The sequence below is a fragment of the Gorilla gorilla genome, chromosome 1 (assembly GCF_029281585.2).
Source record: "Gorilla gorilla gorilla isolate KB3781 chromosome 1, NHGRI_mGorGor1-v2.1_pri, whole genome shotgun sequence".
NCBI classification, from domain to species: Eukaryota; Metazoa; Chordata; class Mammalia; order Primates; family Hominidae; genus Gorilla; species Gorilla gorilla.
In genome coordinates, this window is record NC_073224.2 from 95,863,071 (window position 1) to 95,924,018 (window position 60,948).

At 42.6% G+C, this 60,948-nt stretch overlaps 1 protein-coding gene and 1 pseudogene across 3 annotated transcripts; one reads left to right on the forward strand and one right to left on the reverse strand.

Moving 5' to 3' along the window:
• Nucleotides 1-6,938: 6,938 nt before the first annotated feature.
• LOC115930226 (intelectin-1-like) lies at nt 6,939-40,780 on the forward strand. 3 transcript variants are annotated; one of them, XM_063693687.1, is made up of 8 exons: nt 6,939-7,053; nt 31,931-31,994; nt 33,260-33,358; nt 34,592-34,839; nt 35,476-35,634; nt 36,257-36,377; nt 37,551-37,654; nt 40,506-40,780. In XM_063693687.1, exons 2-8 carry the CDS (start codon nt 31,937-31,939, stop codon nt 40,656-40,658), a joined length of 942 nt encoding a protein of 313 aa, XP_063549757.1. In that variant the 5' UTR covers nt 6,939-7,053; nt 31,931-31,936; the 3' UTR covers nt 40,659-40,780. The 3 variants fall into 3 exon arrangements, with proteins under 3 accessions (XP_063549757.1, XP_030856900.3, XP_030856896.3); XM_031001040.3 differs by lacking the exon at nt 6,939-7,053 and adding an exon at nt 30,879-31,753; XM_031001036.3 differs by lacking the exons at nt 6,939-7,053; nt 31,931-31,994 and having other exon boundaries at nt 33,142-33,358.
• A 4,907-nt stretch (nt 40,781-45,687) lies between these two features.
• LOC101153359 (heterogeneous nuclear ribonucleoprotein A1-like) lies at nt 45,688-46,898 on the reverse strand (annotated as a pseudogene).
• Between the last annotated feature and the right edge of the window lie 14,050 nt (nt 46,899-60,948).

Sequence of the window (60,948 nt, forward strand, 5' to 3'; positions counted from 1 at the left end):
AGGAGTATGAGACCAGCCTAGCCAAGATGGTAAAACCACGTCTCTACTAAAAATACAAAAATTGGCCAGGTGCAGTGGAGGGCTCCTGTAACCCCAGCTACTCGGGAGGCTGAGACAGGAAAATCACTTGAACCTGGGAGGCGGAGGTTGCAGTGAGCTGAGATTGTGCCACTGCACTCTAGCCTGGGCAAGAGAGCAAGACTCTGTCTCAAAAAAAAAAAACACACACACACACACACACACACACACACACAAAACAAACCAACAACAACAACAAAAAAACCCAAAACCAAAAAAAAAAAAAAAAAAATGGGAGCTAGCCTGCACAGGTTCTCTGTCTTTGCCTGCTGCCACCCATGTAAAATATGACTTGCTCCTCCTTGCCTTCTGCCATGATTGTGAGGCTTCCCCAGCCACATGGAACTGTGAGTTCTCCATTAACCCTCTTTCCTCTGTAAATTGCCCAGTGTCGGGTATGTCTTTATCAGCAGTGTGAAAATGGGCAAATACAGACCTGTAATTCTATTTTATAATATTAAGTCTTTTAAAACTTTAACATGTTTGACAGGCTTCCCAAAATCAAATTTTAGCTTCAAAATTAAGTCTTTTTTAACCTCTAACTTTGGGATGCTACAGAGTACCTCTGAAGCATCCAAAAGAGAGGAAAAACAGAATTATTTGACAAGTTACATGGGAAGCATTGTTAAAACAAGAAATAATGTCTATCTTTCTTCAGCTTATATTTTAGTGAATTTATTAATACATGTTCCCAAATCATATGAGATTTCTAAAATTCTATTATGTCTGAGTATATGCTATCAATAATAATTATGGTTATTATATTAAGATATTGTAGGCCACAGAAATTTCCTTGTCAATTTTCTCTTTATGACAATTTAAAGTAATTTCCATAGTTAATTACTTAATTCTGATGCAGTTTCTGAAAGCTTCATAAGCAGGCAAAATCCTAGAATATAGCGTCTTTTAGGAGGTTCATGAAAGGATGAAAAGGACCCTGAAAGGCACTCTTGAATTCAGGTTTCTGATGACTTTAGAATCATATCATTTGGACTGAATAAGAATTCCTGGAACTTTAATAAAAAGACTGACTGGTTTATAAAACTGCTAATCCAAGTAGAACAAAAATTATCTGAAAACCAAGAGAATACTTTGTCAGATTTTCATGCTGGATCAGCCAATACTGAAATTATTTAAACATACAATTTGAATGAATTCCATGGTCTAAGTCAAATTACTTATGATAACCCATCAGTTATCAGTGCTATGTCCCTAAATTGGAGAAACAACTAGTATTCAAGAAGATATAAGTCCAGTTAAGCATGGACTCATGGAGAACTGGGACGTCTGCCTTGTCCTTTCTGAGTCCTTAAAGCTATTGTTATTAAAAGCTCTTCATTCTATGACTCATTATGGAAAAGATAAAATGATCCAAATTAAATACATATTGGTGTGGTGACTTCTAAATTGCTAAAATAGTTTATGACCAATGTTTGGTTTGTCAAACCCACATCCCAGGAAGACAATCAAAACTTCAAGTACATTCTGCAACCTGATGGGCCATTTAAACATTTATAGAGAGAATTCATTCAATTGTCATTTTCAACGCATGTTTCCTGGTTGTATAAGAGCTTTCCCATGGAAGAGGGCTGATGTTATAACAGTAGATTATTATGCCACAGGTAAAGAAAGCATTTTATGAGGACAATCAACCCCTTCACAATCTAAAACCCGAAGATTGGATCTTCTGAGAATATCAGAGAAAGACTGCCCTTGCCATCCACACTGCAGCAAAACTTTGGGACTTCGAATCTCAGGTTCACAATCTCACAACTGAGACGGGTCCCTCCACACTCTTGTAGAGCCATTGGAACACTTAAGGTAAAGCCAATCAGGGAAGTTTCTCCGCAGAAGAAGATGACATCCTTGATGTGAACAGCTTTTTCCTAAGGCCATGGATCCAGACCTCTCCACTGTCATGAGACTGTTTGAATATTTTTTCCCTTGCTTATGCCTCTATGAACAACAGAAATGAAAAGAGTGGCTGGGCATGGTGGCTCATGTCTGTAATCCCAGCACTTTGGAAGGCCAAGGAGGGCAGATCACTTGAGGTCAGGAATTCAAGACTAGCCTTACCAACATGGTGAAACCCCGTCTCTACTAAAAATACAAAAACTAGCCAGGTATAGTGACACATGCCTGTAGTCGCAGCTACTCAGGAGGCTGAGGCAGGAGAATCACCTGAACCTGGGAGGCAGAGGTTGTAGTGAGCTGAGATCATGCCATTGGGTTCCAGTCTGGAATGGTGACAGAGCAAGACTCTGTCGCCCCCCCAACAAAAAAAAGAGGATCTGTTAGTATACTTTTATCTGTGAAGGATTTTGTAGTGAGCCTTATACATGGATGATATTATACCTTGATAGATGGGAGATGAAGGCTCAATGTAGGTGAGAAATTTTAATGGTACATATGTTACTTCATAATCATTCAGAAACAGAACATTGGTTCACCCCTCTTAACCTACATGATGGGTTAAAGAGAACATTGCCAGGAGGTCTTCACTCTTCTAGAAGGGCATCATTCGTTAGGTCCATTTTTCCATGGTTTGGAGTAAAAGAGGCATTGATTAGAAATGTATCCCTCATGATAGGCTCTACAGCAGATTCTACTGTAACAGATATGATTGCACAACAGACTTTAAATTATTCATGAAAGTTATGCTAAATAATAGAATTGCTTTAGATTACTTACTGGCTATTGCTTTAGATTACTTACTGGCTAAACAGTTACCTGTGCAACTGCTGACACTTTGTAGCCTAATGAGAAATATCTTGTCTTGGGTATGACAGCGATTCAGTTGTAGGGGATTAATGAAGAGACTGCTTAGTTAAGCAAGTAGACTGTATATCTAGCTCATTTTTTTTTTATCTATTTGATTTTAGGGGTTGGTTTATGGGGACCCTGAGTAAAGAATATATGCCAAACTCTTGGTATTATCCTCATGATTGTCATAATAGTAGTCCCCTTGGTGCTCTGTATTCTCTCAAAAGTTTTAAATGTTTGCATGCAGCCATCACTAAAATGTCAAATGGTCTTGCTTCAACTGGAATGACAAGGGCTGAAAGAAATGTGTGACCATAGGCCAGTCATGGTGGCTCATACTTGTAATCCCAGCACTTTTGGAGGCCAAGGTGGGCAGATGCCTTGAGTCCAGGAGTTCGAGACCAGCCTGGGCAACATGGAAAAACCCCGTCTCTACAAAAAGTACAAAAATTAGCTGGGTGTGGTGGTGCACATCTGTAGTCCCAGCTACTCAGGAGGCAGAAGTGGGAGGATCACTTGAGCCCAGGAGGTGGAGGTTGAAATGAGCCGAGATCACTCCACTGCACTCCAGCCTAGGTGACAGAGTAAGACCCTGTCTAAAAAAAAAGAAAAGAAAAGAAAAGAAAAGAAAAGAAAAGAAAAGAAAAGAAATGCGTGACCATGAGGGCACTATAACCTGTGAATGACATGCTGATACTGGAATCCAAAATGATGGCAACTGAGAGTTACACTAAGTTTTGGTCACCATCTCACCTAAGTGAGGACCAAATGGGGGAATTTTTAAACAAAATTATGGGAGGCCATTGTTTTGGACTGAGCTCATGCACTAGGCCCAAACAGACCAGACCAAACCAAAATGGAATCACTTGTTCTAAATGTGACATAATCAAATTAAGATTTTAAGGAAACACATAGATCCTAGAACAGACCACGTTTTGTTTTTTCTCCTGTAAACAGGACGTCCCAGCATAAGGAAGTACCCTCTACCCTTAAAAAAACAACCCAAAGTCCTTGTTCCCACCTTGCAAAAACCCACTGTTCTACCATTTCCCAGTGGGTTTCAAGACCAAATAAGTACTTTTACGGTGGTGATTGTGACATCAATGACTAAAGTTTCAGTAAATCTCTCAAAATTGAGAGGATGACCAAAAGGGGGGAATTGTTAAATCAAGTTTAGCCTAAAGCGGCTTCGTTACATACTTTAAGTTCAGCTCAAAGGTTTCATCATGAACCACAGCCTAAGTGGAAACGTGAACAGACTGTGGTCTACTCTTGTGCCAATCACCAAATTTTGACCATCAAATGTGGCTAAATGTTCAAACTGTGTTCAAATAAGGCAAACGCCAAGCTATAACCAATGCAGCTGTTTCTGTACCTCACTTCCATTTTCTGTATGTCACTTTCCTTTTCCGTCAGTAAATCTTCCACCACGTGGCTGCGCTGGAGTCTCTGAACCTACTCTGGCTTGGGAGGCTGCCAGTTTCAGGAACTGTTCATTGGTCAATTAAACTTCAAAAAATTTAATTCAGGCCGGGCACAGTGGCTCATGAAGGAGTGGGTTGCCTCTCCACACCTGTGAGTGTTTCTCATTAGGTGGAACGAGAGACTTCGAAAAGAAAGAGACACAGAGACAAAGTATAGAGAAAGGGAAAAGGGGGCCTAGGGGACTGGCGTTCAGCATACAGAGGATCCTGCTGGCTTCTGAGTTCCTTTAGTATTTATTCATCATTCTTGGGTGTTTCTCGGAGAGGGGGATGTGGCAGGGTCATAGGATAATAGTGGAGAGAAGGTCAGCAGATAAACACATGAACAAGGTCTCTGCATCATAGAGAAGGTAAAGAATTAAGTGCTGTGCTTTAGATATGTATACACATAAACATCTCAATGCCTTAAAGAGCAGTATTGCTGCCTGCGTGTCCTACCTCCAGCCTTAAGGTGGTTTTCCTTTATCTTAGTAGATGGAATATACAATCGGGTTTTACACCGAGACATTCCATTGCCTAGGGACAGGCAGGAGACAGATGCCTTCCTCTTGTCTCAACTACAAAGAGGCGTTCTTTCCTCTTTTACTAATCTTCCTCAGCACAGACCCTTTATGGGTGTCAGGCAGGGGGACGGTCAGGTCTTTCCTTTCTTACGAGGCCATATTTCAGACTATCACATGGGGAGAAACTTTGGACAATACCTGGCTTTCCTAGGCAGAGGCCCTTGCGGCCTTCCGCAGTGTTTGTGTCCTTGGGTACTTGAGATTAGGGAATGGTGATTACTCTTAAAGAGCATGCTGCCTTCAAGCATCTGTTTAACAAAGCACATCTTGCACAGCCCTTAATCCATTTAATCTTGAGTTGACACAGCACATGTTTCAGGGAGCACAGGGTTGGGGATAAGGTTACAGATTAACAGCATTTTAAGGCAGAAGAATTTTTCTTAGTATAGAACAAAATGGAGTCTCCTATGTCTACTTCTTTCTACACAGTCACAGTAACAATCTGATCTCTCTTTCTTTTCTCCACAGACTCACACCTGTAATCCCAGCACTTTGGGAGGCTGAAGCGGGTGGATCACCTGAGGTCAGGTGTTCAAGACCAGCCTGGCCAACATGGTGAATCCCCATCTCTACTAAAAAAAATACAAAAATTAACTGGGTGTGGTGGTGCACACCTGTAATCTCAGCTGCTTGGGAGACTGAGGCAGGAGAATCACTTGAACCTGGGAGGTGCAGGTTGCAGAGAGCTGATATCGCATCACTGCACTTCAGCCTGGGCAGCAGAGTGAGACTCCATCTCAAAAAGTTTTTTAAATTTTATTAAAAAAGTTGAGATGGGGTCTCTCTATTTTGCCCAGGTTGACTCAAACTCATGGGCTCAAGCAATCTTCCCACCTGAGCCTTCAGAGTAGCTGGAATTACAGTTCTGAGCCACCAGACCTGGCTCAGCAGTGGGCTTTTGAAGGAAGAGTTGTGCTTTTTCTTTCATTAACCATGCTGGACTGCATGATTGGAGGATGTATTCCTGGTTTCAGGAGTCCTCTGTGAACCGCTGTTTAGCCTTGGTTCCCCTGCGAGGCTTCCTGGACTCCAAGGTTAGCTCCTGAGAAGGGCCTTCGCAAAGCTTCACAAAGAGTTACAGGCCTACATTTATTTTGATTGCTCTAATTTTCTAGACATTTTCCTTATTTTTCTTCCTCTTTATTTTGAAAATGTTCAAATCTACAGTAAAGGCTATGGAAGGCAGAATAATGGTCCCCCAAAGATGTCCACATTCTAATTTCTGGAACCTGTGGATATGTTATCTTAGATGGCAAAAGGGACTTTGCAGATATGATTAAGTTAAGGATTTTGAGAGGAGTGTCCTGGATTATCCAGGTGGGCTCAATGTAATCACATGAGTCCTTTAAAGGCAGGCAAAGGGTCAAATAGGGGTACAGAAGGCAGGCAGAGGGTACAGAAAAGGAAATGCGATGATCAGAGCAGAGGTTAGAGTGATGTGTTTTGAAGATAGAGGAAGGAGCCATGAGCTAAGGAGTGTGGGTGGTGTTTGAATCTGGAAAAGAAGACATTCTTCCCTGAGCCCTGAGAAGAAACAGCTCTGCCAACACCTCTCAGCTCCATAAAGCTCATTTTGAATTTCTGACTTCTAGAACTTTAAAACAACAAATTTGTGTTCTAAGACACCACGTTTGTGGTAATTTGTTAAGAGCAGAATAACAAACAAGGTCTGCAGCTTGTAGCAGCAGCGAACGCCGAGAATGAAGTATTCAGACAATTCCAGCTGAGCGGGACAAGTAGCAGCTCTTCTGAGAGTGCTGCTTTAAGATGGGTAAGACAAGTATTTATTGAGAGGGTTTCTTAAACTACAATTTAGACAAACGAGACATCGGCTAGGTAACGATTTGCGGTCTGGTCACGAGGCACATATAGCCTTATTTGTTACATCTAAAAGCACTCAGACCACATTCTTAGGAGGCTGTTCTCAGCCCTCCTTATCACACAACTCCTTATTACACAGTTCCTTATCACACATTCCGTTCCTTGCCCTGTTTTCAGGGTCAAGGAATTTCAGTCTCATGCGCAAACAACATACACACAGTGCCTCAGTATTTTCCCATGCCTCGACCTCAAATGCCTTGTACATAAGCTTGAATATGTTGCTGTGCACCCCCCACATCTCCCCCTTCTTTAGTTCTTACAGCATGCTGGTTATCTAATGCAAGGTAAGCTGCTATCGTTCTTTCCTGATCGTAGACGCGTGGGCGGGGGGCAGCACAGAGCCATTTGCAGATGCCTAGCAAACAGATACAAAAAAGAATAGGTATAGTGGTCATCACCCAAATGCGTATGTTTAACCCAGACAACTAAGTGTTCAGGTTCAACCATTGAAAACCGTCTTGTAATTGCTGAAGGATATTTGTTTGTAATTGCTGTGATCATTCTTTTTTTTTTTTTTTTTTTTTGAGACAGAGTCTCGCTCTGTTGCCTAGGCTGGAGTGCAGTGGCGCGACCTTGGCTCACTGCAACCTCTGCCTCCTGGGTTCACGCCATTCTCCTGCCTCAGCCTCCCGAGTAGCTGGGACTACAGGCACCCGCGACCCCGCCCGGCTAATTTTTTGTATTTTTTGTAGAGATGAGGTTTCACCGTGTTAGCCAGGGTGGTCTAGATCTCCTGACCTCGTGATCTGCCCGCCTTGGCCTCCCAAAGTGCTAGGATTACAGGCATGAACCACCGCACCTGGCCTGCTGTGATCGTTCTTTAAGTTGTTTCTTTAACTCGCACTCAAGAGTAGAAATTTGAGAGGATAAGTGGTCCTGATAAGCCCCTTGTAGGTGCGCCTTCACTCTCTCCCAAGTATATTGGGAGCTATTATATGGCAGAGATGTGACACAGATAGAATGATATTGCCAATCACAATGTAAATTTTGACAAGTAATGAATACCTGCTGCTGATCCCCCAGCCATTCAACAGCGGCTTTAAGAGCCTCCAGGTGAGACAAAATAGTTTTATCAATATTTACTTGTTCTTGAAATCCATGGGTTACTTTGTATACCATGTGGTTCGCTACCAAGGCTGTGTGAATAGATTCTGCCAGAGAAACAGCTGTAGTAGCGGCAGTTGCTAGTATTGAGAAGTGAAGCCAGCTGGGCTTCTGGGTCCTGTTGGGACTTGGAGAACTTTTCTGTCTAGATAAAGGATTGTAAACACAACAATCAGCGCTCTGTGTCTAGCTAAAGGTTTGTAAATGTACCAATCAGCACTCTGTAAAATGGACCAATCAGCAGGTGGGTGGGGCCAAATAAGGGAATAAAAGCTGGCCACCAGCGCCAGCAGCCACAACCCCATTGGGTCCTGTTCCACTGTGTGGAAGTGTTCTTTTCCTCTTCACAATAAATATTGCTGCTGCTCACTCTTTGGGTCCACACTACCTTTATTAGCTGTAACACTCACCACGAGGGTCTGCGGCTTCACTCCTGTGGTCAATGAGACCACAAACCCACCCGGAGGAACAACCAACTCTGGATGCGCCACCTTTAAGAGCTGTAACACTCACTGCGAAGGTCTGCAGCTTTACTCCTGAAGTTAGCCAGACCACGAACCCAACGGAAGGAAGAAACTCTGAACACATCTGAACATCTGAAAGAATAAACTCTGGACACACCATCTTTAAGAACTGTAGCACTCACTACGAGGGTCTGTGGCTTCACTCCTGAAGTGAGCAAGACCAAGAACCCACCAGAAGGAAACAGTTCCGGACACAGTATAATAATAGCTGAGACAAAAAAGGCAATTAAAGTGGCCAAAAATCTTTTTTTCGAGTATGAGATAGTGCTTTTCTAAATAACCGTAGGGTTAAATTTACAGGGAGCCACAATTCTACATGCCATTTTAGGATCATGGCATAGGTTATATTTAACTATGTAACATTTTGATGAGACAAGCATGTAGCGTACCAACTACTGGAAGAGAAAGTAATACTATATAAGGATTGATTCTGTTCTATGTTAGGAATACCCTGCCCAGACAAAAGTATGTAGGGGTGTGTAGTACAAATCAGGACTGTATCAGTAACATTATTGTGCAAGGAGAGGGTATAGTTGCCACTGCTATAAATGTAATCACCATACAAAACAACCCATTCAAAAAAGGGAAGACCTAGTCTCCAAATTTGGGTATAAGCAGGGCTTAAAGCTTGCTTCCCTTTTAGTTGTAATATTGGTCCTGAAAGCCCATACTCTGACCAGGTGATGGAACTATTGGAGGACTCCCAAATCCAATAGTCTGATTTGCAGACATAAGATTAGCATGGGGACCCCAATCAAGTAAGGTGCCATTATTAAGCAGAGGCCCTTGTCATGGTGCAGGTTGTCTGCACGGGGTTCACACTGGACAGCCTCAAACTTACATTGCCAGTCCCTTCTCAGACAGCATATAAGAAGATTAGGCACTTGTGTAGCTTCATTAGAGACCTTAGTGAGATTAATTGTAACAGCAGAAATAAAGGTCAAGTTTGCGGGCTTGGCATCCCTTTTGAGCTGACAGTAAAGATACTCCAGAGGAATAAGAGTAATGTGCTTATCATGCGCTATTGTAGAAAAACAAAGAAGGGGGTTGCTAGACAATAAAGTCAAGGAGTCATTGAGTTTAATCCATCCCAAATTTTCAGTTAAGGGGTAAGAGAGGGGCATCCATCGACCTCCCATCCAAGAAGTATCATTAGATGACAAAGGCAGGTCAGCATCCCACCACATAATAACATTTCAAACAGTGGGATTCAGAATATGATTCCAGTAAACATGTTCTTGAGCTGATCCCACTTGGCAAAGGATGAGAATCACCAGCCACCCCAGCATCCATGTCTGTCTTACTTTCTCAAAAGCTTCCCCAATTACTGCCAGATACATAAGAAACCAATTCTCTGCAATTGCAGGGGCTCCCATGGCAACAAGCTGGATAGTTGCCTGTTGATCCAATTTCTTTAGCTGCCCTCAGGTAATGTCAGGTGCCTTCCGAGTCATCACTATCATTGCTGGTCGATTCTCCAACAACAGGTCTTTCATCATCAGGAGGGGTTCAGTTGTCTCCTACCTGTTCTCGAGGAGAAAGCCCAATATTCCCCCTTTTTTGTTTGTTAAGATATACTTTAAGAGTTTGATGAGCTCGCTCAACATTGGCCTGACTGGTTGAGTTATAAGGAATGCCAGTCTTGTGTTGTATGTGCCACAGTTGTAAATGCATATGTAAATCGAGCACTAAGATAGCAATGTCTATTATCAGTTTTTGTAATTTGTGGAAGGCCTAAAGTCATAATAGATTTAAAAAGATGAGCAATTCCATCTTTAGTTTTTTCTGTAGTCTGGGGAGTAGCATATTTCAGGCCTGTATAAGTGTCTACAGTAACATGGAGAAATTTGAAGCATCTAAAGGGTGGATGCTGAATAATATGAGTTTGCCAGATAGCATTAGGCACCAGACCTCGTGGGTTGGCACCAAGTCCTAACGAAAAAGGTGAGAGAGAATGCCATTGGCAGTCAGGACAGGTTTTAATAATCATGCGAGCTTGAGCGAGCACCAAATAAAACTGTTGTTTAAGACTGTGGTTGTTCTGATAAAAAAAGGAATGATCAGCTTGAGCTTGCAAAAATGTAGGAGATTCTGTAAACCACTGAGCTTAATGTTAATATGTGACTTTAGACAACAATGTTTTTATATTTTAGGAAGCTTGAAGCTAATAATATATTAAGACAATGATCTCTTTATAATTTACAATAAAGTGAAAGTTTGTATTTTATATTGTTTAAAACATAAGAAGATTTTATTTGAAAAGACTTTTAAAAAATATGAAAGCTTTCTCTTAGGGTAAGAATTATGTAATTATGTTGCCCAAGTAATACAGTGATGGAAACAAGACAATCTTTTATCTTTCTTTTCTTCAGTTGAATGCTAATAGACAATAGTTTTTTGCTTAGCTAGGAGCTTAAATACTGTTTGGGAGAAGTGGGATATTTATTAGTGGGTTGCAGGGAATAAATGAAATCACCTTAGTAGAGGATGCTGCTATACTTTTATCAATGTCCACTGACATTGGTTTGAAAGTGGAAATCTTTTGTGTAAAGGCCTGGGGATTTTTTGCCTATATCTTAAGTATATCTCCGGGCTGGCAGCCCCTTAATATACTCAGAAAAGTAAAATATAGGTTACAAGATACTTTAAAAATTTATTTTGACTAGTGAGTTTGTTTCTAGTTGATTCACCTAATTAGAGATGTTACAAATCATTTTATATGATTGAACACATGTGAGTGTTGTTTTCCTGGAGACTGGGTTTCATTACAAGCATTCTGATTTAGGACCCATTGAAGTTTTTCTTTGTCTAGCCCTTCTAAACTAAGCTTTTTAGAACTCACTCACAAGTTGTATGAATTTTGACAGACTTTTATTTTATCTTCTGATTTATTCCGTGTGCAGTGGATTTGAATAGCAGATTTTTTTTTATAGCTCTGCTGATGTGATGTTGGTCACTACGTGCAGCTTGCAATCAGTTGATAAATTCAACGTATGTTTCTGTGGCACTCTGTTTAACTGTTATAAAGGAATGTTTCTGTGGCACTCTGTTTAACTGTTATAAAGGAACCCTGGGATTGTCCCATGGATAACCTCTTCTATGCTTGTATTGCTAGCTGCAAGCATTGTGGAAATAGATGGCTGTTTATTTGAGCTTGAGCCTGAGCTCAAGCAAAAGGCCCTGTTCCCAATAGCATATCAAGCTGTATCGGGATATTATTATCCAAATCTTGCAAGGGCTGCTGCATGGATAGATCACTGTACTCACTCCACCGCACAGTATATTCTGCAGCTGAAACCAAAACTTTTACTAAAGTTTTCCAATCATGCGGAGTCATCTTATAGCCATTTCCCAGAGACTCAGTCATCCCCTGGGTAAAGGGTGAATGTACACCATTTTCACAGATACTTTTCTTTATCTCTTTAAAAACAGTAAAAGGCAAACTCTCATGCCGTCTCCTATCATTTTGAACAATGACAGGGAATGCACCAAAAAGTGCCTAAGAGTCTCCCTTTTTAAGTCCCTCCTGGAGGCACCCCTCTACTAGGGAAGTTTGATGAGGAATCGTCACTGAGAACGCGTTCACCTGATCATATATGTCAGGCCTCTGAGCCCAAGCTAAGCCATCATATCCCCTGTGACCTGCACGTATACATCCAGATGGCCTGAAGCAACTGAAGATCCACAAAAGAAGTGAAAATAGGCTAAACTGATGGCATTCCACCATTGTGATTTGTTCCTGCCCCACCCTAACTGATATGATATATTCTCCCCTGCCCTTAGGAAGGTACTTTGTAATATTCTCCCCGCCCTTGGGAATGTACTTTGTACGCCTATCCCAAACCTATAAGAACTAATGATAATCCCACCACGCTTTGCTGACTCTCTTTTCAGACTCAGCCCGCTTGCACCCAGGTGATTAAAAAGCTTTATTGCTCACATAAGCCTGTTAGGTGGTCTCTTCACACAGACGTGCGTGACAATATAGATGTTCACTGACAGGGGGTCTTATCCAAGAACCGTCCATCCCTTGGGTGGCCTCCAATCTCCTCCAGGGGGATGGGAGGCACTGTAGCCTGAACAGGGCCAATAGATGCGGATTTTTTTAGGGGTGGAGGAAAGGAGGGCAATGGCTTTTCTATTGGGGGATGAAAAAGCTCCGGTCTGTCCTCATCATCACTAGAAAGTGTCCTCCTTATGCCCTACGGAAGGGAATGAAGTAGGGAGAGGAGCCCCTTCCCTGTTGTTCTGGTTCCTGTTTTTCTTTAAATCTCCTGAATTCCCTTCAGGTGGAGCTAATGGGCAGTCTGACTCACCGCAATCTGGCATATAAAGAGGGTACAATGCAGAGCGTACCAGGGCCCAGGTGGTCAAAATGATAACCTTAGTAAAATGGCCCTGCTTAAATCCTCTTTTCAGGCAGTGATCCACCTGCTCCCATAACTCTAAGTCTAATGTTCCTTGATCAGGGAACCAAGGGCATTCTTGCTGAATAAAAAGCATAAGCTGATGCAAATCTTCATACTCTAAGGTGCAGTGGATAGCCTTAAGTAATTGTTGCACCATTTTAAAAAATACTTTCTGCTCTTTGGTCAATTCCTGACCCATGATAGCCCAATCCCTGGTATTATATGCGTTGGTCCCATCTTCCTGAAATGGGTTGGGACTGTCCCTTACTGGTATTCCCTGAAGTTTGATGAGTTTTCATACTCCACGTGTAATTTCAACGCAGTTATGTCAGGGTCACCACTTGCAGCTTGTAGCTACAGCGAACGCCAAGAATGAAGTACTCAGAGAATTCCAGCTGAGCAGGGCAGGGAGTAGCTCTTCTGAGAGAGTGCCACTCTAAGATCTGTCTGCCAAGTATTTATTAAGAGGGCAACAAGCCCTCTCTAAATTGTAGTTCTAATTGTAATTGTAATTGTAATCTAAATTGTAATTGTACAAGAACTACAATTTAGACAACCAAGAGAAGTCCACTAGGTAACAATTTGCAGTTGGGTCATGAAGCACATACAGCCTTGTTTATTACATCTAAAATCACTCAGACCACATTCTCAGGAGGCTGTTTTCAGTGCTCCTTATCATACAACTCCTTATCACACAGCTCCTTATCACACATTCTCTTCCTTGCTCTGTTTTCAGGGTCAAGGAATTTCAGTCTCATGCCCAAACAACATGCACACAGTGCTTCAGTATTTTTCCATGCCTCGATCTCAAATGCCTTGTATAGAAGCTTGAATATGTTGCCATGTATCCCCCACAAGGTGCAAAAGATTGGCAATGAACTCCTTCATCTAGACATTTTGCTACATTTGTTTTCTCTCTCTCACTAGGTTTGTTGAAGAACTTAGAAATGAGTTGCAAGTGTAACACTTTTTTTTTTTTTTTTTAGACAGAGTCTCCCTCTGTCACCCAGGCTGGAGTGCATTGGTACCATCTTGGCTCACTGCAACTTCTGCCTCCTGGGTTCAAGCAAGTCTTCTGCCTCAGTCTCCCAAACAGCTGGGATTACAGGAGCCTGCCACCATGCCTGACTAATTTTTTGTATTTTTAGTGGAGACAGGGTTTCACCATATTGGCCAGGCTGATCCTGAACTCCCGACCTCAGGTGATCTGCCCACCTTGGCTTCCCAAACTGTTGGGATTACAGGCGTGAGCCACTTTGCCCAGCCTGTGACACTTTAATTATTTCAACATTAATCTCCTACATAATACAACTATAATTCAAGAAATTTTACATTAATAAAATACTAGTACTTAAGAGTAACTTATATTAAATTTCACTAATTATTCCAATAATGTTCTTTATAGCTTTTTGTTTGATCCAGAATCCAACCAGGGATTATGCACTGCATTTATATGTCATGTGTACCTAGGCTCCTTTAATCTAGACTAGTAACTGAGATTATTTTTGGTCTTTAATGATATTATCATTTTTGAAGAGTCTAGGGGGTCAACTATTTTGCAGAATGTTCCTCAACTTGGGTTTGTCTGACTGCTTCCTTCAGGTTATTGGTTCCAGGCTAAACATCTCTGGCAGGAATATATGTTGTTGCTGTTATGTTCTTCTCAGAGTATCTAGGGGATAGACAATGTCGGCTTGTCCCAACCCTGGTATGGTAGGACCTTACCTAGCACATGCTCTATACTAGAAGAAGAAGGGCTGCCTGGTTAAGGAGAGAAGGTGTGTGCATTATACAGAGAAGTCTTGGGGCAGTAACTGAAGTTTCAAATTCTTTGATTTTCTTTTTTTTTTAAAGCTGTTCTCCCTGCCAATGGTGTCAGCAGCACAAAAAGACCGACTTAGCAATGTCATTTGAGCATCTGCAACCTTTTTTGCATCCATAGGTTTGTTTATACAAATAGTACCCCCTTATTCACAGTTTTGTTTTCTATAATTTCTTTTTTTTCTTTTTTTTTTTTTTTGAGACGGAGTCTCACTCTGTTCCCCAGACGAGTGCAATGGCACCATCTTGACTCACTGAAACCTCCGCCTCCTGGGTTCAAGTCATTCTCCTGCCTCAGCCTCCCAAGTAGCTGGGACTACAGGCACCTGCCACCACACCCTGTTAATTTTTGTGTTTTTAGTAGAGAGGGGGTTTCACCATGTTGGCCAGGCTGGTCTCAAACTCCTGACCTCAAGTGATATGCCCCCACTTTGGCACCCCAAAGTGCTGGGATTACAGGCGTGAGCCACCATGCCTGGCCTTGTTTTCTATAATGTCAATTACCTGAAGTCAACCATGGTCTGAAAATAGGTGAGTACAGTGCAATAAGGTAATGAGAGAGAGAGAGAGAGAGAGAAACCATATTTATATAACTTTCATTACAATATGTTGTTATAATTATTCTATTTTATTATTAGTTTTTGCTTATAATCTCTTACAGTGCCTAATTTATTTTTTATTTTTATTTTTATTTATTTATTTTTTTTTGATACAGGATCTCACTCTGTTGCTGGAGTGCAGTGGTGTGATTTCAGCTCACTGCAATGTTTACCCACTGGGCTCAGGCAATCCTCCTGCCTCAGCCTCCTAAGTAGCTGGGACTGCAGATGCAAGCCAGCATGTCAGGCTAATTTTGTTTAGTTTTTGTAGCAACGAGTTCTGACTGTGTTCCACAGGTTGGTCTCAGACTCCTGGGCTCAAACAATCTGCCCGCCTTGGCCTCTCAAAGTGCTGGGATATCAGGTATAGAGTCACTGTGCCTGGCCTCTGTGCCTAATTTACAAATTAAACTTTATCATTGGTATGTGTGTATAGGAAAAACACACTACATATAGGGTTGGTACTATCATTGGTTTTGGGTATCCATTGGGGTCTTGGAACATATACCCTGAAGATAAGAGGGAATGACTGTATTTCTTCTTTTCCTAAAATAAGAGATAAGAATAAAATTATGATATTGGCTGGCATGGTGGCTCATATCTATAATCTTAGCACTTTGGGGGACCAAGTGGGAGGATTGCTTGAGCCCAGGAGTTTGAGACAAGCCTGGGCAATATAGTGAGACCTCCTCTCTACAAAAACCTAAAAACACTAGCCAGGTGTGGTGGTATGTGCCTGTAGTCCCAGCTACTTGGAAGGTTGAGGTGGGAGGATTGCTTGAGCCCAGTGGGTTGAGACTGCAGTGAACCATGATTGCACCACTGCACTCTAGCCTGGGCAACAGAGTGAGGCTCTGTCTCAAGAACAACAACAACAAAAAATGATATTCACTTTGGCAGAAGATTAAGATGTATAACAAAGTACAATTGCTTCACACTTTTGTCTAGTTTTTCATAAAATTTTGACTGGAAATATTGTCAATATGGGGTTCCTTTGAGATTATTTTTTCTTGTGGTCAAGAATTTTAGATCTCTCTCTCTCTCTCTCTCTCTCTCACACACACACACACACACACACAATTCACTGAAGGAGAAAGGAATTTATTTTAGAATCTCAGAACTATTCTAGAATCAGTGGAAAGTGGGAAGGCTGGCATGACATCCTAGGCTTGGAAAATGGGCTGGAACTCTAAGGAGGGAGAACTTCAGGGAACACAACTGTGGTTGGTTGCAGCTCCAATCTTGTCAGGTTGCTGCTGCTGGCTCCATGTCTGTCAGGCTCTCTGAGGCTGCTCTGGGCTGCTGATGCTGCCACTACTGTGGTCATTACCAAACTGACTCTCTGACTTTGCTTCTCTGTCTCAAGATTTAGAATTCTGGACTGCAACGCTGACTAGCCAAGCCTAGTGATCATCAGCCAAGCCTAGGTCATCAGCCTGCATCATGGACTGTCCAGAGGGGTGCAAGGGAGAATCAGGACCTTCAGCTTCCTTAGTTAGAGATGGGGCTCTGCCTCCCTCCAAATCTTACATGATACAGGGTGTGAGAGAGATTCCTCCAAAAGAAGAACGGTGTTCTGGTGTGGGGTAGCCAGAAAAGGCACAAAGGTCCACTCTACTCGGCCTCCAAAGGAGAAGGGTGCAGGCTTTTCCATGAATAAAGTAATTCTTCTAATTAATAGTATCTCCAGATAAAGGATCTGTGGCTCTGGGAAAACTGCAAATGAATAGCGAATATAAAACATGTGCCATCTCACCATTCTACCAGTAAGTGGGAATTAAAACAGGAAGATGCCCTGAGAGGATTTTGAACAGGGGACGGATGTAGCCAGAATGCTCGCTTTCCAAGGGAGAGCCCCTTCATTCAAAGTGAAACTTTAACGCAGCATATAACCTACTTGAAATGTCTCAACTTGTAAGTGATGTGGATTACAAAATAAAAAAATGCTGAAGTAATGGAATTTTTATTTTTAATTATTTTTTTCTGCCAAAGGTTTTATTTTTTATTTTATTTTTAATTTTTATTTTAGATTCAGGGGTACATGTGCAGATTTCATGTGTAGGTAAATTGCATGTTGTGGGGGTTTGGTGTACAGATTATTTTGTTACCCAGGTAATAAGTATAGTACCGGATAGGTGGTTTTTTGATCCTCACCCTTCTCCCACCCTCCACCCTCCACCCTCCAGTAGGCCGTGGTGTCTGTTTTTCCCTTCTTTGTGTCCATGTGTGCTTAATATTTAGCTCCCATTTATAAGTGAGAAAATGTGGTATTTGGTTTTCTGTTCCAGTGTTAGTTTGCTTAGGACAGTGACCTCCAGTTCCATCTATGTTGCTGCAAAGGACATGATCTTGTTCCTTTTTATGGGCTGCATAGTATTCCATGGTATGTGTGGGCCACATTTTCTTTATCCAGTCTACTGTTGATGGGCATTTAGGTTAATTCTATGTCTTTGCTATTGTGAATAGTGCTGCAATGAACATACGTGTGCATGTGTCTTTAGTAGTACCATTGATTTTTCTTTGGGCATGTACCCAATAATAGAATTGCTGGGTCGAATGGTAGTTCTGTTTTAAGTTCTTTGAGAAATTGCCAAATTGCTTTCCACAGTGGCTGAACTTATTTACATTCCCACCAGCAGCGTATAAGCATTCGCTTTCTCCACAACCTCAACCATATCTATTATTTTTTGACTTCTTAGTAATAGCCATTCTGCCTGGTGTGAGATGGTGTCTCATTGTGGTTTTGATTTGCATTTCTTTAGTGATTAGTGATATTGAGCATTTTTTCATATGTTTGTTGGCCACATGTATGTCTTCTTTTGAAAAGTGCCTGTTTATATCCTTGCCCACATTTTTTTTGAAGTTAAGAGAGATTTTATTCTTTGAAAGAGAAGAACTACATTTGAATTCCAGTATAGCTCAGTAAATATCAAGTCACTACCTTCAACCCCACCCCAGGTTTCTGTTTTTTTTTTTTTTATTATACTTTAAGTTCCAGGGTACATGTGCACAACGTGCAGGTTTGTTACATATGTAAACATGTGCCATGTTGGTGTGCTGCACCCATTAACTCGTCATTTACATTAGGTATTTCTCCTAATGCTATCCCTCCCACCTCCCTCCACCCCATGACAGGCCCCAGTGTGAGATGTTCACCACCCTGTGTCCAAGTGTTCTCATTGTTCAATTCCCACCTATGAGTGAGGACATGTGGTGTTTGGTTTTCTGTCCTTGTGATAGTTTGCTCAGAATGATGGTTTCCAGCTTCATCCATGTCCCTACAAAGGACATGAACTCATCCTTTTTTAAGGCTGCGTAGTATTTCATGGTGTACATGTGCCACATTTTCTTAATCCAGTCTATCATTGATGGACATTTGGGTTGGTTCCAAGTCTTTGCTATTGTGAATAGTGCCACAATGAACATATGTGTGCATGTGTCTTTATAGCAGCATGATTTATAATTTTTTGGGTATATACCCAGTAATGGGATGGCTGGGTCAAATGGTATTTCTAGTTCTAGATCCTTGAGGAATCGCTACACTGTCTTCCACAATGGTTGAACTAGTTTACAGTCCCACCAACAGTGTAAAAGCATTCCTATTTCTCCACATCCTCTCCAGCACCTGTTGTTTCCTGACTTTTTAATGATCACCATTCTAACTGGTGTGAGATGGTATCTCATTGTAGTTTTGATTCGCATTACTCTGATGGCCAGTGATGATGAGCATTTTTTCATGTGTCTGTTGGCTGCATAAATGTCTTCTTTTGAGAAGTGTCTGTTCATATCCTTAGCCCACTTTTCGATGAGGTTGTTTGATTTTTTTTGTAAATTTGTTTAAGTTCTTTGTAGATTCTGGATATTAGCCCTTTGTCAGATGGGTAGATTGTAAAAATTTTCTCCCATTCTGTAGGTTGCCTGTTCACTCTGGTGGTAGTTTCTTTTGCTGTGCAGAAGTTCTTTAGTTTAATTAGATCCCATTTGTCAATTTTGGCTTTTGTTGCCATTGCTTTTGGTGTTTTGGTCATTAAGTCCTTGCTCATGCCTATGTCCTGAATGGTATTGACTAGATTTTCTTCTAGGGTTTTTATGGTTTTAGGTCTAACATTAAAGTCTTTAATCCATCTTAAATTAATTTTTGTATAAGGTGTAAGGAAGGGATCCAGTTTCAGCTTTCTACATATGGCTAGCCAGTTTTACCAGCACCATTTCTTAAATAAGGAATCTTTTCCCCATTTCTTGTTTTTGTCAGGTTTGTCAAAGATCAGATGGTTGTAGTTTTGGGATATTATTTCTGAGGGCTCTGTTCTGTTCCATTGGTCTATATCTCTGTTTTGGTACCAGTACCATGCTGTTTTGCTTACTGTAGCCTTGTAGTGCAGTTTGAAGTCAAGTAGTGTGATGTCTCCAGCTTTATTCTTTTGGCTTAGGATTGTCTTGGCAATGCAGGCTCTTGTTTGTTCCATATGAACTTTAAAGTATTTTTTTCCAATTCTGTGAAGAAAGTCATTGGTAGCTTGATGGGGATGGCATTGAATCTATAAATTACCTTGGGCAGTATGGCCATTTTCACAATACTGATTTTTCCTATCCATGAGCATGGAATGTTCTTCCATTTGTTTGTGTCCTCTTTTATTTCCTTGAGCAGTGGTTTGTAGTTCTCCTTGAAGAGGTCCTTCACATCCCTTGTGAGTTGGATTCCTAGATATTTTATTCTCTTTGAAGCAATTGTGAATGGAGTTCACTCATGATTGGCTCTCTCTGTCTGTTATTGGTGTATAGGAATGCTTGTGATTTTTGCACATTGATGTTGTATCCTGAGACTTTGCTGAAGTTGTTTATCAGCTTAAGGAGATTTTGGACTGAGGCGATGGAGTTTTCTAGATATACAATCATGTCATCTGCAAACAGGGACAATTTGACTTCCTCTTTTCCTAATTGAATACCCTTTATTTCTTCCTCTGGCCTGATTGCCCTGGCCAGAATTTCCAACACTATGTTGAATAGGAGTGGTGAGAGAGGGCATCCCTTTCTTGTGCCAGTTTTCAAAGGGAATGCTTCCAGTTTTTGCCCATTCAGTATGATATTGGCTGTGGTTTGTCGTAAATAGCTCTTATTATTTTGAGATACGTCCCATCAATACCTAGTTTATTGAGAATTTTTAGGATGAAGGGCTGTTGAATTTTGTCAAAGGCCTTTTCTGCATCTACTGAGATAATCATGTGGTTTTTGTCTTTGGTTCTGTTTATATGATGGATTACATTTATTGATTTGCATATGTTTAACCCACCTTGCATCCCAAGGATGAAGCTGACTTGATTGTGGTGGATAAGCTTTTTGATGTGCTGCTAGATTCAGTTTGCCAGTATTTTATTGAGGATTTTTGCATCAATGTTCATCAGGGATACTGGTCTAAAATTCTTTTTTTCTGTTGTGTCTCTGCCAGGCTTTGGTATCAGGATGATGCTGGCCTCATAAAATGAGTCAGGGAGGATTCCCTCTTTTTCTATTGATTGGAATAGTTTCAGAAGGAATGGTACCAGCTCCTCTTTGTACCTCTGGTAGAATTTGGCTGTGAATCCATCTTGTCCTGCACTTTTTTTGGTTTGTAGGCTATTAATTATTGCCTCAATTTCACAGCTTGTTATTGGTCTATTCAGGGATTCAACTTCTTCCTGGTTTAGTCTTGGGAGGGTGTATGTGTCCAGGAATTTATCCGTTTCTTCTAGATTTTCTAGTTTATTTGCATAGAGGTGTTTATAGTATTCTCAGATGGTAGTTTGTATTTCTGTGGGATCGGTGGTGATATCCCCTTTATCATTTTTTGTTGCATCTATTTGATTCTTCTCTCTTTTCTTCTTTATTAGTCTTGCTAGTGGTCTATCAATTTGGTTGATCTTTTCGAAAAACCAGCTCCTGGATTCATTGATTTTTTGAAGGGTTTTTTGTGTCTCTATCTCCTTCAGTTCTGCTCTTAGTTATTTCTTGCTTTCTGCTAGCTTTTGAATTTGTTTGCTCTTGCTTCTCTAGTTCTTTTAATTGTGATGTTAGGGTGTCAATTTTAGATCTTTCCTGCTTTCTCTTGTGGGCATTTAGTGCTATTAATTTCCCTCTACACATTGCTTTAAATGTGTCCCAGAGACTCTGGTATGTTGTGTCTTTTTTCCTATTGGCTTCAAAGAACATCTTCATTTCTGCCTTCATTTCGTTATCTACCCAGTAGTCATTCAGGAGCAGGTTGTTCATTTCCCATGTAGTTGAGCAGTTTTGAGTGAGTTTCTTAATCCTGACCTCTAGTTTGATTGCACTGTGGTCTGACAGAGAGTTTGTTATAATTTCTGTTCTTTTACATTTGCTGAGGAGTGCTTCACTTCCAACTATGTGGTCAATTTTGGAATAAGTGTGATGTGCTGCTGAGAAGAATGTACATTCTGTTGATTTGTGGTGGAGAGTTCTGTAGATGTCTATTAGGTCCACTTCGTGCAGAGCTGAGTTCAATTCCTTGATATCCTTGTTAACTTTCTGTCTCGTTGATCTGTCTAATGTTGACAGTGGGGTGTTAAAGTCTCCCAATATTATTGTGTGGGAGTCTAAGTCTCTTTGTAGGTCTCTAAGGGCTTGCTTTATGAATCTGGGTGCTCCTGTATTGGGTGCATATGTATTTAGGAGTTAGCTCTTGTTGAATTGATCCCATTACCATTATGTAATGGCCTTCTTTGTCTCTTTCGATCTTTGTTGGTTTAAAGTCTGTTTTATCAGAGACTAGGATTGCAACCCCTGCCTTTTTTTGTTTTCCGTTTGCTTGGTAGATCTTCCTCCATCCCTTTATTTTGAGCCTATGTGTGTCTCTGCCTGTGAGATGGGTCTCCTGAATACAGCACACTGATGGGTCTTGACTTTTTATCCAATTTGCCAGTCTGTGTCTTTTAATTGGAGCATTTAGCCCATTTACATTTAAGGTTAATATTGTTATGTGTGAATTTGATCCTGTCGTTATGATGTTAGCTGGTTATTTTGCTCATTAGTTGATGCAGTTTCTTCCTAGCCTCAATGGTCTTTGCAATTTGGCATGTTTTTGCAGTGCCTGGTACCAGTTGTTCCTCTCCATGGTTAGTGCTTCCTTCAGGAGCTCTTGTAAGGCAGGCCTGGTGGTGACAAAATCTCTCAGCATTTGCTTGTCTGTAAAGGATTTTATTTCTCCTTCACTTATGAAGCTTAGTTTGGCTGGATATGAAATTCTGGGTTGAAAATTCTCTTCTTTAATAATGTTGAATATTGACCCCCACTCTCTTCTGGCTTGTAGAGTTTCTGCTGAGAGATCCGCTGTTAGTTTGATGGGCTTCCCTTTGCGGGTAACACAACCTTTCTCTCTAGCTGCCCTTAACATCTTTTCCTTCATTTCAACTTTGGTGAATCTGACAATTATGTGTCTTGGAGTTACTCTTCTTGAAGAGTATCTTTGTGGCATTCTCTGTATTCCCTGAATCTGAATGTTGGCCTGCCTTGCTAGGTTGAGGAAGTTTTCCTGGATAATTTCCTGAAGAGTGTTTTCCAACTTGGTTCCATTCTCCCTGTCACTTTCAGGTTCACCAGTCTGACGTAGATTTGGTCTCTTCACATAGTCCCATATTTCTTGGAGGCTTTGTTCATTTCTTTTTACTCTTTTTTCTCTAAACTTGTCTTCTTTGTTCATTTCATTAATTTGATCTTCAATCACTTCATTAATTTGATCTTCAATCACTGATACCCTTTCTTCCACTTGATCAAATCAGCTACTGATGCTTGTGTGTGTGTGTCACGTAGTTCTCGTGCCATGGTTTTCAGCTCCATCAGGTCATTTAAGGTCTCCTGTACACTGCTTATTGTAGTTAGCCATTCATCTAATCTTTTTTCAAGGTTTTTATCTTCTTTGCAATGGGTTTGAACATCCTCCTTTAGCTTGGAAACGTTTGTTATTACTGATCTTCTGAAGCCTTCTTCTCTCAAGTCGTCAAAGCCATTCTCCATCCAGCTTTGTTTTGTTGCTGGCAAGGAGCTGTGATCCTTTGGAGGAGAAGAGGTGCTGTGATTTTTAGAATTTTCAGCTTTTCTGCTCTGGTTTCTCCCCATCTTTGTGGTTTTATCTACCTTTGGTCTTTGATGATGGTGACGTACAGATGGGGTTTTGGTGTGGATGTCCTTTCTGTTTGTTAGTTTTCCTTCTAACAGTCAGGACTCACAGCTGCAGGTCTGTTGGAGTTTGCTGGAGGTCCACTTCAGACCCTGTTTGCCTAGGTATCACCAGCGGAGGCTGCATAACAGCAAATGGTGCAGAACAGCAAATGTTGCTGCCTGATCCTTCCTCTGGAAGCTTCGTCTCAGAGGGGCACCTCTCTGTATGAAGTGTCAGTTGGCCCCTACTGGGGGGTGTCTTCCAGTTAGTCTACTTGGGGGTCAGGGACCCACTTGAGGAGGCAGTCTGTCCGTTCTCAGATCTCAAACTCCATGCTGGGAGAACCACTACTCTCTTCAAAGCTGTCAGATAGGGACATTTAAGTCTGCAGAAGTTTCTGCTGCCTTTTGTTCAGCTATGCCCTGCCCCCAGAGGTGGAGTCTACAGAGGCAGGCAGGCCTCCTTGAGCTGCAGTGGGCTCCACCCAGTTCGATCTTCCAGGCTGCTTTGTTTACCTACTCAAGCCTCAGCAATGGTGGACACCCCTCCCCTAGCCTCACTGCCGCCTTGCAGTTTGATCTCAGACTGCTGTACTAGCAGTGAGCAAGGCCCCATGGGTGTGGGACCCTCTGAGCCAGGAGTGGGATATAATCTCCTGGTGTGCTGTTTGCTAAGACCATTGGAAAAGCACAGTATTAGGATGGTAGTGTCCCGATTTTCCAGGTACCATCTGTCACAGCTTCCCTTGGCTAGGAAAGGGAAATCCCCTACCCCTTGTGCTTCCTGGGTGAGGCGATGCTCCGCCCTGCTCCATGGGCTGCACCCACTGTCCGACAAGCCCTAGTGAGATGAACCCGGTACCTCAGTTGGAAATGCAGAAATCACTGATCTTCTGCTTCACTCACACTGGGAGCTGTAGACTGGAGGTGTTCCTATTTAGCTATCTTGGTGACTCCCACACTTTGCCACTTTTTGATGGTGTTGTTTTCTTCTTGTAAAATTTTTTAAGTCCCTTATAGATTCTGGCTATTAGACCTTTGTCAGATACATAGCTTGCAAATATCTGTGGGTTGTATGTGTACTCTGTTGATAGTTTCTCTTGCTGTGCAGAAGCTCTTTATTAAATACTGTAATTAGATCCCATTTGTCAGTTTTTGTTTTTGTTGCAGTTGGTTTTGGTGTCTTCATTGTGAAATCTTTGCCAGGACCTATGTCTAGAATGGTATTTCCTAGGCTTTTTTCTAGGGTTTTATAGTTTTGGGTTTTACATTTAATCTTTAATTGATCTGTCTTTAGTTGATTTTTGTATATGGTGTGAGAAAGGGATCCAGTTTTAATCTTCTGCATATGGCTGTCAAGTTGTCCCAGCACCATTTATTGAATAAGGAGTCCTTTACCCTTTGCTGGTTTTTGTCAACTTTGTCAAAGATTAGATGGTTGTAGGTGTGTGGCTTTATTTCTGGGCTTTCTATTCTGTTTCATTTGTCTATGTATCTGTTTTTGTACTGGTACCCGGCTGTTTTATTTACTGTAGCATTTCACTATAGTTTGAAGTCTGGTAATGTGATGCCTCCAGCTTTGTTCTTTTTGCTTAGGATTGCTTTGGCTATTTGGGCTCTTTTTTCATTCCATATGAATTAAATTAAATTAAACTAATTAATTTCTTTGAGACAGAATCTCCCTCTGTCACCCAGGCTGGAGTGCAGTGGTGTTATCTTGGCTCATTGCAACCTCCACCTTCTGAGCTCAAGCGATCCTCCTACCTGAGTAGCTGAGATTACAGGCATGTGCCACCACAGCCAGCTAAGTTTTGTATTTTGAGTAGAGACAGGGTTTTATCATGTTGCCCAGGCTGGTCCCAAACTCCACCTCCTGGGCTCAAGCAATCCTCCTACCTCAGTCTCTTGAGTAGCTGGGATTACAGGCATGCGCCACCACACCCAGCTGAGTTTTGTATTTTTGTATTTTGTATTCTGACCTCAAGTGATCTGCCCACCTCAGCCTCCCAGTGTTCTGGGATTACAGGCGTGAGCCACTGCACCCAGCCAAGAATGTCATCAGTAGTTTGATAAGAATAGCAATGATTGTGTAAATTGCTCTGGGCAGTATGGCCATTTTAACAATATTGATTCTTCCTATCCATGAGCGTGGAATGTTTTTCCATTTGTTTTTTATTGTCTCTGATTTCTTTGAGCAGTGCTTTGTAATTCTCATTGTAGAAATCTTTCACCTCCCTGGTTGGTTATATTCTTAGGTATTTTATTCTTTTTGTGGTAATTGTGAATGGGATTGCATTCTTGATTTGGCAGTTAGCCTGGACGTTGTTGGTGTATAGAAATGTTACTGAGTTTTGTACATTTATTTTGAATCTTGAAACCTTGCTGGAGTTGCTTATGAGATCTAGGAGATTTTGGGCAGAGACTGTGGGGTTTTCTAGGTATAGAATTATATTGTTTGCAAACAGAGACAGTTTGACTTCCTTTTTTCCTACTTGGATGCCTTTTACTTCTTTGTCTTGCCTGATTGCTGTGGCTATGACTTCCAGCACTGCGTGGAATAGGAATGGTGGGAGTGGGCATCCTTGTCTTGTTCTGGTTGTCAAGGGGAATGCTTCCAGCTTTTGCCCATTCCATATGATGTTGGCTGTGGGTTTGTCATATATGGCTGTTATTATTTTGCAACATGTTCCTTCAATGCCTAGTTTGTTGAGGGCTTTTAACATGAAAGCATGTTGGGATTTTGTTTTTTAAATTTGGTTCTAGCAGTCTCCTAGAATACCAAACGCTTTCATTTAATCATTTAATCTCTAGTAGACCCTGGTTATAGATCCACTTGAGGTCTATTCTTGGAGTTGTAAACATTTTATCATTCTGTCTTTCAATAAATATCTTCTGAATCCTGTCATAAGCAGTGCAGTGTGTAAGTATACTTTAGTATGTAGCAGAAGGGCTTATGTAAAACAAGGGGGCTTTTGCACAGGCCAAATAGGAAAGTAAAAAAATCCATAAAGAATAAAATATGGGTGCTATACACACCTGTTGATTGAGTTTGGGGCTTCCCAGCTGAGGTGAGCTGCTGATGGCAGTGGTAGTAAAGAGAAATCCAGGTTTTTGAGATAATCTTTCTTAATGATAATTACACCTTTCACATATTCATGTACATTCTCATTTTGCTCTTGTCATTTCACTCCTCACAACAGTCCTGTGAGGTTGAACTTGTTACTCACATTTTTGTTACTATTATTTTTTGAGATGGAATCTTGCTGCATTGTCCAGGCTGGAGTGCAGTGGCGAGTTCTTGGCTCACTGCAACCTCTGCCTCCTGGGTTCAAGCAATTCTCCTGCCTCAGCCTCCCAAGTAGCTGGGATTACAGGTGCACACCACCACGGCCAGGTAATTTTTATATTATTTGGTAGAGATGGGGTTTCACCGTGTTGGCCAGGCTGGTCTTGAACTCCTGACCTGAAGTGATCTGCCTGTCTTCGCCTCCAAAGTGCTGGGATTGGAGCACTTGTTTTCACATTTTACTGACATGAAAACTGAAGTCCAGAGGGATGAAGTGGTTTGCCCAATGTCACATGTCTAGTACATGATCTTGGATTGGAGCTCAAGTCTGTGGGCTTGCAGGAAGTTCTCATTCCAGAGTACCAACTCTATGCTAACGTCAGAGCTAGGATTTTTTCACCAAATCTAAGGTGTCATTAATAAAGTGCACCATTGTTTTATGTACCACTCAAAATGAAATACAAACTGATATGCCATTGAATGAAGGATGCACTCAATATCAGAGATATTAAAGTGTTAGACATAGTTTTATAGGAAGCATACATTTTATTTGGACTGGGCACAGTGGTTCACATTTACAATCCCAGCACTTTGGGAGAATGAAGTGGGAGGATCACTTGAGCCCAGGAGTTAGAGACCAGCCTGGGGAACATAGTGAGACCCCATCTCTAAAAAAAATTAAAAAATTATCTGGGTTGGTAGCATGTGCCTGTAGTCCCAACTACTCAGGAGGCAGAGGTGGGAGTATTGCTTGAGCCAAGGAGGTCAAGGTTACAGTTAGCCATGATTGTACCACTGCACTCCAGCCTGGGTGACAGAGCAAGACCATGTCTAAAAAAATAAATAAATAAATAAATAAATAATCGAATATTTGTCTTGGACCTAGTTCTATTTCCTTGTGTTAAAATATCTGGAAATATATAGTTCAATATTTTCTCTCCACAAATAAATAAAGTATTAGCTTAACAAATATGGTGCCTCATAAACCTTTTCTTAAGAACTGCTGTGAGAAACATGTAAACAGTGAAAAGGTCATGTTATTGTGTCAAGATAATAATGGGCATAAGGGATGTGGCAACACCGGGCAGGAAGTGATCCATTCCATTGTTGAGGGAGAAGAGGCATGAGTGACATTTATGCTCAGGAAATTGAGGAATGACACTGGGACAGAATTGGCAAAGCAGGTATTGAAGCATCAGAGGAAGTTTGTCCTGGATCAGTGATTCCAAAATGTAGTCTGGGGGCCAGTGCTACTCTAGAATGACCCCCCCACCACAAGAGTGTTTTCATTGGTTTGTAGCAAAATGAGAAAAGTAAGAAAAAATATTATTTTTCATAAAACTAAATTTATTCAAGCTGAAATTTATATTTATTTTGAGACTATGTCTTTCCTGTGCTGTCATTGATATATATATATATTTGTGAAATCAGTTGTATTTCTACATATAAGCATCAAGCAATTAGAAAATAAAATTTCAAAAATACATCATTTATAATAGCAACAAAAACATCAAGCACTGCCAGCGTGGTGGCTCATGCCTGTAATCCCAGCACTTTGGAAGGCCAGGGGTGTGAGGATTGCTTGAGCCCAGGAGTTTGAGACCAGCTAGGGCAACATAGTGAGATCTGATCTCTACAAAATATAAGACAATTAGTTGGCCATGGTGATATGTACCTGTGTTCCCAGCTACTTAGGAGGCTGAGGTTTGAGAATCACTTGCCTGGGTGACAGAGTGAGACCTTGTTTAAAAAAAAAAAAAAGTCAAATACTAAGGAGCAAATAACAAACGATGCACAAAATCCCTATAAGGAAGCTGTAAGATATGAAAAAGCGATAAAAACACAAATAAATGAAGAAACAGGCCATGCTCAATATTTTAAAGACATAAATTATTTCTAAAATGATCTATAGATTCAATGTAATTCCAATAAAATCCTAAAGGGTGTGCGTATGTATGTGTGTGTGTGTGTGTTTGTGTGTGTGTGTGTGTAGAGGCAAACGACCAAGAATAACCAAAAAAGAAGAACAAAGTGAGAAGCCTTGCTCTGCTGGATATCAAGACATTTTATAAATCTAAAATATTTGGGCCAGGCACGATGGCTCATGTCTGTAATCGCAGCACTTTGGGAGGCTGAGTTGGGTGGATCACAAGGTCAGGAGTTCGAGACAAATCTGACCAACACGATGAAATCCCGTCTCTAATAAAAATACAAAAATTAGCCAGGGGTGATAGCACACACCTGTAATCCCAGCTACTCAGGAGGCTGAGGCAGGAGAATTGCTTGAACCCGGGAGGCGGAGGTTGCAGTGAGCCAAGATTGCACCATTGCTCTCCAGCCTGGGCAACAGAGAGCGGCTCCATCTCAAAAAAAAAAAAAAAGAAAAAAAAATCTAAAATATTTGGAACAATGTGGTGTGGACACAGGAAGTGCTGATTTCCATCTCAGGCCAGTGATTACTTTTTGGGAAGGCAGAGGTCTGTTATCTGGAAGCAGCATATGGGAAGATTTTGGGTGCTGCCAAAGTTTCATTTCTTGGCTAGGATGATAATTACACATCCTATTTGGCTTTTTTGTAATTCATTAAACTGCATATTTAATGTCATATCTTTTTCTGTATGTGTAATTTTACAATAAAGCTTCGCCAAGGCACTTGGAGATGTAGATGGGGAGCTGGACTGAGTTGGTGGTGAGGGGCTTTCTTCCACACTCTTCTATCTTCATGCACATCCATACTGTCACATACGTACCTATACTCTCAGCACTTTGGGAGGCTGAGGCAGGAGGATTGCTTGTGCCCAGGAGTTCGAGACCAGCCTGGCCAACATGGTGAGAACCCATCTCTACAAAAAAATACAAAAATTAGCATGGTGTGGTGGTATGTGTCTGTAGTCCCAGGTACTTGGGAAGCTGAGGTGGGAGGATCACCTGATCCTGGGAGGTTGAGACTGCAGTAAGCTGAGATTGTGCCACTGCACTCCATCCAGCCTGGGCAACAGAGTGAGACCCTGTCTCAACATAAATAAATATCTCAACATAAATAAATAAATAAAATAAAGAGAAACTGCTGTCAAGCAAGCTTGGATCTTGCCCTCTTTCTCGATTTTCTATTTCATGAAGTAATAGATTTACTTTTTAGAAAAGCCACTTTGAGATGGGGTTTCTATTAGTTACACTTAAAAAGAACCAGACTAAACTAAATGAATGTCCAGGGCAGTGGGGTTTGGAGGAAGTTGTGTGGGGAACAGATTCAAGAGAAAGTAAGGGTAGAATCAATGGGATGCAATCACTGATTGGATGACGATGGTTAGAAGAGGTAATGTCCCTAAAATAGATGTACCATTTTCTCAGTCTATTAGATGGCATCATGTACCACTAATGATGATGCATGATGATATTAAAGATGTTAAAATACAAAAAAAGTGTCTTAGAATCAACTAAAGACATTACCAGAACTATAAATTTTCTTTTTTTTATTTTTGCAAATATGTTACTGTTTTATTAAGCCATTAAGTTTTCAGGTGGTTAGTTACACACGGTAATGAACAACTGAGGGGATGTTTAATTTTTTTTGCTAGATCTTGAGCCCTTGTTGTTAACTTTATAAACACGTATTTACTATTGTAAACTGTAAACTTAGAGACCTCTTTTTAATTTTTATTAATTTATTTATTTTAGATGGAGTTTCGCTCTTATTTCCCAGGCTGTAGTGTGATGGTGCGATCTTGACTCACTGCAACCTCTTCCTCCTGGGTTCAAGCAATTCTCCTGCCTCAGTCTCCCAAGTAGCTGGGATTATAGGTGCCTGCCACCATGCCCAGATAATTTTATATTTTTAGTAGAGACAGGGTTTCACAATGTTCATGAGACTGGTCTTGAACTCCTGACCTCAAGTCATCCACCTGCTTCAGCCTCCCAAAGTGCGGGGATTACAGGCATAAGCCATCGTGCCTGGTGAGACCTCTATTTCTAAGAGGTTGTTGTTTGTAAATATGAAAGCTGAGTATGTTCATTTTGTTACCTATACTGATGAGTTAATTTAGTTTCTAATAGATTTAATTTTATTTAATTAATTATTTTCCAGATACACAGAGCAAATAGCTTCTAATAGATTTTAAATTTACAAAAGTATAACTTTTTTTGCAGTTTTTCTTCTTGGGTGCTATTTTATTTTCTCCTATTTTTAAAAAATTTTTTATTTTTTTTTTGTGTTTTGTATCTCTTTCCCCTCCCTTCCTTTTTATCACATTATTCAGAAATGATCACTTTCCCATCTTGTTAAAATTTCCTTTTTCTATTTCTATGAATTGATAATTATGGCCAATGTTTGATTTCATTTTATTTATTTATTTATTTAGAGATACAGTCTTGCCCTGTTACCTAAGCTGGAGTACAGTGGCATGATTATAATTCACTGAATCCTCTATCTCCGGGGCTCAAGCAACCATCCCGCCTTGCCTCAGTGCCAGCTGAGACTACAGTCAAGTGCCACCATGCCATGCTAATTTTTTAATTTTTATTTGTATTTTTAGTAGAGAAGAGGTTGCCCTATGTTGCCCAGGCTGGTCTCAAACTCCTGCATTCGAAGCGATCCTCCTGCCTTGGCCTCCCAAAGTATTGGGATTTGAGCCAACGTGCCAAGCCAACAGATGCTTAATTTACAGAAAGTTTTTATTTTGCAAGAAAGGCACAAAACCCCCAAATCAACGCCAACTCTTGTTAGTCTCTTCGTCTACTTGTTTTGTTTTCATGGACCTTGACACAGGTTCATGAAACCCCCAGATCCGGGAACAACGCTAGTAGGTGTTATATAGGATTGGTTTTTTCCTTAGAACCTGTTAATTCCACTGCATAAATAACCTCCCTGAGATAACCAGAAGCCTCCCCTGCACTGGGCATTGTGCCAGGGGAGGGTGAGGCTGGAAACCTGGGTTTGACCCTGCTAGGCTTTCTCCATAAAGCTTTCAGCCCCTCATCCCACATCAGGAGCGTTTTCGGAGAAAGCTGCACTCTGTTGAGCTCCAGGGCGCAGCGGAGGGAGTGAAGGAGCTCTCTGTACCCAAGGAAAGTGCAGCTGAGACTCAGACAAGGTCTGTGAGTTGGGGGAACCCTGTTTTCAGCTTAGGTCTGCTTTTGGTCTCAGAGATGTGTGAAGTTTAAACAAAAGGCAAGGGGTTTTGGAGTCTTTATAGGACTGCACAGGGGTGGGGCAGGGATGTAGAGAAAAATGATGGCCAAGATGGTGACCTTCATCTTGCTTTCTTTAGATTACAATGAACCAACTCAGCTTCCTGCTGTTTCTCATAGCGGCCACCAGAGGGTGGAGTACAGGTGAGTCACGCTGCTAGGGACAGCAGTTCCTTCAGCTGGATGGCTTCCAGGATCCTGGTCTCTCCCAGGACACAGAGCGTGTCTTTGAGATGCACAGAAGCCGGCTTGCATGTAGACTGAGTGCCGATTTCTGGTCTCTGGCGGGATCTGGCCTGTGGCAGTGAGGGTGTTACTTGAGGCATGTCCTGGATCCAGGCTCTGTGCTTTTGTGTGGCCCTGAGGGGGCTGTGGTAAGAACTGTGTCACCTTCCAGCCACTGCCCACTCCTGTGGCCTTGGCTGTGGGATTTCCACGGGAACTACATGGTCTGCTTTGTGCCTGGAGAATGTTCTCTCCACAGTCTTCCTCTCTATAACAAGAATAACAATGACATTTTAAAATTTGTATTTTTCTTCACTGTTTTAATTTTTTTTTTTTTAAAGAAAAGGCTGTTCAAAATATCTTCTTACTTCATCTTTGCAAAAGCACTGTTTATTAACTGTGTTTTAGGTATGAGGAAACTGAGGTCAGTCACCTCTGACCTCAAAGCTTTCCCCTAGACTGTTCGAATAGTTTGCAGACTTTTTGGAGTAGAGATTAGTCTCACCACTCCCTGCTTCACACCCCATTTTTCAGCCATATTAAGCAGCTTGTAGTTCTGCAGCTGGACTATGCTATATGTTTTTTATTTCTCTAGGCCTTTGGATATGCTGTTTTCCCTGCCTTGGATTGTCTTCCTACTGATAAATCATGTTTATTCTCTCAGAATAAGCTAAGATGTCACCCGGACTGGAAGGTCTTCTGTGACTAATACATGAGACAACCCCTCTTGCCTTCTTCTCCCAGGCAACTGCCCTGCTCGCTCTCTGGCCTTTCCATTCTCCACTGTTACCTCGGAGTCTTTCTTTTGTTCTTTGAGTTTGTCTTTCTTCTACCATTTATTCTCAATACAATTTTCTGTTGACTTGTCAGCAATTTCCTCTAGAGGCAAGCTTTTGCTGGGGAAGTTTAATGTCTTTGATTACTCAGTGCTTAGGGCAAGACCCAGCACAAGGACGGGTCATGTGGCAGGAGGCAGGCTTTAAGCCTGTGCTGGCTGTCGGGTGGGATGGGCTGAGTGGATGTGATGCTGATGGGCTGAGTGGATATGACACTGGCTGTCTCAGGCCTTACCACCCGGGCAGCGAGGTTCTGCTACAGTGGTGGAATGAGTGTGGGACTGGTGATAGGAGAGGGTAGGTTTTGTGTCAAACCAGGAATGAGAATAAACCCTGTGTATTCCCTAGATGAGGCTAATACTTACTCCAAGGAATGCACCTGTTCTTCATCTTCATCTCTGCCCAGAAGCTGCAAGGAAATCAAAGACAAGTGCCCTAGTGCATTTGGTGAGTGATGAAACATTCAAACAGAGCTCAGTCAGGGTATCAGGATTATGTATTCTATGAGTCTTTTTGTCTTTTAGTTAAAAAAGTTGTGGTAAAGTATATGTATACATATTACAATTTGCATAAGATTTGCCATTTTAAGCAATATTAAGTGTGCAATTCAGTGGCATTAATTACCTTCAAGGTTGTGCAACCATCACTGCTATCCATATGCAGAACTTTTTCATCATCCCAAACAGAAACTCTGTACTTAATAACATGGAGGGGCCGGGTGAGGTGGCTCACACCTGTAAAGTGCTCACCCAGCATTTTACGAGGCTGAGGCAGGTGTATCACTAGAGGCCAGGAGTTCAAGACCATCCTGGCCAACACGGTGAGACCCTGTCTCTACTAAAATATAAAAATTAGTCAGGTGTGGAGCGCACATTTGTAATTCCAGCTACTTGGGAGGCTGAGGTGGGAGGATCGCTTGAACTCGGGAGGCAGAGGCTGCAGTGAGCCGAGATGGTGCCACTGCACTGCAGCCTGGGCAGCAGAGTTTGGCTCCATCTCAAACACAAAAACAAAACAAAACAAAACAAAAAATAACATAGAGTTATTAAGCAATAACTCCCTTCCCTTAGTCTCTGGTAGCTGCATTCTACTTTCTGTCTCTATGAATTTGCCTAGTGTAGTTACCTCATGTAATTGGAGTCATATGGTATTTGTCCTTTGGTGTCTGGCTTACTTCACTTAGCACAGTGTTTTGAGGGTTTGTCCATGCTGTAGCATGGGTATTTCATTCCCTTTTATCCACTGTAGATACATATATGCACACACACCATTTTTGTTTATTCATTCACCTGTTGGTGAATATTTGAATTGTTTCTTCTATTTGGCCCTTGTGACTAATGCTGCAATAAACACTGGTTTAAAAGCATCAGCGTGAGGCCCTGTTTTCAATTCTTTTGGGGATAGACCTGCAGTGGAATTGCTGGGTCATACAATAATTCCATGTTTAACTTTATGAAAAATGTCACTGGGATTTTATACAATTCTGTGTTCTGCCTCAGTTACAGGAACATGATCTTCTGAACTCAGGGAGGCCCCAGTACCCCTGGGAGCACTTAGTGATGTGACTCAGGACAGGAGCCTTTAGGCCATGTCTCTGGTTCCTAGGGCCTTTCTTGTCATGGGGCTGAGATGAACCCTCAGCTCTCAGACAGGGAGGCTCTGGGCTGGTTCCCTCTACAGATGGCCTGTATTTTCTCCGCACTGAGAATGGTGTTATCTACCAGACCTTCTGTGACATGACCTCTGGGGGTGGCGGCTGGACCCTGGTGGCCAGCGTGCACGAGAATGACATGCATGGGAAGTGCACGGTGGGCGATCGCTGGTCCAGTCAGCAGGGCAGCAAAGCAGACTACCCAGAGGGGGACGGCAACTGGGCCAACTACAACACCTTTGGATCTGCAGAGGCGGCCACGAGCGATGACTACAAGGTTGGTGCCACTTCTTACCCACTCGTGTGAGGGTGAGGAGTGGAGTGTGGCTGGCTACAAGCCTGCAGGAGGGATGGCTGGAAGGTAGGGATGTGGAATGGGCTGGAGAAGAAGAGAGAAATACTTGCGCCTTTTTTTTTTTTTTTCTTGAGAGGGAGTCTCACTCTGTTGCCCAGGTTGGAGTGCAGTGGTGTGATCTTGGCTCATAGCAACCACTGCCTCCTGGGTTTAAGTGATACCCTGCCTCAAAAGTAGCTGGGATTACAAGCACCCACTATCACAGTGGGCTAACTTTTGTACTTTTAGTAGAGATGAGGTTTCTCCATGTTGGCCAGGCTCGTCTCGAACTCCTGACCTCAAGTGATCTGCCCACCTTGGTCTCTCAAAGTGCTGGGATTACAGGCATAAGCCACCACACCCAGCCAACTTACACTTTGAATCACAACTTCCTCCTAACAAGGCTGTTAGGGCCCTGGGTGTGGTGGGATCATCGGCTGGGAGTGGGGTGTCTGAGTATGGTTGGCCATCTGCTCACCTGGAGTCCAGAGCTCTCAGTCCAGCTGAAGTTGCATGTGTGGACCTTCTGTCTCCTGGGACTTCCTGGCCCAGTCAGGCTCAGTGTCTGTTGCTTTCCAGAACCCTGGCTACTATGACATCCAGGCCAAGGACCTGGGCATCTGGCACGTGCCCAACAAGTCCCCTATGCAGCATTGGAGAAACAGCTCCCTGCTGAGGTACCGCACGGACACTGGCTTCCTCCAGACACTGGGACATAATCTGTTTGGCATCTACCAGGTACAGAGGGCTGCTGGCTGGGACTGGTTTTCATGGGTGTACAGAGAAGCAAGTGTTAGAGGTTGGGCAGGAGTCATTTCTTAATGGGCCTCTCTCCCATGTTCTTCTAACCTAGATTTGCTGATCGCTTCTGTTGCTTCTCTTAGGAATTCTGAGCCAGGCAAGAGAAAAGACCTATGGGAGGGGTGGGGGGGCTGGGGGAGGGATAGCATCAGGAGAAATACCTAATGTAAATGACGAGTTAATGGGTGCAGCAAACCAACATGGCAGATGTATACCTATGTAACAAACCTGCACATTGTGCACATGTACCCTAAAATTTAGGGTATAATAATAATAATAAAAAAAGAAAGACCCGTGGGAGAAGACAGCTGGGGCAGGAAGAGTGTGGATGGGTTGGGGAGAAGGAGAGAGAGAATGAAGTGGTCTAGGCTGCCGCAGAAGCACACTCCTGAGTAACTGGCAGCAATGCCAGGGAAAGATTCTTATTTTGACTGGTTTTGAAGTAATCTCATTTACTGAGAAAGCATTGTTTCCCCTCTATGAATGGCAGCATCCCAGGAGATACTGGTAATGGCAAACCCAGTGTCTTTACTTCATGAATTTTTTTTGTTATTTGAAGAAATTCCCAGTGAATTATGGAGCAGGACAGTGTATTACTGACAACGGCCCGGCGATCCCTTTGGTCTATGATTTTTGCGATGCCCAGAAAACAGCATCTTATTACTCACCCTATGGCCAGCGTGAGTCTTTAATGATCCTCTGAACTCTTAGTGGGAAAGGGAATACATTCAACTATGCTAGGTAACAGTCATGCGTCGGACTGAAGCTTGGCTCTCTTCTGTGATGTTCCCTATATTGCCCCACTTGATTTGCATGGCTGCCTTTGAGATCTGAACTTTATTAACCTCATTTTAGGAAACTGAAGCACTGAGAGGTTTAGAAACTTGCGAAGATCACAAGGCATATGTGGAAGAGTCAGTAATTGGGGTGAGGAAATTTGGCTCCAGACTTTTTTTTTTTTGAGGTGGAGTTTTGCTCTTGTTGCCCAGGCTGGAGTGCAATGGTGTAGTCTCAGCTCACTGCAACCTGTGTCTCCCAGGTTCAAATGATTCTCCTGTCTCAGCCTCCCAAGTAGCTGGGATTACAGGTGCCCACCACCATGCCCGGCTAATTTTGGTATTTTTAGTAGAGACAGGGTTTCACCATGTTGGCCAGGCTGGTCTCCAACTCCTGAGCTTTGGCGATCTGCCCGCTTTGGCCTCCCAAAGTGTTGGGATTACAGGTGTGAGCCACCGTGCCCGGCCAGGCTGCAGACTCCAGACTCTTTACTCCTAACAACCCACTCTCAGCCCTGCAGGAGCTTGTTAGGACCAGGCCAGGTCCATGTGCACAGAACAGCCAAAAAATGGTGGAACTTGTTTTTTCTATTGTGAGTTTATTTTGTGTGAAGCCAAAGTTGGTAGCATAGTATGCTCTGCAGATGCTGAGCATATATTATAGAACTCAAAGCTGTTATTATTTACATTTGGGAGTTGACATTTTAAAATAAAGGAGAAAAGAAAAATGTAAACAGGAACAGAGTGGATACATCTGTTAATTTCTGCAACTCAGTCTTTGGAAATGTTCAGTGGTGATCTTCCTGCAGAGTTGAATTTCTCTTCACAAGCGTCTCGCAGATGAGGAGCCCTCTCTGAGGACCAGCTCTTCATCTCTGGGGTTGGGAAAAGGTCCCTCTTAGCTAAGTTTGAGGCCAGGATGCACCAGCAATTGGCCACAGGGGTGCTGGGCTCCACCAGTACAGCTGGAGTGTTGGGCTGTAGCCTTAGCTTTGGCATCGAGAATCTCGGGGCTGGCCTAACGGAAGCGATTTCTAGCATCTTCCTTGAATGCTGTTTTCTGCCTCTTGTTTTCAGGGGAATTCACTGCGGGATTTGTTCAGTTCAGGGTATTTAATAACGAGAGAGCAGCCAACGCCTTGTGTGCTGGAATGAAGGTCACAGGATGTAACACTGAGCACGTGAGTCTCTCTGGGACCACAAGGACCTGAGAGTAAGGTTGAGTTTGTCAGTGTGTGTTGGTATGTGTGTATGTGTTGATTGTGGTACAACTGGAGTGTGTGTGTATGTGTGTGGGAGTGTGACCTTCTCTTGCTCATTGCTGGGCTTCAGGGGCCAGTGCTATGGGCACCCTTTGTCCAGGGATACACATCCTGTCCCTTTGAGGACCAAAATCAAGGGGTGAGGCTTCAAAAGAACCATTGCTGGGTGCTCAACCTTTGTGAGAAAACACTCAATCGCTTGGAGCTGGGGTGAGGCTTGTGTGCTGAAACATTCTGTAGAAGTCTTTAGAGCTGAGAGTCCTTGAGAAACACAGGTGTTTTCCTTCATCTGAGGTTTATATTTCAGAGAAAACCTGGGCCTCCCCAACCCTAGCCATGGTTTGCCTAGATACACACTGCACTGGGGAGTTGCTGGGACAGTCCTGGACATCATCTTCTAGAAACTTCACTCAGGCCATCCCTTGTGTGGTTGAAATGTTAAGGCTCAGGGATCCTGAATGGTAGGATTGATAAATTCCAAAGATTTGAAATGGAATACCAGTTGTGTTAATCCATTCTCTCACTGCTATAAAGAAATATTGGCCAGACATGGTGGCTCACGCCTGTAATCCCAGTATTTTGGGAGGCAAGGCAGGTGGATCTTTTGAGTTCAGGAGTTTGAGACCAGCCTGAGAAACATGGGGAAGCCTTGTCTCTACAAAAAATACAAAAATTAGCCGAGTGTGGTGGCGCATGCCTGTGTTCTCAGCTACTTGGGAGGCTGAGGTGGGAGGATCTGCTTAAGCCTGGGAGGTGGAGGTTGCAGTGAGCCAAGATCATACCACTGCACTCCACTCCAGCCTGGGTGACAGAGCGAGACCGTGTCTCAAAAAAAAAAAAAAAAGGAAAGAAAAAAATATCTGAGACTGGGAAATTTATAAAGAAATGAGGTTTAATTGGCTCATGGTTCTGCAGGCTGTACTGTATGTATAGTGGCTTCCGCTTCTAGGGAAGCCTCAGGAAGCTTCCAACCATGGCAGAAGGCAAAGATGGAGTGAGGTTTCTCCCATGGCAGGAGCAGGAGCGAGAGCAGGGGAGGTGCTACACACTGTTTTTTTTTTGTTTTTTTGTTTTTTTGTTTTTTTTGAGACAGAGTTTTACTCTTGTTGCCCAGGCTGAAGTGCAATGGCATGATCTAGGCTCGCCGCCACCTCTGCCTCCCAGATTCAAGCGATTATCCTGCCTCAGCCTCCCAAGTAGCTGGGTTTACAGGCATGAGCCACCACACTGGGCTAATTTTGTAGTTTTAGTAGATATGGGGTTTCTCCATTTTGGCCAGGCTGGTCTCGAACTCCTGACCTCAAGTGATCTGCCTGCCTCAACCTCCCATAGTGCTAGGATTACAGGCATGAACCTCCATGCCTGGCTGGTGCTACACACTTTTAAATGTCCAGATCTTATGAGAAGTCACTCATTATTATGAGGACAGCATCAAGGGGCTGGTGGTAAAATCATTCATGTGAAACCACCCCCATGATCCAATCACCTCCCACAAGGCCCCACCCCCAACACTGGGGATTACAATTCGACATGAGATTTTGTGGGGACCCAGGTCCAAACCATGTCACTAGTTGAATACAGAGGATGGGCAGGGAAGTCTAGAATAACATGGTTCTCATTTGGGTGAGTGAGTGTCATTTATGAAGTCAGAGTGTCTGGATGATGAATAGGTTCTGGGTCAATGAGGGATTTGCTTAACTCTATTTTGGTCATTTGGAGCTTGAGGTTCCTGTGTAGAGATCCAAGCTGGACTTTGAGGTCTTCAGCACAAGAAGCATCTCAACAGGAGATGGAGATTTTGGGGCCATCAGTGAATTTTTAGTAATTGAGGCCGCAGTAGTCATGCAATTTATAAGGGAGAGGGAGATAGGTCCTCCACTAGGGAGCAGCACTTAGAGGATTTATGAAAGAAGAGAACAGGCAGGGGTTCTGAGCATGAATGTTCAGAAAAGTTGAAAGAAAGTCAAGACAATAATGTCACTAAAGCTAAAAGAAGAGAGTTTTTTTTTTTTTCTTTTCTTTTGAGACAGCGTCTTACTCTGTTGCCCAGGCTGCAGCGCAATGACGCGATCTAGGCTCACTGCAACTTCCACCTCCCAGGTTCAAGCAATTCTCCTGCCTCAGCTTCCTGAGCAGTTGGACTACAGGTGCCTGCCATCCTGCCCTGCTAAATTTTTTTTTTTTTTTTTTTTTTTTTGAGACGGAGTCTCGTTCTGTCACCCAGGCTGGAGTGCAATGGCACAATCTCAGCTCACAGCAAGCTCTGCCTCCCAGGTTGATGTCATTGTCCTGCCTCAGCCTCCTGAGTAGCTGGGACTACAGGTATCTGCCACCACACCTGGCTAATTTTCTTTTGTATTTTTAGTAGAGACGGGGCTTCACTGTGTTAGCCAGGATGGTCTCGATCTCCTGACCTTGTGATCCGCCCACCTTGGCCTCCCAAAATGGTGGGATTACAGGTGTTAGCCACTGCACCTGGCCCGCACCCAGCTAATTTTTGTATTTTTTGTGGAATTGGGGTTTTACCATGTTGGCCAGGATGGTCTCGAACTCCTGGCCTCAAGTGATCCACCTTCTTCAGCCTCCCAAACTGCTGGGATTATAGGTGTGAGCTAAGGAAGAGAGAGAGGTTTTTATGGGAAGGATAGATCAACACTGTCAATGGAGAGTCTGATGAGGACCAAAGAAATCACTGGATTCAGCTGTTAAGATGGCATTGGCCTCACTGGCAGATCTCTCATTACTGCCTCTTCCTCTCTTTGTTTCCCAGCACTGCATTGGTGGAGGAGGATACTTTCCAGAGTCTAGTCCCCGGCAGTGTGGAGATTTTTCTGGTTTTGATTGGAGTGGATATGGAACTCATGTTGGTTACAGCAGCAGCCGTGAGATAACTGAGGCAGCTGTGCTTCTATTCTATCGTTGAGAGTTTTGTGGGAGGGAACCCAGACCTCTCCTCCCAACCATGAGATCCCGAAGATGGAGAACAACTTACCCAGTAGCTAGAATGTTAATGGCAGAAGAGAAAATAATAAACCATATTGACTCAAGGCTTGGTGTTTCTGTGAATTCCTTTCCTGCAGGGGTGAAGCACTATAGGAAATTTCGAAAGCGTGTGTATTGTTCTGGTTGATTGTACTTCAACTGCGTGTGTGCTTGGACTGTGAGGACTCGGGAATCCTGATAGAGAAACATGCCATCTCTACTTCCCTTTCGATAGCCCTTAAAATAGCCACAGGCATACAGGCAAGGGGAAAGGAAGCATTTTATCCTAACCCTTCCTAATTCGCCCACATGGACTGATCAATTTGTATCCTCAACCTGAAGACCCGAAAGGAGAAAAGAGTCCATTTTTTGGGGGGTGCCCCAAAGAAGAAGGAGATATACCCAATATCTATATCTAGTATGTTCTAACCTTAGTGACTGAGCGTTCTCCTTAGGGAAGAATGGGCTGGCATGTTATGATGATGGTGACTCTCCTTGTGCAGTGGCTTAACCATTCCTGGGCTCCCATCTGCAGGTGCTCATTCAGAAGGAGACATGTGGCCAAATCATCCCCAGTGGGTTATTGGTACAGATAGAATGGGGATGGCATCAGTTCTTACCCGTGACTAAATATTAGGCATAATATTGTGTTTCCTGTACGATGCAAATTGGAGTATGAAAAGCCCTTGCAATTCTTTGCCACTCTAAGTGTCAATTACTTCTCACTGGTTAGAAAATGAAGTTTAAAGTTCTTAGGACTTAGAGGAATTAGAAGAGGAAGGGGAAGAAGGGAAAGAGGAAGGGGAAGAAGAAGGGAAAGAGGAAGGGGAAGAAGTTTGCTTAGAAATTGTTTGGGAGGGGCGGGGTGCAGTGGCTTATGCCTATAATCCCAGCACTTTGGGAGGCTGAGGTGGGCAGATCCTAAGGTCAGGAGATCAAGACCATCCTGGCCAACCTGGTGAAACCCCGTCTCTACTAAAAATACAATAGTTAGCTGGGCGTGGGGGCGCATGCCTGTAATCCCAGCCATTTGGGAGGCTGAGGCAGGAGAATCGCTTGAACCTGGGAGGCAGAGGTTGCAGTGAGCTGAGATCACACCACTGCACTCCAGCCTGGCAATAGAGCTAGACTCCATCTCAAAAAAAAAAAAAATATCTGGGATGGTTATCTTTGTTGTTTAAACTAGATCTATTTGGACCTGGGTTAGAAATTGTTAGTATTCTCTCTAGAGCCTTTCTTTCTTTAGTTCTTTCTACCTTTTTAATAACTTGTTTTCTGTCATCTGTTCTTTCCTGCCTTCTCTCTTACCCCTTGTCCCCATTCTCTATCCTGAAACACAGACGTCTCTGTCCCTCTTCACTCTCAGATGCCCTTCTTCCAACTAGAGGAGACAAACCTGAGTATGTTTTTATCTCTGGTTGGAGTTCCCCTGTATGTGAGTCACCTTTTGTGTGCCAGACACTGTTGGCTGGGAGTGCACAGACAGTGGTGGGAGAGAGAGGTGAACAGTTTTTCTCTTTTATAGATTCCTTTATGAATTAGTTCCAACAATATTCATTGAGTGTGTACTAGTTCCTGGGCTAAGTGCTGGGGATACGGTGATAGAGAAGTGATAGAGAAGACAGATGAACCCAATTCTAAAGCTGCAGGTGGTGGAGCCCAGGGGCCCTTCAGGTGCAAGGTGATAAAGTCTCCCATGAGAGCTTCCTGTGGAGCTGTGGAAACACAGGAGAGCGATCCCCAATCCAGAAAGGCATGTTAGTGAAGACCTCTCAGAGAAGGTGGCTTTCCCTTAATTCTCCCTGCCACCTCGGCGTGACCACAGAGATCTCTGAGCTGGGAAAGTTTTCACCCGTCATTGTTTTCATTGTGCCCCACATCCAGAGAGTGAGGTTTTTAAACGTCTATGCTCTGGAAATAGATGGAATTAGTCCAAATCCTAGCTCTCTAAACGGATCTGACCCTTGAAAAATTTTTCATGTATCAAAGTTTCAGTTTCCTTATCTGTAAACTACAGATAAGAGTAGTAAAGTCCTCACATGTGGTTTTCATAAAAATTAAATGAAATAACACGTACAGCCTTTAAAAGGGTACCTGGCTTATAGTTACTGCTTGATATATATTAGTTATTGTTGTTATCTTTTGAGACAGGGTCTTGTTCTGTTGCCCAGGCTGGAGTGCAGTAGTGCGATCTCAGCTCACTGCAACCTCTGCCTCCTGGGTTCAAGCGATTCTGCTTGATCTCAAAGTCCTGGCCTCAGGTGATCCACTCACCTCGGCCTCCCAAAGTGCTGGGATTATAGACATGAGCACCATGCCCAGCCTCTCTTTTCTTAAAATTTTATTTTATTTATTTATTCATTTTTTGAGACAGAGTCTCGCTCTGTCACCCAGGCTGGAGTGCAGTGATGCAATCTCAGCTTGTTGCAACCCCCACTTCCTGGGTTCAAGTGAGTCTCCTGCCTCCACCTCCCAAGACTACATGCACATGCCACCATGCCCGGCTAATTTTTAATTTTTATTAGAGACAGGGTTTCTCCATATTGGCCAGGCTGGTCTCAAACTCCTGACTTTGTGATCTACCCACCTCGGCCTCCCAAAGTGCTGGGATTACAGGCATGAGCCACTGCGCCTGGCCTTATTTATTTATTTTTGAGGTGGCGTCTCCTTCTGTTGCTCAGGCTGGAGTGCAATGGCATGATCTCGGGTCACTGCAACCTCTGCCTCCTGGGTTCAAGTGATTCTTCTGCCTCAGCCTCCTGAGTAGCTAGGATTACAGGCACCTACCACCACACCTGGCTAATTTTTGTATTTTTAGTAGAGATGGTGTTTCACCATGTTGGCCAGGCTGGTCTTGAACTCCTGACCTCATGTGATCTGCCCACCTTGGTGCCACTGTGCTTGGCCTAACATTTTATTAATTTTTTTTTTTTTTGTAGAGATTGGGTCTCCCTATGTTGCCCAGACTGGTCTCAAACTCCCGCGCTCAAGCAGTCCTCCTGCCTTGGCCTCCCAGAGTGTTGGGACTACAGGTGCCCAGGCCCTTCTTTCTGTTTGTGTGATGTAATCTTAAATTTTCTCCATTGTTAAATCAAGTTTAATCTACAGCTGCGTCCGTACATATTTTAAGTTTGGCCTAAAGGTTTCTCTGTACATCACAAACTATGGCGTAAATGTAAGTATAGATAAATTATAGTCTGCTCTTGTGCCAATCACCAAGTTTTGGCCAATCAAATGTGGCTAAATGTTCAAATTAGGCAAATGCCAAGCTATAACCAATGCAGCTGTTTCTGCATCTCACTTTCATTTTCCATATGTCATTTTCCTTTTTCTGTCCATAAATCTTCCACCATGTGGCCCTGCTGCAGTCTCTGAGTCTACACTGGCTCAGAAGGCTGCCTGACTCATGAATCATTCACTGCTCATTAAACTCTTTTAAATTTAATTTGGCTGAAGTTTTTCAGATGGTGTCAGAAGTGGGATCTGAAGTAGAGCTTCTCACAACCCCCAGGAGTGCTGAGTGACCAAGCAGGGATCATGGGTAAGTTCTCTCTCGGATTCTGAAGCTCCATAGATTTGTGTTTTGAGCTCTCTGAGTTTCTTTGAGCAAATTTCTGATCCAAACTTGGTTTAGTAGTCATGATGGAAATCACACTGGGTCCAGGACCAGATTGGATTCAGTAATTAACTGATTAACTGGCTTGGATCTAGTTGCAGGTCTCTTACATCTGACTGGGTCAGAAAGAAACAGGTAGTAAATGGCAATATTGCAGGGGGTGTAAAATTTGGCTTTTGGAAATTTGCATGGATTTTTGTGTTCCACCCCTTTGCTTTTCTTGCCTGGCTCTGTCGCCCAGGCTGGAGTGCAGTGGCAGGCACTCCAGTGGCATGAGGTGAACCTGCCTCCTAGGTTCAAGTGATTCTCCTGCCTCAGCCTCCGGAGTAGCTGGGATTACAGGCATATGCCACCATGCTCGGCTGATTTTTGTATTTTTAGTAGAGATGGGGTTTCACTATGTCAGCCAGGCTGGTCTCAAACTCCCAACTTCAGGCAATCTGCCCACCTTGGCCTCCCAAAGTGCCAATGAGCCACTGTGCCTGACCTGTAAAGTTTTAATTAATGAGTAAAAGGATTCATGAGGCTAGTCTTAAGCTGTAGCAAATCTGGTGTACTTTGTGCTATGAATCTGTCTTTCTGCATTGTTCTGTCATAAAAAGGGGTATAATAAAATAGAATGTGGGCCTAGGACCCCCATAAGCTCACTGTTCAGGCCATTATGGCAAACTGGTCAGTTAGAAACTTTGCTGAAGATCCCTGAAACAAAAAAAGCTGGATGAGGTTTCCCTCTCTTCTTGTTTAATGTTATTGGGAGCTTGACCTTGTAACCACATAGCAATACTTTCTCTTGGTCTCCCCAGTCCAGGGAACAGGAATTTTGGAGTTCATGTCAGTTAGCTCTACATATTATTTTGAGCATTTAAAAGCCATTTGAAGTTCAAAATTGACTACTCTAGGTGCTTTCTAGGAAGAACAATGGAAATTGCCCAATGCTGTGGCTTAGTGGATAAGGCTCTGTCTTTTCACAATGGTGGCCAGGGTTCAATTCCTGGCTTAGGAAATGAGTACTTTTGTTACCAGTGGTAGTTATCCATATGGGCCTGCAGCAACCTCGGTTCTTGCCTCCTGAGAAGAAAGAATTCAACTGAGGGGCATAAGGCAGAAGGAGAGACTGAGGCAAGTTTTAGCACATGAGTGAAAGTTTATAAAAAGCTTTAGAGCAGTAAGGAAAGTACACTTGGAAGTACAAGCCAGGTGGGTGACTTGAGAGACCAAGTGCACAGCTTGACCTCTTGACTCAGGGCTTTACATTTAATTTTATTTTAAAAAAGACATTTATTTAGCTTCACGATCAGACTATTGCATTTAGCAATCAACAGCATGGGTGCAAAAAAAAATTTTACATTAAAACCCTTTATTGGAATGCTTTACACTTTCCACAGAACAGAAACTAAAATAGCCTGTTATACAATTAGTCACAAATACAGTCTTTGAGTTTTTTGCCCATACACATGAGTATTTGTCTAAAACGTGTCTTCTTTGTAGCAGTTAGGCCCTGCCACCACTGTGCTTGGCTGAGTTCACAAATCTATTGTAACCTGTAGCTTCCCTGTCACTTGTCTGGCTCTCCTCTCCTGCTAAGCTTTGTTTCCTAATTAAAATCTTCTACCACTGCCATAGCACTGCTGCTACTGGAACCGCCATAGTCACCTTGATTTCGCGGTTTGGCAAAGTATTGGCCTCCACCACCACAGGGGCCAGAGCTTCTGCCTCCAAAGTTTCCTCCCTTCATGGGTCCAAAATTTGAAGACTGATTGTTGTAATTGCCAAAATCATTGTTGCTTCCACCACCTCCAAAATTGCTTCCATCCTTACCAAATCCATTACAGCCATCCCCACTGCCACTATATCCACCACCACCACCACCACGGCTGCCACCAAAGCCACCATGACCACTGAAGTTTCCTCCTTGACCAAAGTTGTCATTCCCACCGAAACCACTTCCATGACCGCCACCAAAGTTTCCAGAACCACTTCGACCTCTTTGGCTGGATGAAGCACTAGCCATCTCTTGCTTTGACAGGGCTTTCCTAACTTCACAGTTATGGCCATTCACAGTACAGTATTTGTGAATGACAGTCTTATCCATGGAGTCATGATTGTCAAAGCTCACAAACGCAAAGCCCCTTTTCTTGCCATTGCCTTGGTCAGTCATGATTTCACTCACTTCAATTTTTCTATACTATTCAAAATAATCTCTTGGGGATGTTCTTCAGTGTCTTCTTTAATGCCAGCAACAAATATCTTTTTCACAGTCAAGTGGGCACCTGGTCTTTGAGAATCTTCTCTTGAGACAGCTCTCTTTTGTTCCACAACTCTTCCATCCACCTTGTGTGGCCTTGCATTCATAGCTGCATCCACCTCCTCCACAGTGGCCTATGTGAGAAACCCAAAGCCCCTGGAGCGCTTGGTGTTTGGATCTCTCATTACCACACAGTGCGTGAGCATTCCCCATTGTTCAAAATGGCTCCTCAGGCTCTCATGGGTTGTTTCAAACCTCAACCCTCCGATGAAGAGTTTCCTCAGCTGTTTGGACTCTTTAGGAGACTCTGACTTAGACATAATGGCAGGAAGAAGTGAGGGTTTAACAGTGATTCTTCGGCAGCGTCCATGGGCAGAAACGACTCAGGGTTTTATACGTTGGCGTACTTCCAGGATCTTGTGTTACTTATCCCTACTCCCGAGATCTTACTGGGAAGCTGCTGATCAGTTTCAGGTGTTTTCTCTCTATAGGAGACAGCCGTTCCCTGGCACCAGCTGTGACCAATTACTACTTTCTTTTTCTTTTTCTTTTTTTTTTTTTTTTTTTGAGACAGAATCTCATTCTGTCGCCAGGCTAGAGTGTGGTGGCCTGACCTCGGCTCACTGCAACCTGGTTCAAGTGATTCTCCTGCCTCAGCCTCCCAAGTAGCTGGGATTACAGGCACCCACCACCACGCCCAGCTAATTTTTGTATTTTTAGTAGAGACGAGGTTTCATCGTGTTGGCCAGGATGGTCTCGATCTCCTGATCTCGTGATCCACCCGCTTCGGCCTCCCAAAGTGTTGGGATTACAGGCATGAGCCACCATGCCTGGCAGACCAATTACTAATTTAAAGAAACAGTTAACCACCTGACCATCACCTGATGGTCACCCAACACTCCTAGTGTGTGTGTGTGTGTGTGTGTGTGTGTGTGTGTGTGTCTGTGTGTGGGTAGCCCTCTCCTGCTCTGCTCATTCCTAACTAGCTACCCACTGTAACACTTTCTGGTTTGAAATCTCTGTGATTTTTGCCATTTATTGGTTCTCTTTTCCCCTATGAACAACTTCTGACTTCCTGTCTTGAATTTTCTTTTCTCTGAGCACTTGCGAGGTTGCCTTTGGTAAAGTTCAAAGGCAAGAAATATTTGCTGCTTGTTCTGGCTAGAGTCTTGTAATAAGATATTTGGTTAAAAGTCAACTCAATTAGAAGCATATATTCAAGCTATAGGTATTGACAAGGCCTTTATTTTTTGTTTTTATTTTTATTTTTTTTGAGACGGAGTCTTGCTCTGTCGCCCAGGCTGGAGTGCAGTGGTGCCATCTTGGCTCACTGCAAGCTCCACCTCCCAGGTTCATGCCATTCTCCCACCTCAGCCTCCCAACTAGCTGGGACTACAAGTGCCCGCCACCATACCTGGCTGATTTTTTGTATTTTTAGTAGAGACAGGGTTTCACCATGTTAGCCAGGATGGTCTCCATCTGCTGACCTTGTGATCCGCCCACCTTGGCCTCCCAAAGTGCTGGGACTACAGGCACCTTTATGTTTTTTTTCCTCTTTTTGGATCTTGTTTCTCTGGGGAAAAAATATTTTTTTCTTTTCAGTCAACTGAATTGTTTTTCTCCATTTTGTCTTCTTGCCACTCTTGATGCACACATGAGAGAACCTAAGATAATTTCTTTCTTTCGTTCTTTTTTTTTTTTTTGAGTTGCAGTTTCACTCCTGATGCCCAGACTGGAGTGCAATGTTGTGATCTCGGCTCACTGCAACCTCTGCCTCCCAAGTTCAAGCGATTCTCTTGCCTCAGCCTCCCAAGTAGCTGGGATTACAGGCATGCACCCCCACGGCCGGCTAATTTTTGTATTTAGTAGAGACGGGGTTTCACTATGTTGGTCAGGCTGGTCTTGAGCTCTGACCTCAGATGATAACACCTGCCTTGGCCTCTCAAAGTGCTGGGATTACAGGCATGTGCCACTGTGCCCAGCTAGACCTAAGATAATTTCTAACAGCCCAGACTTCTTGGGAAAAACAGAGGAAGTGCCACAGACCCCATTTTGGGAAAAATCTGTTTTCCTCATGAAAACCCAGGAATTGAAAGCAGATATATCTCTTGTATTACTCCATTTTCATGCTGCTGATAAAGACATACCTGAGACTGGGCAATTTACAAAAGAAAGAGGTTTATTGGACTTACAGTTCCACATGGCTGGGGAGGCCTCACAATCATGGCAGAAGGCAAGTCACATCTTATGTGGATGGCAGCAGGCAAAGACAGAATGAGAGCCAAGCATAAACGGCTTTCCCCTTATCAAACCATCAGATCTCATGAGACTTATTCACTATCGTGAGAACAGCATGGGAAAGACCTGTCCCCATGATTCAATTACCTCCCACCAGGTCCCTCCCACAACATGTGGGAATTCAAGATGATATTTGGGTGGGGACATGGCCAAACCACACCATCCCTCTCAAAATCTAAGGCTGGATGTACTTTTGGATATCCTATATATCCAGACACACTAGCCTAGGAGCTTGGTGTCCTAGGCTCCACACCTAGTTGGGTGTCCTCCTACCCCACACTGAGAGATGAGACTCCCATGGGGGATGGACTGATCAAAAATGGGTTGATTGGCTTTGGGTTGCTTTACAATGAAAAGGAAAGTAAAATCATTGCACTGTCTTGTTCTGTAGCATTTCTGTTTTGGGAATCCAGAATCTGGTATAAAAATGGGGCCTTGAATTTTTGGAGATCTGTTTGCTTTCCAGCTGTGCCTGCTTATTAGGCCCTAGAAACTGCATGTTTTCCTAGCCTTGTTCCTCGAAGGTCTCCACCCTGAATCCAGTAATCCAATTAAGAATCTTAAAAACTGTCAAATGAAAAATCTTACAACTACTGGATCTTCTTCTGTCTATATATTTATGTGTTGTGTGTGGTGTTTATATGAAAAAGTTCTGATTAATTGGCTTATTAATAATAAGCACTTAAATCAAATATTTTGTTTCTGCTGATTTTCATTTTCATTCTGCTGATAAAGACATACCCTAGACTAGATAATTTATAAAGAAAGGCTGGATGCAGTGGCTCATGTCTGTAATCCTAGCACTTTGGAAGGCTGAGGCAGGTGGATCACCTGAGGTCAGGAGTTCGAAACCAGCCTGGCCAACATGGTGAAACCCCGTCTCTTCTAAAAATACAAAAATTAGCTGGGCATGGTGGTGCATGCCTGTAATTTCAGCTACTTGGGAGGCTGAAACAGGAGAATTGCTTGAACCCAGGAGGTGGAGGTGAGCTGAGATCATGCCTCTGCCCTCCAGCCTGGTTGAATGAGATGAGACTTTGTCTCAAAAAAAAATTTTTATAAAGAAAAAGAGGTTTAAGGGACTCACAGTTCCACTTGGCTGGAGAGGCCTCACAATTGTGGCCGAAGGCAAAAGGCACATCTTACATGGTAGTGGGCAAGAGAGAATGAGAATAAAGTGATAGGGTTTCCTGTTATACAACCATCAGATCTTGTAAGACATAGTTACTACCATGAGAACAGTGTGGGGGAAACTGCCCTGATAATTCAATTATCTGCCACTGAGTCCCTCTCACAACACATAGGAATTATGGGAGCTACAATTCAGATGAGATTTGGGTGGGAACACAGCCAAACCATATCGTTCCACCCCTGATCCCTTCCAAATCTCATGTCTTCACATTTCAAAAGCTATCATGACTTCCCAACAGTCCCCCAAAGTCTTAAGTCATTTCAGCATTAACTCAAAAGTCCACAGGCCAAAGTCTCATCTGAGACAAGGCATGTCCCTTTCACCTATGAGCCTGTAAAATCAAAACCAAGTTAGTTACTTCCTAGCTGCAATGGGGGTACAGGCATTTGATAGGTACACCCATTCCAAATGGGAGAAATTGGCTAAAATGAAGGGGATAAAGGCCCCATTGAATTCCAAAATCTGACAGGGCAGTCAAATCTTAAAGCGCCAAATGATCTCCTTTGACCTTGTGTCTCAAATCCAGGTCATGCTGATGCAAGAGGTGAGTTTCTATGGTCTTGTGCAGCTACGTCCTTGTGGCTTTACAGGGTACAGCCTCCCTCCTGGCTGTTTTCACAGGCTGGCATTGAGTGTCTGTGGGTTTTCCAGGTGCATAGTGAAAGCTGTTGGTGGATCTACCATTCTGGGGTCTGGAGGATGGTGGCTCTCTTCTCACAGCTCCGCTAGTCAGTGGACCAGTGGGGACTCTGTGTGGGGGCTTCAACCCCACATTTCCCTTCCTCACTGCCCTAACAGAATTTCTCCATAAGGGCTCCACCCTGGCAGCAAACTTTTGCCTGGACATCCAGGTGTTTTCGTACATCCTCTGAAATCTAGACGGAGGTTCCCAAACCTCAATTCTTGACTTCTGTGCACCCACAGGCTCAACACCATGTGGAAGCTGCCAAGGCTTGGAGGTTACACCGTCTGAAGCCATGGCGTGTGCTGTACCTAGGTGCCTTTAGCCATGGCTCGAGTAGCTGGGATGCAGGGCACCAAGTCCCTAGGATACACACAGCAGGGGGGCCCTGTGCTGTGCCCACACAACCACTGTTTCCTCCTAGGCCTTAGGGACTGTGATGGGAAGGGCTGCTTCAAAGGTCTCTGACATGGCCTGGAGACATTTTCCCCATTGTCTTGGTGATTAACATTTGGCTCCTCATTACTTATGCAAATTTCTGCAGTTGGCTTGAATTTCTCCTCAGAAAATGGGTATTTCTTTTTCTATTGCATCATCAGGCTGCAAATTGTCTGAACTTTTAGACTGTTTCCCTTTTAAAACTGAATGCTTTTAACAACACTGAAGTCACCTCTTGAATGCGTCCCTGCTTAGAAATTTCTTCCGCCAGATACCCTAAATCATCTCCCTCAAGTTCAAAGTTTCACAGATCTCTAGGGCAGGGGTAAAATGCTGGAAGCCTTTTTGCTAAACATAACAAGAGTCACCTTCACTCTAGTTCCCAACAAGTTCTTCATCTCCATCGGAGACCATCTCAGCCTGGATTTCATTATCCATGTCATTACCAGCATTTTGGTCAAAGCCATTCAACAGGTTTCTAGGAAATTCCAAACTTTCTCACATTTTTCTGTCTTCTTCTGAGCCCTCCTAACTGTTCCAACCTCTGCCTGCTACCCAGTTCCAAAGTTGTTTCCACATTTGTGGGTATCTTTACACCAGTGCCCCACTTCTCATGCAAATTTACTGCAGTAGTTTGTTTTTACATTGCTGATAAAGACATACCCAAGACTGGGTAATTTGTAAAGAAAAAGGTTTAATAGATTCACAGTTCCACGTGGCTGGGGAGGCCTCACAATCATGGAAGAAGGTAAAAGGCACATCTTACATGGTGGTGGACAAGACAGAATGAGAACAAAGTGAAAGGGGTTTCCCTTCATAAAACCATCAGATCTCATGAGATATAGTCACTAGCATGAGAACAGTATGGGGGAAACCACCCCCATGATTCGAGTATTTCCCACCTAGTCCCTCCCCCAACACATGGGAATTATGGCAGCTGCAATTCAAGATGAGATTTGGGTGGGGACATAGCTAAACCATACCAAAAATAAAAACTGTAATTAATGCCTTTTAGTTCATGTGACTTCAGTAAGCCTTAGAAAATGAAGAGTTTTAGATTATTGGTTAAACAAAGCCATTTGGTCTAAATTAGGCAGGTCAGATATTAGATTTGCTAAGTGCTTTAAGGTCATAAACTGCTTCTTTGACTTTTGAAAATTGTTCAGCTTACCTGCTTTGGAGACTTGGGGACATGTGGTGTTAGCCATGCCCCCTGGCTATGCTGGAATAAATCAGATTTTATTTGCATTTCTTTCTGGTGTCCTAGGCTCCACACCTAGTTCATAATTAAAATCACTTACTTACCAGGTTTTTCACCAAAAATAAAAATTGCTGAGTTAACATTGTACCATGTAATTGAGACTACTGAAAAAGCAGTTTTACATGCAAGATGTGTGAGGAAAGTAAAATGTGATTTTGGCAAAAGATTATAAGCAGGCATGGGAATGTGCGTTCTTGTGTGTGCCTAGATTAAAGGGTTAAAGGATTGTTTTAAGGTAGATAGGATAAAGCTGGAGGTTTGAGCAAGTTGTGAAAGGTTTATAAAAAATTAATATCATAAAAGAAATTCTGTGTGTGAACATATCAGCTAAATTTAAAGTGGTATTATTTGATTTTTCCATTAATTGAACATCGGAATAAGCACAACAGTTATCTTAGAGCACTGATCTGCTCTTTAACAAAAGTTTGTAAAGGATTTTAAGAGGTTTATGAGACTGTTACCTTGTGGTCAAACTGAGTAAGATTAGATAGATTTGCCTATAAGGTTTTATTAAAAATTGGTGTTGACATTAATAGTACACTAATGCAAGGGTGAAATTTGGCTTTCCCACACATGCACACGTATGTTTATTGCAGCACTATTTGCAATAGCAGAGACTTGGAACCAATCCAAATGTCCATCAATGATAGACTGGATAAAGAAAATGTACATATACACCATGGAATACTATGCAGCCATAAAAAAGAATGAGCTCGTGTCCTTTGCAGGGACATGGATGAAGCTAGAAACCATTATCCTCAACAAACTAACACAGGAACAGAAAACCAAACACTGCATGTTCTCACTCATAAGTGGGAGCTGAAGAATGAGAACACATGGACACAGAGAGGGGAACATCACACACTGGGGCCTCTTGGGTGTGGGGTAAAAGGGGAGGGAGAGCATTAGGACAAATATCTAATGCATGCAGGGCTTAAAACCTAGATGACACGTTGATAGGTGAAGCAAACCACCATGGCACATGTATACCTATGTAGCAAACATGCACATTCAGCACATGTATCCCAAAACTTAAAGTAAAATAAAAAAAACCAAAAAAATTTGGCTTTCTCACCTGAATAAGGTTTTCATGTATATTAAAGAATAATGTAAGTTTTAAAAATTTACTTTAAGTTCTAGGGTACATGTGACAATGTGCAGGTTTGTTACATAGGTATACATGTGCCATGTTGGTTTGTTGCACCCATTAACTCATCATTTACATTAGGTATTTCTCCTAATGCTATCCCTCTCCACTCCCCCAACCCCACCACAGGCCCTGGTGTGTGATGTTCCCCACCCTGTGTCCAAGTGTTCTCATTGTTCAATTCCCACCTATGAGTGAGAACATGCAGTGTTTGGTTTTCTGTCCTTGCGATAGTTTGCTCAGAATGATGGTTTCCAGCTTCATCCATGTCCCTATAAAGGACATGAGCCCATCACTTTTTATGGCTGCATAGTATTCAATGGTGTATATGTGCCACATTTTCTTAATCCAATCTATCATTTATGGACATTTGGGTTGGTTCCAAGTCTTTGCTATTGTGAATAGTGCCACAGTAAACATACATGTGCATGTGTCTTTATAGCAGCATGATTTATAATCCTTTGGGTATATACCCAGTAATGGGATGGCTGGGTCAAATGGTATTTCTAGTTCTAGATCCTTGAGGAATCGCTACACTGTCTTCCACAATGGTTGAACTAGTTTACAGTCCCACCAACAGTGTAAAAGCATTCCTATTTCTCCACATCCTCTCCAGCACCTGTTGTTTCCTGACTTTTTAATGATCGCCATTCTAACTGGTGTGAGACAGTATCTCATTGTGGTTTTGATTTCCATTTCTCTGATGGCCAGTGATGATGAACATTTTTTCATGTGTCTGTTGGCTGCATAAATGTCTTCTTTTGAGAAGTGTCTGTTCATATCCTTCACCCACTCTTTGATGGGGTTGTTTGATTTTTCTTGTAAATTTGTTTAAGTTCTTTGTAGATTCTGGATATTAGCCCTTTGTCAGATGGGTAGATTGTAAAAATTTTCTCCCATTCTGTAAGTTGCCTGTTCACTCCGATGGTAGTTTCTTTTGCTGTGCAGAGGCTCTTTAGTTTAATTAGATCCCATTTGTCAATTTTGGCTTTTGTTGCCATTGCTTTTGGTGTTTTAGTCATGAAGTCCTTGCTCATGCCTATGTCTTGAATGGTATTGCATAGGTTTTCTTCTAGGGTTTTTATGGTTTTAGGTCTAACATTTAAGTCTTTAATCCATCTTGAATTAATTTTTGTATAAGGTACAAGTAAGGGATCCAGTTTCAGCTTTCTACATACAGCTAGTCAGTTTTCCCAGCACCATTTCTTAAATAGGGAATCCTTTCTCATTTCTTGTTTTTGTCAGGTTTGTCAAAGATCAGATGGTTGTAGTTTTGGGATATTATTTCTGAGGGCTCTGTTCTGTTCCATTGGTCTATATCTCTGTTTTGGTACAAGTACCAAGCTGTTTTGGTTATTGTAGCCTTGTAGTGCAGTTTGAAGTCAAGTAGTGTGATGTCTCCAGCTTTATTCTTTTGGCTTAGGATTGTCTTGGCAATGCAGGCTCTTCTTTGTTCCATATGAACTTTAAAGTATTTTTTTCCAATTCTGTGAAGAAAGTCATTGGTAGCTTGATGGGGATGGCATTGAATCTATAAATTACCTTGGGCAGTATGGCCATTTTCACAATATTGATTTTTCCTATCCATGAGCATGGAATGTTCTTCCATTTGCTTGTGTCCTCTTTTATTTCATTGAGCAGTGGTTTGTAGTTCTCCTTGAAGAGGTCCTTCACATCCCTTGTAAGTTGGATTCCTAGATATTTTATCTCCTTGAAGCAATTGTGAATGGAGTTCACTCATGATTTGGCTCTCTGTTTGTCTGTTACTGGTGTATAGGAATGCTTGTGATTTTTGCACATTGATTTTGCATCCTGAGACTTTGCTGAAGTTGCTTATCAGCTTAAGGAGATTTTGGGCTGAGACGATGGTGTTTTCTAAATATACAATCATATCATCTGCAAACGGGGACAATTTGACTTCCTCTTTTCTTAATTGAATACCCTTTATTTCTTTCTCTGGCCTGATTGCCCTGGCCAGAACTTCCAACACTGCATTGAATAGGAGTGGTGAGAGACTGCATCCCTGTCTTGTGCCAGTTTTCGAAGGGAATGCTTCCAGTTTTTGCCCATTCAGTATGATATTGGCTGTGGTTTGTTATAAATAGCTCTTATTATTTTGAGATACATCCCATCAATACCTAATTTATTGAGAGCTTTTAGCATGAAGAGTTGTTGAATTTTGTCAAAGGCCTTTTCTTCATCTATTGAGATAATCATGTGGTTTTTGTCTTTGGCTCTGTTTATATGCTGGATTACGTTTATTGATTTGTGTATGTTGAACCAGCCTTGCGTCCCAGGAATGAAGCCCACTTGGTCGTGGTGGATAAGCTTTTTGTTTTGCTGCTGGATTCAGTTTGCCAGTATTTTATTGAGGATTTTTGCATCGAAGTTCATCAGGGATATTGGTCTAAAATTATCTTTTTTTGTTGTGTCTCTGCCAGGCTTTGGTATCAGGATGATGCTGGCCTCATAAAATGAGTTAGGGAGGATTCCCTCTTTTTCTATTGATTGGAATAGTTTCGGAAGGAATGGTACCAGCTCCTCTTTGTACCTCTGGTAGAATTTGGCTGTGAATCCATCTGGGCCTGGACTTTTTTTGGTTGGTAACCTATTAATTATTGTCTCAATTTCAGAGCCTGTTATTGGTCTATTCAGGGATTCAACTTCCTCCTGGTAAATCTTGAGAGGGTGTATGTGTCCAGGAATGTATCCATTTCTTCTAGATTTTCTAGTTTATTTGTGTAGAGGTGTTTATTATATTCTCAGATGGTAGTTTGTATTTCTGTGGGATCAGTGATGATATCCCTTTTATCATTTTTTATTGCATCTATTTCATTCTTCTCTCTTTTCTTCTTTATTAGTTTTGCTAGCAGTCTATCAATTTTTTTATCTTTTCAAAAAGCTAGCTGCTGGATTCATTGATTTTTTGAAGGGTTTTTTTGTGTCTCCATCTACTTCAGTTCTGCTCTGATCTTAGTTATTTCTTGGCTTCTGCTGGCTTTTGAGTGTGTTTGCTGTTGCTTCTCTAGTTCTTTTAATTGTGATGTTAGGGTGTCAACTTTAGATTTTTCCTGCTTTCTCTTGTGGGCATTTGGTGCTATAAATTTCCCTCTACATGCTGCTTTAAATGTGTCCCAGAGATTCTGGTATGTTGAGTCTTTGTTCTCATTGGTTTCAAAGAACCTCTTTATTTCTGCCTTCATTTGGTTATATACTCAGTAGTCATTCAGGAACAGGTTGTTCAGTTTCCATGTAGTTCAGCAGTTTTGAGTGAGTTTCTTAATCCTGAGTTCTTGTTTGATTGCACTGTGGTCTGAGACAGTTTGTTATGATTTCTGTTTTTTTCCATCTGCTGAGGAGTGCTTTACTTCCAACTATGTGGTCAATTTTGCAATAAGTGCAATGTGGTGCTGAGAAAAATGTATATTCTGTTGATTTGGGGTGGAGAGTTCTGTAGATGTCTATTAGGTCTGCTTGGTGCAGATCTGAGTTGAACTCCTGGATATCATTTTTAACTTTGTATCTCATGGATCTGTCTAATGTTGACTGTGGGGTGTTAAAGTCTCCCATTATTATTGTGTGGGAGTCTAAGTCTCTTTGTAGGTCTCTAAGGACTTGCTTTATGAATCTGGGTGCTCCTGTATTGGGTGCATATATATTTAGGATAGTTAGCTCTTCTTGTTGAATTGGTCCCTTTACCATTATGTAATGGCCTTCTTTGTCTCTTGATCTTTGTTGGTTTAAAGTCTGTTTTATTGAAGACTAGGATTGCAACCCCTGCTTTTTTTTTTGTCTTCCATTTGCTTGGTAGATCTTCCTCCATCCCTTTATTTTGAGCCTATGTGTGTCTCTGCACGTGAGATGGGTCTCCTGAATACAGCACACTGATGGGTCTCGACTCTTTATCCAATTTGCCAGCCTGTGTCTTTTAATTGGAGTATTTAGCCCATTTACATTTAAGGTTAATATTGTTAAGTGTGAATTTGATCCTGTCATTATGATGTTAGCTGGTAATTTTGCTCATTAGTTGATGCAGTTTCTTCCTAGCATTGAATATCTTTACAATTTGGCACGTTTTTGCAGTAGCTGGTATCAGTTGTTCCTTTCCATGTTTAGTGCTTCCTTTAGGAGCTCTTGTAAGGCAGGCCTGGTGGTGACAAAATCTCTCAGCATTTGCTTGTCTGTAAAGGATTTTATTTCTCCTTCACTTATGAAGCTTAGTTTGGCTGGATATGAAATTCTGGGTTGAAAATTCTTTTCTTTAAGAATGTTGAATATTGGCCCCCACTCTCTTCTGGCTTGTAGAGTTTCTGCTGACAGATCTGCTGTTAGTCTGATGGGCTTCCCTTCATGGGTAACCCGACCTTTCTCTCTGGCTGCCCTTTATATTTTTTTCCTTCTTTTCAACTTTGAGGAATCTGACAATTATGTGTCTTGGAGTTGCTCTTCTCGAGGAGTATCTTTGTGGCATTCTCTGTATTTCCTGAATCTGAATGTTGGCCTGCCTTGCTAGATTGGGGAAGTTCTCCTGGATAATATTCTGCAGAGTGTTTTCCAACTTGGGTCCATTCTCCCCATCACTTTCAGGTACACCAATCAGACATAGATTAGGTCTTTTCACATAGTCCCATATTTCTTGGAGGCTTTGTTAATTTCTTTTTACACTTTTTTCTCTTAACTTCTCTTCTTGCTTCATTTCATTCATTTGATCTTCAATCACTGATACCCTTTCTTCCACTTGATTGAATCGGCTACTGAAGCTTGTGCATGGGTCACATAGTTCTCGTGCCATGGTTCTTAGCTCTGTCAGGTCATTTAAGGTCTTCTCTATGCTGTTTATTCTAGTTAGCCATTTCTCTAATCTTTTTTCAAGGTTTTTAGCCATCTTTTAGCTCAGAGAAGTTTGTTGTTACTGATTGTCTGAAGCCTTCTTTTCTCAACTCGTTAAAATCATTCTGCGTCCAGCTTTGTTCCATTGCTGGTGAGGAGCTGCATTCCTTTGAAGGAGAAGAGGCACTCTGGTTTTTAGAATTTTCAGCTTTTCTGCTCTGGTTTCTCCCCATCTTTGTGGTTTTATCTACCTTTGTTCTTTGATCATGTTGATGTACAGATGGTGTTTTGGTGTGGATGTCCTTTCTGTTTGTTAGTTTTCCTTCTAACAGTCAGGATGCTCAGCTGCAGGTCTGTTGGAGTTTTCTGGAGGTCCACTCCAGACCCTGTTTGCCTGGGTATCAGCAGTGGAGGCTGCAGAACAGTGGATATTGGTGAACAGCAAATATTGCTGCCTGATTGTTCCTCTGGAAGTTTTGTCTCAGAGGAGTACCCGGCTGTGTGAGGTGTCAGTCTGCCCCTACTGGGGGTTGCCTCCCAGTTAGGCTACTCGGGGGTCAGGGACTCACTTGAGGAGGCAGTCTGTTTGTTCTCAGATCTCAAGCTGCTTGCTGGAGAACCACTACTCTCTTCAACGCTGTCAGACAGGGACATTTAAGTCTGCAGAGGTTTCTGCTGCCTTTTGTTTGGCTATGCCCTGCCCCCAGAGGTGGAGTCTACAGAGGCAGGCAGGCCTCCTTGAGCTGCAGTGGGCTCCACCCAGTTCGACCTTCCAGGCTGCTTTGTTTACCTACTCAAGCCTCAGCAATGGCAGGCGCCCCTCCCCCAGCCTCACTGCCGCCTTGCAGTTTGATCTCAGACTGCTGTGCTAGAAATGAGCAAGGCTCTGTGGGCATAGGACCCTCCAAGCCAGGCATGGGATACAATCTCCTGGTGTGCTGTTTGCTAAGACCATGGGAAAAGCACAGTATTAGGGTGGGAGTGACCCGATTTTCCAGGTGCCATCTGTCACCCCTTTCCTTGGCTAGGAAAGGGAATTCCCTGACCCTTGGCACTTCCCAGGTGAGGCAATGCCTCGCCCTGCTTCAGCTCATGCTCGGTGCACTGCACCCACTGTCCTGCACCCACTTTCCAACAATCCCCAGTGAGATGAAGCTGGTACCTTAGTTGGAAATGCAGAAACCATTTGTCTTCTGTGTCACTCACGCTGGGAGCTGTAGACTGGAGCTGTTCCTATTTGGCCATCTTGGCTCCACCAACAACCTCAATTTTCATTTTCAGTGCAGGTTTCCTGGTTGTGTAAGAGCTTTCCCATGGAAGAGGGCTGATGATATAACAGTAGATTATCATGCCACATGTAAAGAAAGCTTTTTGTGAGGATAATCAGCCCCTTCACCATCTAAAACCTGAAGGTCAGATCTTCTGAGAACATCAGAGAAAGACTGCCATTGCCATCCACACTGCAGCAAAACTTCGGGACTTCGAATCTTTGTTTCATAATCTCACAACTGAGAAGTGTCCCTCCACACTCTTGGAACTGTACAGCCATTGGAAGTCAATCAGGGAAGTTTCTTCCTAGAAGAAGATGGCATCCTTGATGTGAACAGCTTTTCCCGAGATCACGGATCCAGACTTCTTTACTATCATGAGACTCTTTGAATATTTTTTCCCCTTGCTAATGCCTCTATGAACAACAGAGGTGAAAAGAGCAGCTGGGCACGGTGACTCATGCCTGTAATCCCAGCACTTGGGGAGGCTGAGGCAGGCAGATCACTTGAGGTCAGGAGTTCAAGACTAGCCTTGCTAACATGATGAAAACCCCATCTCTACTAAAAATACAAAAATTAGCGCGGTGTGGTGACACATGCCTGTAGTCTCAGCTACTCAGGAGGCTGAGGCAGGAGAATCACTTGAACCCAGGAGGCAGAGGTTGCAGTGAGCGGAGATCTCACCACTGCATTCCAGTCTGGGTGACAGAATGAGACTCTGTCTCAAAAAAAAAAAAAAAAAAAAAAAAAAAAAAAAAAAAAAAGAAAGACAAAGAAAAAGAAAAGAAAAGAGAGTCTGTTGTGTACACTCATGGGGTATACTTTTATTTGTGAAGGATTTTGTAGCAAGCCTTATACATGGATGACCTTATACCTTGGTAGATGGAAGATGACGGCCCAACGTAGGTGAGAAGTTTTAATTGTACATGTGTTGCTTCATAATCAGTCAGAAAGAGAACACTGGTTCACCCCTCTTAACCTACATCATGGGTTAAAGAGAACATTGCCAGGAGGTCTTCATTCTTCTAGAAGGGCATCATTCATTACGTCCTTTTTTCCATCGTTTGGAGTAAAAGAGGCATTAATTGGAAATGTATCCCTCATGATAGGCTCTACAGCAGATTCTACTGTAATGGATATGGTTATGCAATAGACTTTAAATTATCTCGTGAAAGTTATGCTAAATAATAGAATCGCTCTAGATTACTTACTGGCTAAACAGAGAAATATCTGTGCAGCTGCTGACACGTGTAG

What these genes read in the sequence shown, in the direction of transcription:
- LOC115930226 (XM_031001036.3), top strand. Translation starts at nt 33,181, where the DNA reads ATGAGTGTGGGACTGGTGATAGGAGAGGGTAGGTTTTGTGTCAAACCA. An exon ending in ATCTGTTTGGCATCTACCAG is followed by an intron (nt 35,635 to 36,256) that starts GTACAGAGGGCT and finishes TGTTATTTGAAG; the next exon opens with AAATTCCCAGTGAATTATGG. An exon ending in TTACTCACCCTATGGCCAGC is followed by an intron (nt 36,378 to 37,550) that starts GTGAGTCTTTAA and finishes TCTTGTTTTCAG; the next exon opens with GGGAATTCACTGCGGGATTT.